The following is a 72,089-nucleotide window of genomic DNA, read 5'->3' on the forward strand; positions in this document are numbered from 1 at the left end:
ATTGACAATAAAAACTTCAGGTGTCCTGAGATATTGGGTTCATGACACAATTTGTGACAGTGCTTGTTAGACCGAGGCTTACTATGTACAAAGCCAGTCCTTGAATTAACAATCTTCTTGCTTAAGACCCATAAAAGCAAACAGATCATTAAACAGTTTCTGATGCTCTATGAAATTGTTCAAATGTGCACTTCATACTGGAATACTTCATAAGCATATAGGAAGTGCTTCTATGGGAAGTACTGCCCTATTTTCAAAGAAAATTTATAAAGACAAAAATTGCTCTATGAAATTCTGTGCATGAAGCTCCATACTCCAGAGCAGGAACTTTCCCTAGGTAAAATCCAGAAGTGACAGAACTGAGAAGTAGATGGGGAGATATTTGCTAGTATTTGGTGTATCTTACATGAGATACCTGAGTGGTATGTCTAATAGAGTAATTATATTTTAAAATATGAGTGGGTTTAAATTTAATAATATTGGTGGTGGTGGTGGTGGTGGTGGTGGTGTGTGTGTGTGTGTGTGTGTGTGTGTGTGTGTGTGTGTGACTTGTGTGCTTACATGCTTTTTGCTTGTAAGGATTTACTTATGTTTTGTGTTTACCTGGATGTAGTTACCTAGTTACCCCTTTAGGTTGGATTTTTCCTTCAAGTATTTTGTGTAAGTCTGGAATTATGAATAGATATTGCTTGAAATTGGATTTGTTTTGTGATATCTTCTTTTCTCCATCTAAAGTGATTGCAAGTTTTACTGGGTATAGTAGTCTATGTTGTCATCTCTGGTTTGTCAGAGGTAACAAGATTTCTGCTCAGGCCCTTTTAGCTTTTGAGTCGCTGCTACGAATTTGGGTGTAATTTCGATAGTTCTCCCTTCATATGTTACCTGCCATTTTTTTCTTGCTGCTTTGTATATTTTTTCTATGCTCTGTAGATTTTGTCTTTTGATTATTATGTGGTGGGAGGATTTCCTTTTCTGGCCCAATCCAATTAGTTTTCTAAAAGCTTTTTCTAAATGTTTATAGTCTCATCTTTCTTTAACTTGCTAAAGTTTTTTTTCTATCATTGTGCTGAAAATAATTTTGGGCTTAGAGCTGGGACTTGTCAAATTCTTCTATTCCTATTATTCTTAGGTTAGGCCTTTTTATGGTCTATCAGATATCCTGGGTGATTTGCGTCAGAATTTGTTTTAATTTAGCATTTTGTTTAACTGATGTATCAATTTCTTCTTTTTTACCTTCAAAGCTTCAGCTAAACAGAAAATTCCCAACATAGGATTCTCAAATGGCTGAGAAGCACATAAATAAATTTCAAAGACCTTAGCCATCCAAGAAATGAAAATCAGAAGAAATCTGAGATGCCATCTTATAACAATCAGAATTAATAGGATAAAAAACTAAATTGATGGCACATGATAGAAAGGAGGTGGAGAAAGGGGAAGACTCCTCCAATTCTAATAGGAGTGCAAACTTTTACAAGCAATTTGGAAATCAATTAGGTGGTCTCTGATAAAACTGGTAATAGTTCTACCTCAAGACCCAGCTTATCCTTAACCTATGCCCAACATAAACAGGAAATGCCAGAATTTTTTAATTTGTTTTTTTTTAATTGTCATTTCTAAAGATAGATTTTTTTTCACAGAACATACGAATACTACATAGTAATGATTAAGGAGATTTTCCACGAAAAACGCAATGGGACTAACTGTTCAAACCATTTAATTCTACATTTCTCATATTATCTCATTAGGCATCAAGGCCCAGCGTTCAACCATTTTCCCTGTTGTCATCTGATTACTCATTTCAGGCAGCCACACTCCTAATTCCAAAGAGCAAACTCTAGGCAGAAGGGATTTAATAAACAACGGGCTGCCACAGGATATGTTTTACCAAAGGATCAAACTTCATCTGGGAAATATATTGTTTCTGAGGTATTCTCTTGTAGATTCCTGAGAAAGGGAGGAGACAGAAAGACAGAAGTGTCTCTATAAAAACAAGTCTCCCTTTAGAAGTACTATGGTCTACAGTTCTGTTCACATTACAGGAAAACCATATACAAATAGTAAAAACACAGAACAAAACAAAACAAAAAACCTGGATTCAGTATCTCACCAGTTCATCCTCATCATCTATCGTCAGAAGGGGCAAACTGTAATTCTGACAGGTCTGGGTACATCCACTCCATGTTTTTCTGTCCATGATGAAATAATAACATTTTATACCATAACAGAACCAGTGCATTTCAACACCTCTACCTACAACAGAGAAGGTAAATGGTTAAACTTATTATTCTCTGGTATTCTGTTATCAGAACATTGCATTTATTCAACCTGTGTAAAAAAAAGGTAAACTTTCACATGGCTCAAAAATTGAGATTGTATGATGACCAGAGACCCCTGCACATCCAGGATCTATTGTTAATAACATAGAGCTATAGAAACATTTCTTGTGTCAATCATAGATGAATCACTAGAGAAAATGTAGCAAAAATACACAAAAGAATAATATTTATTCTTTAAAGTGAAATGAATCAGCCTGGCATGATGACTTATGCCTGTAATCAGAGCACTCCAAAGAGAGAAACAAGAGGAGCACTGCCAGTTTGATGCCAGCCTAGACTAAGTGTTGACATCCATACCAGCCTTGGCTATTCAGTAAGTTCCAAGTCATCTTAGGCTACAGAATGGCATCTTGTTTCAAATCAAACACAAAAACAGCATGCTGACCTATGTGATGAGCATCATTGACTTTAAGGATGGTGTGCAAAGTGAAACACTTCAGGCCTAAGACAACATTGTATGAATGCTTTCAGATTAGATTTCTAAAACAGCCCAGTTCTCTGATGCAGACACTTGTGAGATACTAGGGGCAGAAGGGAAGGCAATGAGCACTTTCTGCTCAAAGGGGGTTAAACTGATGACTGAAATCTAGTTCTTCAGTAAAGCATTGTGCCCAAACTAGTCTCCACACATTGATCTGAGTGAAATGCTATTATATTAAGAAAATTAAGAGACATATGAAGGAGGTTTTGCTACTGATGCTGTTCTCATTGTTATGTCGAGGCCTTCATTGGTGTGCCCATAAGCCCAAATGTTTCAAGATGAATGCATTATGATGTGTGCAGTTTGTATAGTAGGATCACCCAACATGAATTTTTTGACTAGTGAGGTGCTGGGAATGTCTATGCTCTGTTAAAGTTTATCTCCCATCTTCATTTTTCTGTGACAAGATATCATTGTGCAGGTCAGACTGGCCTAGAATTTACTGGACTGTCTACATTGTCCTTACAATTATAATCCTCCTTTCTCAATCTCAAAACTATAGGGACTAATACATCAGTTTGCTACCATTTACAGATAATGAAGTTATATTAAAATATTGACCCAAAACCTATTTCATAGGTCTGAAATATTTCAATTACATATTTTGGATCATTTTTCCCCTGACCCATATTTTATACTGTAGCAGATTTAAAAAAAATCAGTCCTCGCATAATGAGAATCATCACAACCTACTATTGGTCAACTCTCTCAAAACAATTCAGATGGAAAACACAAACACACACACACACACACACACACACATACACACACACACACACACGGTTATTTTTATAACTACATTCATGTAAATGCTCTAAGTACATTTTTAGCATAAATATTTTATATTATGCTCTTATTAAAAAGTTTCATGTTCTGTCAGGAATGAAGTCAGAGACTCAGATTTTCCCATAGACTAAAACAATCAAAATTCTCAGATGTACTAATGTCTAATTCCATCCCCTAGTATCAGTAGGAGTGCTAAACAGACACTCCCCTCTAGAAACTATAATATTCTCCTAATCCAAACAGGGTTTTCTGGGTTTCCAGGCCCTAATAAGGAACCCCAAAGCAATTAACCCAGAGACCACCACCATTTTAAGTTGCTTGTTGTACTTCAAATCTTCCAAATAAGAAATAATAGAGTAATGCAGTTCTGCACACTTGTGGTCCTTCCATGCTCAGTACCTGAGTGCTGCAAAGAATCTAAAACAGTCTTGGTTTTGTTGTACCATCTGTTCTGTTCTCTGTTGAGGAAGTCCAGAAAATGATTAACAGCACTATACTCTGTAGACATATCTCTCAGCATTTCTTCCTTTAAGTTGATGTCATTTTGCATGGTGCTGTAGTTATGGTGGAGGTTGGATAGAGTTTCCTGAAGTTCATGTTTTTCTTGACTGTACTGAAAAACTAAAATTAGTAACATATAAAACATCAAAAATGGTCATAAGGGTTACATATTAAAATTTAAGATTAGAAGAAAAGATTCATGTTGACAGCTAACACATATCATTAATTTTATTGGTACTTTTCCATCTGTAAATTGGCACTTCAATTAACTCACTATAGAAATATATACATCAAGTTTTCCTTGGGGACAGTTAATTTTAAAATAAATACGGCTGTATAAAATTGTTGTGGAAGTAATGTCCAATTACTTCATTTTTACAGCACAAATTTACAAATAAATACCTTAACACACCATAAAATTTTGACATAAAAATGGTTAGGAAATGATGAAATTCTTATGGGAGCTTATGGAAAGCTACATATCCACATGTATAATAATATTAAAACACATACTGAAAGTGATTTCCTTTTAATTGTGAAGGAATCCCATAAAGTTTAACTTTTAATATAGCTGTGCAGATGAAGTCTCTTTACTTAACCATAATCTCAATATACATTGAAGAAAAAGGAAAAGAAGATCATTGTTATTCTTTACAGAGCTGTTTCTCGAAAAATGTTTATGTAAGATTCACAGTCACCTGAGATCCAAGTAGTAAGATCCAAGTAGTAAGATCACCAAATAGTAAGAAGGAACATGGCCAAAATTGAGACAGAAAGGGGAGTTTGCAACAGCCCCAGAGCTCATAACTTAGGTATATAAGGGGACTGCAGCATGTCAGGATAAAAAAAATTAATGTACAGAGATTCTGGCTCATCCCCTGATTATGGGCAGAAAAATGGAAAGTGTTTAACTGCATAGCAGTTCATGACTAAAACTATGTTTTATGCAGAAGATCAAAGACGATGTATCTCAAATACTCACTGTTTGTCACCATCACTGCAACCAATACTAGCCGAAAGGAACACAGGATTCCAAGAGCTGTCACAGTGATCTGCCAGCAGATTGAACAATCATAAAAAAGCAAAATACACAAGAAAATCCCCATGAAAAGAATACATCTCAGTACAAATTACAGTCTGTGTATCATGGAAACCCAGAAAATTTTTTACAAAAGTCTATGATATGAACTGACTGAAAATGTGCTCTCAAAACTGTACATTTCTATCTAAAATGTACCTGCTCTAGGAATACTACAAGCATAAAGCCTCATAAAATTTTGAAGAAGGCCATGGCATTGTATTGTGAATCCACCCGACTAAGCCTAGAAGGAGGTAGATGACAGGCATGTCCCTTCACACAGTCCCATAGGAACTGTAGTACATTCTACAGAAGACACTGGAGGCACAATTATAATCCATGTACAAGATACCAAGTTGGAGCATGCAGTCAACCAGCCAGAGAGCATAAATGAAGATGAAGAGGAAGGAAAGAGGGATGAATGTTCTTGAGAACTGATAGAGAACCTGAGTTGCTCTGGATTTGATCTGTATACAATCCCATCCTTGAAAGGTCATATAAGTCAACAATCTCTATTGCCCTGTAAGTTCAAAATTCCTCAGTATAATACTAAACATTTTGGTGTAGCTAAGGTGATTGAAATCTGAAACTCATGCCTCTGAATACCACTATATCAGAAAAAAAGATAAGAAAAGAAAAAGAAAAAAATCTCGGCTTGGAGCACCTCAAGTGCAGTGTGTACAGAGTAACTACAAAGAGAATAAAAAGTAAGATTTCCTTGGCTTCATTAATAAACAAAATTATTCTTTGGTATTTTTAGGAAATAACATTGGAGTTTACTCATTCCCACACACACTAATCCTCTCATCTGCTCTACCTTCATCTGTACCTTTATTCTCAGTAGGACACTAATTCTTTTGATGGACATCTGTTGTTGCCTAGTTGCATTGGAAGTTTGGGTATTTATGGCAATTAAAACACATTTTTCAAGAGTGAAATATTTCACTCCTAACAAATGAAAACAAAAGCTTCATTTCCTTAGCAGTTCATTTCTCTAGAACACTTCATATTATTTAGGCACTAACTTTTCTGTTAGTTTTAAAGGTTTAGCCTGCTATACTTACCTGCTGAGTGGCTTTTCCAGAGCATGAAAAATACAGAGGTGGATGCTCACAACTATTGAACTGAGAACAAGATCCCCATTGGAGTAGTTAGAAAAAGGATTAAAGGAACTGAAGAGGTTTGCAACCCCATAAGAACAAAAATACCAACCAACCAGTGTTCCCAGGAACTAAACCACCATTCAAAATCTACACATGCACAGACCCATGGCTCCAGCTGCATATGTGACTGAGGATGGCTTTGTTGGATGCCAAGGCGAGGAGAAGCCCTTGGTCCTGACAAGGCTGGACCAACCCCACAGTGTAGGGGAATGTCAGGGCAGGGAGGTGGGAAGGGGTGGTTTGATGGGTGAAGGAACACCTCATGGAAGAAGGGGGATGGGGCAAGAAAAGGGGTTTATGGTCAGGATACCAGGAAAGGAGATGACATATGAAATGTAAATAAATGAAAAAATCCAATAAACAAATATTAAAAAAATAATAAATTTTCACTAAACTAAATAATAAAAAACCTCACTTCTTCAATACCAAGAATTTCTTTTACAAAGTTCCAGTGTTCAAATAATTCCATCTGATTTATTCCCTTACCAAAAATATCTAAGCAGTAGAAATAGGGTTATATTTTTCTTTCTGTTTTTTTTTCTTAAACTTGTTTGCCTTATTTTTTAAACTTAGCTTTCAGCAATTTTTGTACATGATTACCCTCCAACTAATACTCTCTGCTTCCCACTCACCCGTGTGCATAACCAAGCCCAGATGTAATAGAACATTATTCTTTCGATTAAAGCAAGTTGAATACTTTTAAATTCCTAAAAGTTTAAAATACATTTTTAAATGGTAAAATCACTTACCTCTGTTTCCAGCTTTTCTAGCCTCTGAGTCTCCTCAGTCCTCTCCTGGTTCTGCAGCACTGAAGAATTATGAAATCTCGCAGTTGAGAAAGTGACCCTCTGCTCATTCATCTTGGCAGTATTTGGAGTATCTTCTGTCTTAAAATATGTTCTTGAGTGATTTTTAAAAACAGAAAAAGGTAAATGTTTGCCTTTAGGAAAGTACCTGGATCTGAAGGTACATAGGGTTGGGAAAGGGTGGGGCCTGACTAATTCACTTAGTGATCCAAACACCCTGATATGGACTAACCTTGAATTCAATTACAGGTGAGAAACTTTGCAGATTTGTGTTAAAGTTGCTTACTTTTCTAATGCTAACATCAAGTTCTAGGAAATATGGAACGAACTAAAAAATTAATACTAAATTATTATAATATTGACCTGACCTATTTGTTCAAGATTTCTGCACCCAAAAATGTTAGGTAAAATCGGTACCACTGAAAATCATTGAAAGACTTTTAAACAATCTATGCAAATAGCAAAGAGTCAAAGTTTAAGTAATAAATAAAAATGTTGCTTTAAAATTATTATTACACATTTTGATAAACACAATGAAATGTTTTTTCTCTCTTTATTTATACAGTATGCTCAGACCTTCACAGACATTACTACAGGTGATCCAAGACACAAAAATATCACTTGAGTTTATGTGTTGAAGACCCAAACACCTAAGATGGCCAACGTCTCCATGGAAGCCACAGTCTATAGATCCCACTCATGCTGGTACCTGGTAAATGGATTTAACTAGAAAAGATCCTACTGACTACGATAATTCAAGCAGACAAACAACAATGAATATTCTCTCTCATCTGAGACTCCTGGCTCAAAGTCTTCAAAATGAGTTGTAATATTTAATAATTGCCAAGAACCAGGAAAATAGAAAGGGCACATTGCCAGGTCGGGTGTGGGAACAGCAGAGAGAGGCCTGGAGGATGCAATATGAAGTTTTAATCTTAAATCATTTGATGTACACAGTCATGTCACATATAACATACTCATACATGATGTTGCAAGAGTGGGCTAAATGAAAATACATTTTGTTAGACTTTAGCATATGCCCATAAAGGAAACAATCTGATGATAGATATCAATGCATTAGTAAACAGTAAGCCTTTGTAACTGGCCTTACCCTCACATTAATAACTGAGATGAGAGCCAGCAGAAAATAAAGACAAGCTGCACATGCATACTCTCCTAGTTTTTTAATTTATGAAATTTTCTGGAGTAATTCATCTTTTTCCTTATTTCTTGACAAAAACAGAATCTGTCAATTACAGAATTACTTTTTCACAATTGTTATTTATTATTATTGTTCTTGGGATGGGGGCCTCAAGCCAAGGTGCATGTGCCCAGAAGACAATTTTACAAAGCTGGTTCTGACACTCCAACTTCCTTTGAGTTAGTTCCAGATATCAAGCTCACATATTCTGTCAGGCTTCTGTAGAAAGTACACTTACACACATTTTACCTAGATCATATCATAACATCTTTCAGATGGTTTATATATAAACACCTTACACAGATAAAGAGTAATGAATTCCATAATTACTCTACATTAATTTCTGAGCACACAAGTCACAGCATACTGCAAAAGAAAATCACCAGTGTGGAATAACAGTTTTCACATTCTGCCACATTTAACCTGATCTAATACAACAAAAAGAACTTCCCCAACAATACCTATTTCATGTCACACCATGTGAAGTTCTCTAAAGTATATTTGATCATTTGCTAGAAAAACAATAAAAGCTGCAATTGTTACCTGTGTCTCTACACAGAAGTGATTCTGGTAGAAGGAATGGATACCCCAATTGAGGGAAATCTGGTCTTCCCTGATCTGTATCCCCAAGAGACTCCAAAAAGAAAGGCAAGATTAAATTTCTTCTGAATGATACTCAATCTCATGATTTTCTGCCCCTCCTCTTGAACAAAGTGAAAAATTTGAGAAAAAAAAGAGAAAATTGCTTTTGAAAGTTGCATATGAAAGCAAAGGAAAGTAGCAACAAAATATTATGCCCAATGCTGCAAAAGTAATGTCCATAAATGATATTTGAAGTCTAATAAGATAAACATTCCTGCAGATAGAGCAAAACTAGTGTCTTTAGCAAAACTATTAGGAAAAAAGATGGACTGAAACTCCTCTGCTTACAGTTTTGTAATAGACTGTTGGAATATTCTCTTATGGCTACTATTTGTACACTTCTTGATTTTGAATTATGCTAATTGTCGCTAAGTGTGTATTAGAAATACCTCTAGAGAACTCACATTTCCACTTTTAAAGTCTTCCTCTACCCACTTCTAGTTTTGTAATCACAGATAATATTTACTGTCAACATTGATACCATTCCAAATGGAGTGGTTAGCTGCTGATGTTTTTATAGTGCTGAGGTATGAAATCTGAGACAATGAGCTTACTCAGCAAATACTCTGTCCCTGAGCTACAGACTCATGCCTTGGTTTGGTTTCCTTCTGGTGTTTAGCTTTTGGTTTTTGTTTGTTGGTTTGTTTGTTTGATTTCATTTTTTTTCTGCTCTCCCACTCACAGTCATCTAGGCACAATTTTTTCTATATAAGTATTACAGCTGTACACAACTATAGCAATTTAGTACATGCTTCTGATAGTAAATTATCTGGAAACTAATAAGCAGTACTTCATTTTATAGATATTGATCTCAAGATGTTTAAACCCGTATGTAATTATTATTCACCTCTATTCATCGTAAATTAATTAGATAATGCTCCGATACTGAATGTTCTAGCTGTTTTATAGTGTTCTGTTTTTCTTAGTTTTAAAACTACATGGGATATACTTTAGAATATACTAAGAAAGATATTTTATGCATGGAGTCATGGATTCAAGGAGATTTACATTGCAGGAATTCTAATATACATCATTACATGATGTCTAGATCATTCACAGTCTACCAGTTACCATGAAAATATTCACAATTGATTTTCTAGAGATGAGAAAAGGTGACTTTTCTTCTATGAGTTTTGCACATGAGATTGTGATAAAAATTCCTAGAAAGAAGCTGTTTTATCATAGACTGATTTAAACTACAGGGGCATGGGGAAGTTGTAATAGTGTGGGTTCTAGGAACTAATCATATTATCAGAGTTTAGCTCTAGCCCTCTAAATTAACCTATATCAGAACTAGCATCCTGTGACTAATGGATTAAAAACTTTATGAAATCTATGAAAATAACTGACCACTAAACTCCACTAGCCTGAAGGCTTAGAATGTCTTCTGAAGACCCATAGAAAAGATTCTGCTCTCTTGATGTAATTACTTCTCTGATGTACCCACTAATGTATGCTGAAATTGCCCTGATACATGACTTTCTAGGTTCTTTGAAACTTCAAAACTTCAAGAAACTGCTTTCACATTGGAACATGGAACCTTGGTCACTCAAAATGTTTCCAAAATATACTGTGTTGTATATCTTTTAAGGTGAAAGCTGTTTTTTGCATCAATAAACCTTCGCTGAAAGCTATTGCTGTGCACACATTGCTCAGGAGTTTGCAAATTCTAGTGAAGTTTCACACGCTGAATACTTTAGATACTTCATTGTGATAGAGGGTACAGTTCACAGGAGGTATGTACTAAGGCTTGACCTCATACAACACAATAATAATAAAAATAAGAATAATAATACAAGTGACAAGGATAATAACTAAAACAATATAATAATAATAGAATAAATAGAGGAGGTAGAAGACTATTTGGCTTCAATAGTCTGTTGACATGAGCTAACCCTTTTCAGAATATGTTCAAGTCTCTCACTAAACTGTACTTTCATTAGACTGTAGCTTTTCCAATTTGCTGGTTTGTGTTTGATGAAAACAATTTAAATTATTCTTAAATCAAGAGACAGTGCTTGATGAAGCACTAGGAATTGGTGGATGTCTTGAGACTAGAAGAAGAAATGAAGATTCATTCTCAAGGCTAATGCTTAAAAGAGTAAGTCAGAAGGGAACCCCTGCTTCTCTCCTCTACTGTTAACTTCTAGCCAGGCTTGAATCATTACTGCTCAGGCGTTTCTTCAACTTTTTTAACTCCACCTCCAATGTTTACTCCCACTTCATAATCTACTCATGTGTTTACCAATAGACTGTTCTGTCTGTTTATTATATGATCAGGGTCTTTCTTCTTAAATTGTGCCTTTTACGGATTTAAAGATTGGGTTGTTTGTTTTTTTTGGTGTTTAGCTTCTTGACTTCTTTATATATTTTGGATATTAACTCTCTGTCAGATATGAGGTTTGTGAAGATTGTTTTTCAAATTTGCACGTTGTTGATTTGTCATATTGGCTATGTCCTTTGCTTTAGAGAAGTTTTCCAGTTTCATAAGGTTCCATTTATCAAATCTCGACTTTAGAGCATGAGTCACTAGGGTTCTGTTAAGGAAATTTCCCCCTGTGCCAATGTGTTCAAGGATCTTTCCTACTTTCTCTTCTATTAGATTGAGTGTATCTGGTTTTACATTAAGCTCCTTACTTAAGCTTTGTGCAAGGTGAACAAATATGGTTCGATTTTCATTTCTCTACATACAGACAGTTAGACCAGCACCATTTATTGAAGAGGATTTCTTTTCTCCATTGTATATTTTTGGATTCTTTTTCAAAGATCAAATGTGCATAAATGTGTGGTTTCATTTTCGGGTCTTCAATTCTATTCCATTGATCAACCTGTCTGCCTCTGTACCAATACCATGCATTTTTTGATAACTGTTGCTCTGTAGTAAGCTTGAGAGTAGCAATGAGATTCTCCCAGACATTTATTGCTAAGATTTGTTTTTCATATTCTATTTTATTTGCCTTTCCAGATGAATTAGAGAATTGCTTTTTCCATGTCTTTGAAGGATTGTACTGGGATTTAGATGGGGATTACATTGATTCTGTAGTGTGCTTTAGTGGGATGGCCATTTTTATTACGCTCCAATGCATGAGCATGGGAGGTCTCTCCATTTTCTGAGATCTTCTTCAAATTCTTTCTTGAGAGACTTGAGGTTATTATCATAGAGATCTCTCACTTCTTTTGTTAGAGTTACCTCAAAATATTTTATGTTATTTGTGACTATTGTGAATTAAGTTGTTTCACTAATTTCTTGCTCACACTGTTTATCATTTGTATAAAGAAAGGCTATTGATTTATTTTACTTAATTTTATATCCAGCCACTTTGCTTACAGTGTTTATCAACTGGAAAAGTTCTTGTGTAGAATTTTTGGGGTTGCTTATGTATACTATCTCAACATCTGCAAATAGTGACACCATTATTTCTTCTTTTCCAATTGGTATCTCCCTGATCTCTTTTTCTTCTCTTATTGCTTTAGCTATTAATTTGAGTACTATATTAAATAGATATGGGGAGAGTGGGCATGCTTGTCTTTCCCTAATTTTAGAAGGATTGCTTCAAGTTTCTCTCCATTTAACTTGATTTTGACTGCTAGTTTGTAGTAAATTGTTTTTATTATGTTTAGTATTTGGCCTTTAATTCCTGATCTCTTCAATAATTTTAACATAAATGGGTGTTGTATTTAGTCTAATGCCTTTCCTAGATCTAATAGATCTAAGGAAATGATCATGTGAAAAGAAAACAAATTTTATATTGATAATTATTGGTGTGTGTGTGTGTGTGTGTGTGTGTGTGTGTGTGTGTGTGTGTGTGTGTAAGGTAGTTTGAGTACATAGAAGCCTTGATTCTCAGAGGACAACTTTGGGGATTTATTTCTTCTACCAAGGATTCAATGAAACAAATTTGTGGATGTCATCAGGCTTGTGTGGTAAATGCTTTTACCCACTGAGACACTTTTAAATCCAATTTTGGATACTTTAACGTAAGTACCTTGAGTCACCACTCAAGTCCGCCATTATCATGCACCTTATGTTTGCTGAAACAGAAGGTAGACATTAAGTCATCTCAACAGTAAAAGAAAAGTTACATGGGTGGAATGTGTTGGCTCAGTAATAGCTCCAGCTACTCTGTTTTGTCTCACCACCCTCCTCAGGGAAGAATTCCTGTATTTCTAGCCCCCACACACACAATTTGGAGGACATGGGAAGGGTCAAGTAGGATGTAGCCACAGCAGTGTTGATAAGATTGTTCCAATGTCCCATTGCAAGCAGATGCTTGTGTTATCTCAGTTTTCTATTAAAACGATGCTGAAGAAGTCAACTGACTTACTTAAGGACCCTGTATAACTAACTCTGAACCTATGCTCCACATACATCATCAACGCATGCATAGAAAATGGATACAATGGCACTTAGAAGGATCTGGATTTTAGTTTCTCACAAAAAATGAATCTGGGATCTGGGGAGACATGAGTGGAAATACTATCTCAGACTCTTTTAACTTTATGTAAAACTCATCATTCATAAATTCTTTGAGCACAAAAATCAGAAAAGCAATTTCTTTCAAGGTTCATGTGAAGGTTTAATAAAATACACAAATAGCTTTTTGTTTTGTTTTGTTTTGTTTTGTTTTTGTTTCTGAGACAGGATTTCACTATTAACACTAGGTGTTCTGGAACTCATACATAGACTTGGATAGCCTCAAAATCATAGAGATTGCCCGAGTTTCCCAAGTGCTGGGATTAAGGTAAAAATGATCACACTCATTTCCAAAAAAAACTTTTAATCCTGAATTCATAAATGGATAGTATGTTGCATTCAGCATTACCCATTATTGTTCATGGGGCAACACTCTAATCTTTGCTTAGCATATAACTCTGAACAAAACACTGAAACTTCAATCACGTGTTTTCATGAGACCATTAAGAGCATGTCACTCCTTCCTAGGTTTAGAGTAGCTATTATCAGGGATATGAACAGAAGCTGGTAGATTTTTAAGAGCTTCCAGAAGCTTCTCTAAGACACAAACTGGATAGATTTTCTAAGAGTGCAGGTGCTGGAAGAACAGAATAGGGAGGAAACTAGAGCAAAACTGAGAAAATGACACATCTACTGATCTGAGCTATTGCTGCTCTAGAAAACCCACATTTCTCCCTTATCTAAGAAGTTTGTGTCACAGTACCCACAGAAATATTAAAGGTGCTGAGACCTTTTTGCATCCTTATCTCTGTTGAGAGAGTATTATCTTTACCACAGAAGCTAACCACATGCACAGAGTACACTTCCTTGTGCTTTCTGCATATTGTTTGCCTCCTCTAATATCAAGCAAACAGGGGTGTAAACAAAAACTTCAGAGTTATTTGTTCATTACTGTAACCATAGAAATAGTGGAAAGAAAGGGGCCACCAGTGCACTTGAAAAAGAAGTTGGTAGTTAAGAGAAACTGAACACAGAGTGAGTGTTGCATTGTTTTTATGGCCAAAGGTTAGGAGGATGCCCATTAACTGTAAAGCCAAAGAGCAGTAATTTCCTCTAGGCTCTGTACAACTGAAATCTGAATAAATAGAAAAATGCCAACTGTAAGGGGCATAGTTAACATTGAAAAATATAATGATTGCAGAATGAATGGAATTAATCGATGATACTCCAATTTAGTTTCTTTGACCAAAGTGTATCACAACACAGAAAGTCCTGAGCTCACATGGCAAGGTAATACAAGCAAAACTTAAAAATATTTTACTTTTCTTGAGTTTTGTCTGTAAATTCATGTTTGTTAAAAAAAAACAAAAAAATACCTAACACACAAGACACACAAACACATACGTATATATACATATATACTATACACATATGCATACACATACATATATATCATATATGTCTATATATACACCCACAAACAGTCTCAATTTCTTGATTTTGTTTTAAAAGCCTTTGTTTCTGAAACCACAACTACCCAACCTCCTTTATGGTGAGACAAACACAAATCTAATCCAACGTTCAAACCTTCAGTCAAAACCTCAGACCTCAGTGACATCATTGCAGAGCTGCAAATGGCTCTTCCTGTCCCAGGCTGAGGTGAGGGACACCTGAGTAGTCACCAGCCCACAGGAAAGGGTTGATCACTTGCTTCTCTAGGACACTGGCTAGTGTCTCTTGGTGTTATCTTTTAAGGTGGAAATTTTACCACCATGATATACAGTAAACTTCACAGGTCTTAAAAAAACCAAACAGATCTCTTTTGAGATTTCCTGTGCTTGTATCCACCCTGTGCATTTAAAATGACAGTTATTTTAACACTCTGCCTTCCCTGCCTACCCATATAATCTTAGACTGGCTCACACACTGAGAGAAAAATAAGGAAGTTGATTCAGGAATATACAAAGAATGATATAAGGGGCCCAAATGGGGTTTATTGTGGATATCTGGTCTCTTCAGTATCCAGGGATAAAATTCACTCTTGGAGAAGACATACAGCAATCCATAAGACCTTTGTTCTTCATTCTCTCTTTTCTCACTGTGTTATACTTCAAAGCAGAGACTTTAATACACTTCCACTGCATCCTCTTCGGACTCTGCCAGTTCAGTTCCTCCTCCTTAAATCACTCATTCTTTTAAATTTTATTTCACTTTTGTAATGTGTGGTCTCATATAGTTCAGGATAGCCCAGAATTACTATGTAGCTGAGACAGCCATGAAACACCTTCTAATTTGTGAGCTCTGGAATTACAGGGGCTAGCATATCTAGCCTTCTTATCATTCATTATTTTACCTGTGGTGGTGTGCTTATTTTTCTTATTTTGATGAGAAGTTTTATGCTAGTTTATTATCCAATAAGCCCAGGAATTCTGCTATTACAACAGGAAATCCTGTTTGTGGTTCAACTTATCCTTAGCACTTTGTAATAAGCAACTCACTCTCTCTCACACACACACATTAAGTAAATATAAAGAAGTTTAATAGCACAATTTTCAAGTAATCTTGGCTATCATTCATTGTCCTGTCAATAATGTAGAGCAGCCATATTGAAAATGGCTAGTATTCCATGGAATCCAGTTTTGATTCCCAGAATCCACATATAACATCTAAGTGATTGTTTTATAGTTTATGGACATTTATTTACAGTTGGTTTTCATTTTAACTCACTACAAATTAGAATCAGCTGATCTTAGAGCCTGCATTTACAGGCTTCAATCATGGGCTAATAAATAGCTGGTTTCCAGAATCATAAAGATTTTCCATGCCACAGCGGAACTAAAAAAAAACTAAAAGGGCCCCAGCCTTCTTGACTGAACAACCACTGGATTGTCAGCTCCCTGAGAGAGAAATGCTGTGGAACTACTCAAAATGTTAAAACAACAGCCAGGAGGATGAAGCAGATAAGTGGGAATTCCACTCTGAATATTGAATCAGCTGTTGTTAAACCTATAGCGTTTGCAGAGTTAATAAGTCCTTATATATGTTATTTTAGGGTTACTAATTTGAATACAAATGGCACTTACAGGCTTATTTAGGTATCCCCAATGTAGTGAGTCATAGCTACGGTCACACTCATTGATTCTTAGGTGCCTCTGTCTTATCCCCAGTCTCTGTCTCATCCTGGACACTGAAACAAACAAACTTTGAAAGGGATGGTTTATTCATTTGACATGTTACTACTGGATGTTTAAGGAATATGCAACAAGCATATATGTGAAGGCTGAAAGCAGAAATTACAGAGAAACTCTCTGGCTCAGGCTAGATATTTTTCTTTCTTCCCTTTCTTTTTTTCAATTTATCTATCTATCTATCTATCTATCTATCTATTTATTGCCCACTCTTCCCTCCTCCCACTAACACTCTCACAAGCTTCTCCCCCATTAATCCTTCCCCTTTTCCTCAGAGAAGGGGAAATCCTCTAAGGGTAAGAATTTCATCTTGCACCTCCAACTACAGCAGGCACATCCTCTCCCTCCAAGTTTAGATAAGGCAGTCCTTATTGGAGAAAGTGATCCAAAGTTAAGTAACAGAATAGCAGCAGACTCCACTCCAATTCTTAGGGGACCCATGTGAAAACTAAGACATACATATGTTAAAGATGTTTAGGAGTCCTAGGTCCAGCCCTTGCATGCTTTGTGGTTGGTGCTTTAGTCTCTGTAAGGACCCATGGACCCAAGTCAGTTGTCTCCGTAGGAATTCTTGTAGAATTTTTGACCGTCAGGCTCCCTCAATCCTACCCTCGCATCTTCCACAAGACTTCCTGAGCCTTGCCTTATGTTTGACTGTGGGAACACTACATCTCTTTCCATCATCTGCTGGATGAAGACTTTCAAGAGACAGTTATTCTGCAAGCATAGTAGAACATCATTAATATGTGAGGTTTTGGCTTTTTCCAAAATTACGGGTTTCAAGTTGGGGCAGTCATTGGCTGTACATTCCTACCATTTCTGTTCCATTTTTACTCAAGTGTATCTTGTAGGCTGAACACACTTTGAGTCAAAGGTGTTGTGGGTAGATTGGAGCCTATTTCCCTGCACTGGTACTATCAGTTTGCTAGAGGTAGCCATTATATGGTGGTCTTCATATTTCCAGCTGCCAGGAGTCTCAACTAGGATCATCTTCACAAACACCCAGATACTTCTCCCATGCAAGGTCTCAAGCCATTCCCAGAGATGCCCCCCAACTGATTTCCTTTCTCTCTTTCAGCTCTTTTATACACTCCCTTGCCACACCTGATCTCCATCTCCATTATTCTCCTCACACATCCTCACATGTAGTTTCCTCCATTTATCCATCTCTGGTATATATTTTATTACCCCTTCTGAGAGAAAAACAAGCGCCTGCCACTTGAGTCCTCTTTGTAAATTAGTTTCTATGAATCTGTGGATAGTAGCATGGGTATGCTGTAATTTATGGCTAATGTCTGCCTGTAAGTGTGTACATATTATGTGTGTATTTCTGTTTCATAGTTGCCTCAATCAGGATGAGACTTTCTAGTTACATTAATTTATAGCAAACTTCATGACCTTTTTGTTTTAATAGCTGCATAGCATTGAAACAAATTGAGTGCCAGTGGAGGGAAATGGGCACCAATCTATCCATTGTGTAGATGTACCACATTTTCCTTATACATTACTCAGCAGAGGAACATCTAAATTGTTTCACATTCCTGCCTATTATTAATAAATCTGATATGTACATAGTTGAGCAGATGTCCTTGTGATGTGATGGAGCATTTTTTTAAGTATAGGGCCATGCATGGTATAGCTGAATCTTGTAGTAGAACTTTTTTCCATTTCCTGAGAAATTGACAAATTGATTTCCAGGGTGGTTGAACAAATATGCGTTCCTGCCACTACTAGAGGAGTATTTCTAATGCTCCACATCCTTGCCAGTGTATGCTAACCCTTAAGTTTTTTTTATTTTTATTGGATATCTTTATTTACATTTCAAATATTATCCTCCTTGCCAGTTTCCCATTGATTAACCCTCATTTTTTGAATGTTTCACAGTCCTTCCATATTCCTTTGTTTAGAATTCTCTGTTTATATCTGTACTCCAATTTTAATTGGGTTGTTTGGATTATGTGTATAACTTCTCACTTGTTTTATATATTTTGGATATTATCCCTCTTTCAGAAGTAGAGCTGAGGAAGACATTTTCTAATCTCTAGGCTCTTATTTTATCCTAAAGAAAGTGTCCTTTGCCTTACATAATTTTTCAGTTTCATAAAGTCCCATTTACTGTTGATCTTAGTGTCTGAGCTGTAAGTGTTCTCTTCATAGAGTTGTGTCTTGTACCAATGAGTTCAAGGCTATTCCAATCTTTCTGTCCTTTTAAATTTTGTATTTATGGTTTTATGTTGATCCTCTTTAACTTAACCTTTGTGCTGTGTGATAAACAAGAATCTATTTGCTTTCTTCTACATGTAGGCATCCATTTAAACCAGCATCAGTTGTTGAAGATGCTCTCTCCCATTTTCATTGTATAGATTTTACTTTTTTGTAAAAAAAATTAAGTGTCTGTAGGTGTGTGGTTTTACTTCTGTCTTTGATTTGATTCTATTAATTAGCCTATCTGTTTTTATACCAATACAATGCATATTTCATTTCTATTGCACAGTAATGAAGCTTTAAGTAAGTCAGATGATACTTCCAGAATTTCTTTTACTGTGCAGGATTATTTTAGCTACCCTGTACTTCATGAATTTTTGTTTTTCCATATGAAGTTGATAATTACACTTTCAAGGTCTGTAAAAACTTGCTTGGGAATTTTCATGGGAATTGCATTAAGTTTGTGGATTGATTTTGGCAAGGTATCCATTTCCACTATGTTAACCCTATCCATCTACATGTAGCACCCATTATAACTTTTAAAAGTTAAAAATAGTTAAAAAATACTTTCAATATTTTGAAATTCCAAGTGGTTTTTAGAAATTCAGCATTCTTGATTGTGGCTACTGTTTTATGAAATGTATGTTACAAACCTTAATTGAGGACAGAAAATACATGACCTAGAAAAATTATTTCTAAGTACAACCCAAAGGCTTTTATTTCAATCCATGTTCGGTAGTAGTTTCTGACTTCTTTTTCTCATCCATGGGTTTCTGGACCAAAAGGACCCACGTACTCCCACTTCTCTGCACAGTAAGTAATTAGATAAACAGTACTACACGACAGGCTGTCTCCAAAACAAAGTTTAAAGTGAAAAATAAGTTCATTTAAGCTGAATGAGCAATCCAGAAAAATCTGTACCAAGGGCAATGTATACATAAGTATTACTCAAAGAGGTTTCTCCAATGGTTGATAGTACATACTATTTAGAGGGGCCTACAACAGCTTATTCAGGGTCCATATTCCTGAGTGTTCTTGAGCATTCTTACTATTTCTCCTCATGAAAATCTTGTATAAAAGATGTCATTGAGTCTTCTGTGGGGTCACAGGTTCTCTGGTTCAGGTAATGACAATTTTATGTCCAAAATAGAACTAACAGCTACAAATCTGTCTTCAAAGTGGAACTGGGATGTACATTTCCAATCTTGCCACTCAGAAAGTCATTCAATAGGGATCAGCAAGTCAAATCCATCTTTTTCTATAGAATGAATTTGAAACTAGGTTGCCTTATGGAATCCTGATTTCACAAAAACAAAAACAAACAAACAAATATACTCATCTCACTGTAGGCAAATAAACATTATTTTACTTTAATCCACAAAGTGTATGGTCTTCATTAGAACACCCCTAAGAAGCTAGTACACACTTAAAAAATAGCAAAAATCCTAACTTGTTGTTTGCCATTTTGTCCTAATGACAGTATTCTTTGCCTTACAGAACCTTTGTAATTTTATGAGGTCCCTTTTGTCAATTCTTGATCTTAGAGCATAAACCATTGGTGGTCTGTTCAGGAAATTTTCCGCAGTGGCCGTGTATTCAAGAATCTTCCCCATTATTTCTTCTATTAGTTTGAGTGCATCTTGTTTTATATGGAGGTCCTTGATCTACTTGGACTTGAGCTTTTTTTGGGTCAATAAAAATGGACTGATTTGTATTCTTCTAAAAGCTGACCTCCAGTTGAACCAGCACCATTTGTTGAAAAATTATATCTTGTCCATTGGATGATTTTAGCTCCTTTATCAAAGACCAAGTGACCATAGGTTTATGGGTTCATTTCTGGGTTTTCAATTGCATTCCATTGATCTATCTTTCTTTTTCTATACCAATACCATAGAGTTTTTTATCACAATTCCTCTTTAATACAGCTTGAGGCTGGAAATCATGATTCCCCAGTAGTTACTTCGTGTTGAGAGATAATCTGATGACGAGAGGCAAGCACAGTAACCAAAACAACAGAAACCAAGACTACATGACATCATTGGAGCCCAATTTTCCCACCAAAGCAAACATGGAATATCCAAACACACCAGAAAAGCAAGATCTAGATTCAAAATCATATTTGATCATGATGCTGGAGGACTTGAAGAAAGACATGAAGAACTCCCTTAGAGAAACACAGGAAAACTTAAATAAACAAGTAGACGCCTACAGAGAGGAATCACGAAAATCCCTGAAAGAATTCCAGGAAAACACAATCAAACAATTAAAGGAATTAAAAATGGAAATAGAACCAATCAAGAAAGAACACATGGAAACAACCCTGGATATAGAAAACCAAAAGAAGAGACAAGGAGCCATCGATACAAGCTTCAGCAAGAGAATACAGAGATAGAAGAGAGAATCTCAGGAGCAGAAGATTACATAGAAATCATGGACTCAACTGTCAAAGATAATGTAAATCAGAAAAAGCTACTGGCCAAAAACATACAGGAAATCCAGGACTCAATAAGAAGATCAAACCTAAGGATAATAGGTATAGAAGAGAGTGAAGACTCCCAGCTCAAAGGACCAGTAAATATCTTCAACAAAATCATAGAAGAAAACTTCCCTAACCTAAAGAAAGAGATACCCATAAGCATACAAGAAGCCTACAGAACTCCAAATAGATTGGACCAGAAAAGAAAATCCTCCCGTCACATAATAGTCAAAACACCAAGCGCACAAAATAAAGAAAGAATATTAAAAGCAGTAAGGGAAAAAGGTCAAGTAATATATAAAGGCAGACCTATCAGAACCACACATGACTTCTCACCAGAGACTATGAAAGCCAGAAGATCCTGGACAGATGTCATACAGACCCTAAGAGAACACAAATGCCAGCCCAGGTTACTGTATCCTGCAAAACACTCAATTAACATAGATGGAGAAACCAAGATATTCCATGACAAAACCAAATTTACACAATATCTTTCTACAAATCCAGCGCTACAAAGGATAATAAATGGTAAAGCCCAACATAAGGAGGCAAGCTACACCCTAGAAGAAGCAAGAAACTAATCATCTTGGCAACAAAACAAAGAGAAGAAAACCACACAAACATAACCTCACATCCAATTATGAATATAACAGGAAGCAATAATCACTATTCCTTAATATCTCTCAACATCAATGGTCTCAACTCCCCAATAAAAAGACATAGATTAACAAACTGGATATGCAACGAGGACCCTGCATTCTGCTGCCTAAAGGAAACACAACTCAGAGACAAAGACAGACACTACCTCAGAGTGAAAGGCTGGAAAACAACTTTCCAAGCAAATGATTGGAAGAAGCAAGCTGGAGTAGCCATTCTAATATCACATAAAATCAATTTTCAACTAAAAGTCATTAAAAGATAAGGAAGGACACTTCATATTCATCAAAGGAAAAGATGAACTCTCAATCCTAAATATCTATGGCCCAAATACAAGGGCACCTACATACATAAAAGAAACATTACTAAAGCTCAAAACACACATTGCACCTCACACAATAATAGTAGGAGATTTCAGCACCCCACTCTCATCAATGGACAGATCATGGAAACAGAAATTAAACAGAGATGTAGAAAGACTAAGAGAAGTCATGAACCAAATGGACTTAACAGATATTTATAGAACATTCTATCCTAAATCAAAAGGATATACATTCTTCTCAGCTCCTCATGGTACTTTCTCCAAATTTGACCATATAATTGGTCAAAAAACGGGCCTCAACAGGTACAGAAAGATAGAAATACTCCCATGCGTGCTATCAGACCGCCACGGCCTAAAGCTGGTCTTCAATAATAATCAGGGAAGAATGCCCACATATACATGGAAGTTGAACAATGCTCTACTCAACGATAACCTGGTCAAGGAAGAAATAAAGAAAGAAATTAATGACTTCTTAGAATTTAATGAAAATGAAGGTACAACATACCCACACTTATGGGACACAATGAAAGCTGTGCTAAGAGGAATACTCATAGCTCTGAGTGCCTGCAGAAAGAAACAGGAAAGAGCATATGTCACCAGCTTGACAGCACACCTAAAAGATCTAGAACAAAAAGAAGCAAATACACCCAGGAGGAGTAGAAGGCAGGAAATAATCAAACTCAGAGCTGAAATCAACCAAGTAGAAACAAAAAGGATCATAGAAAGAATCAACAGAACCAAAAGTTGGTTCTTTGAGAAAATCAACAAGATAGATAAACCCTTAGCCAAACTAACCTGAGGACACAGAGAGTGTGTCCAAATTAACAAAATCAGAAATGAAAAGGAAGACATAACTACAGAATCAGAGGAAATTCAAAAATCATTAGATTTTACTATAAAAGCCTATATTCAACAAAACTTGAAAATCTGCAAGAAATGGACAATTTCCTAGACAGATACCAGGTACCAAAGTTAAATCAGGAACAGATAAACCAGTTAAACAACCCCATAACTCCTAAGGAAATAGAAGCAGTCATTTAAGGTCTCCCAACCAAAAAGAGCCCAGATCCAAACAGGTTTAGTGCAGAAATCTATCAGACCTTTATAGAAGACCTCATGCCAATATTATCCAAACGATTCCACAAAATTGAAATAGATGGAGCACTACCGAATTCCTTCTATGAAGCCACAATTACTCTTATACCTAAACCACACAAAGACCGAAAAAAGAAAGAGAACTTCAGACCAATTTCTCTTATGAATATCGACGCACAAATACTCAATAAAATTCTGGCAAACCGAATTCAAGAGCACATCAAAACAATCATCCACCATGATCAAGTAGGCTTTATCCCAGGCATGCAGGGATGGTTTAATATATGGAAAACCATCAACGTGATCCATTATACAAACAAACCGAAAGAACAAAACCACATGATCATTTCATTAGATGCTGAGAAAACATTTGACAAAATTCAACACCCCTTCATGTTAAAAGTCCTGGAAAGAATAGGAATTCAAGGCCCATACCTAAACATAATAAAAGCCATATACAGCAAACCAGTTGCTAACATTAAACTAAATGGAGAGAAACTTGAAGCAATCCCACTACAATCAGGGACTAGACAAGGCTGCCCACTCTCTCCCTACTTATTCAATATAGTTCTTGAAGTTCTAGCCAGAGCAATCAGACAACAAAAGGAGGTCAAGGGGATACAGATTGGAAAAGAAGAAGTCAAAATATCACTATTTGCAGATGATATGATAGTATATTTAAGTGATCCCAAAAGTTCCACCAGAGAACTACTAAAGCTGATAAACAACTTCAGCAAAGTGGCTGGGTATAAAATTAACTCAAATAAATCAGTATCCTTCCTCTACACTAAAGAGAAACAAGCCAAGAAAGAAATTACGGAAATGTCACCCTTCATAATAGACCCAAATAATATAAAGTACCTCGGTGTGACCTTAACAAAGCAAGTAAAAGATCTGTACAATAAGAACTTCAAGACTCTGAAGAAAGAAATTGAAGAAGACCTCAGAAGATGGAAAGATCTCCCATGCTCATGGATTGGCAGGATTAATATAGTAAAAATGGCCATTTTACCAAAAGCGATCTACAGATTCAATGCAATCCCCATCAAAGTACCAATCCATTTCTTCAGAGAGTTAGACAGAACAATTTGCAAATTCATCTAGAATAACAAAAAACCCATGATAGCTAAAACTATCCTAAACAATAAAAGGACCTCTGGAGGAATCACTATCCCTGAACTCAGTCAGTATTACAGAGCAATAGTGATAAAAAACTGCATGGTATTGGTACAGAGACAGACAGATAGACCAATGGAAGAGAATTGAAGACCCAGAAATCAACCCACACACCTGTGGGCACTTGATTTTTGACAAAGGTGCCAAAACCATCAAATGGAAAAAAGATAGCATTTTCAGCAAATGGTGCTGGTTCAACTGGAGGTCAACATGTAGAAGAATGCAGATCGATGCATGCTTATCAACCTGTACAAAGCTTAAGTCCAAGTGGATCAAGGACCTCCACATCAAACCAGATACACTCAAACTTATAGAAAAAAAAACTAGGGCAGCATCTCCAACACATGGGCACTGGAAACAATTTCCTGAACAAAACACCAATGGCTTATGCTCTAAGATCAAGAATCGACAAATGGGATCTCATAAAACTGCAAAGCTTCTGTAAGGATAAGGACACTGGTGTTAGGACAAAACGACAACCAACAGATTGGGAAAAGGTCTTTACCAATCCTACAACAGATAGAGGCCTTATATCCAAAATATACAAAGAACTCAAGAAGTTAGATCACAGGGAGACAAATAACCCTATTAAAAAATGGGGCTCAGAGCTAAACAAAGAATTCACAGCTTAGGAATGCCGAATGGTTGAGAAACACCTAAAGAAATGTTCAACATCTTTAGTCATAAGGGAAATGCAAACAAAACAACCCTGAGATCTCACCTCACACCAGTGAGAAGGCTAAGATCAAAAACTCAGGTGACAGCAAATGCTGGCATGTGGGGCAGGCTCTGAATGGGAGTTCCATCTGCCTCTGTTCTAAACACTGCCTCCCTATTTCCTCCCAAGGGTATTCTTGTTCCCCTTTTAAAGAAGGAGTGAAACATTCTCATTTTGGTCTTCCTTTGAGTTTCATGTGTTCTGTATATCTAGAGAAATTCAAGCATTTGGGCGAATAGACACTTATCAATGAGTGCATACCATATGTGTATTTTTGTGATTGGGTTACCTCACTCAGGATGATATTTTCCAGTTCCATCAATTTGCCTATGAATTTTATAAAGTCATTTTTTGATAGCAGAGTAATAGTCCATTGTGTAGATGTACCATATTTTCTGTATCCATTCTTCAGTTGAAGGGAATCTGGGTTCTTTCCAGCTTCTGGCTGTTATAAATAAGGCTGCTGTGAACATAGTGGAGCATGTGTCTTTCTTTTATGTTGGAGCATCTTTTGGGTATATGCCCAAGACAGGTATAGCTGGGTCCTCAGTTAGTTCAATGTTCAATTCTCTGAGGATCCTCCAGACTGATTTCTAGAATGGTTGCACCAGTCTGCAATCCCACCAAAAATGGAGGAGTGTTCCACTTTCTCCACATCCTCGACAGCATTTGCTGTCACCTGAGTTTTTGATCCTAGCCATTCTCACTGGTGTGAGGTGGAATCTCAGGGTTGTTTTGATTTGCATTTCCCTTATAACTAAAGATGTTGAACATTTCTTTAGGTGTTTCTCAGCCGTTCAGAATACCTCAGCAGTGAATTCTTTGTTTAGCTCTGAACCCCGTTTTTTAATAGGGTTATTTGTCTCCCTGTGATCTAACTTCTTGAGTTCTTTGTATATTTTGGATATAAGGCCTCTATCTGTTGTAGGATTGGTAAAGATATTTTCCCAATCTGTTGTTGCCGTTTTGTCCTAACACCAGTGTCCTTATCCTTACAGAAGCTTTGCAGTTTTATGAGATCCCATTTGTCGATTCTTGATCTTAGAGCATAAGCCATTGATGTTTTGTTCAGAAAATTTTCTCCAGTGCCCATGTGTTCGAGATGCTTCCCCACTTTTTCTTCTATTAGTTTGAGTGTATCCTGTTTGATGTGGAGGTCCTTGATCCACTTGGACTTAAGCTTTGTACAGGGTGATAAGCATGGATCGATCTGCATTCTTCTACATGCTGACCTCCAGTTGAACCAGCACCATATCCTGAAAAAGCTATCCTTTTTCCATTGGATGTTTTTGGCTCCTTTATCAAAAATCAAGTGACCATAGGTGTGTGGGTTGATTTCTGGGTCTTCAATTCTATTCCACTGGTCTATCTGTCGGTCTCTGTACCAATACCTTGCAGTTTTTATTACTATTGCTCTGTAATACTGCTTGAGTTCATGGATAGTGATTCCCCCAGAAGTCCTTTTATTGTTGAGGATAGTTTTAGCTATCCTGGGTTTTTTGTTATTCCAGATGAATTTGCAAATTGTTCTGTCTAACTCTCTGAAGAATTGGATGGGTATTTTGATGGGGATTGCACTGAATCTGTAGATCGCTTTTGGTAAAATAGCCATTTTTACTATGTTAGTCCTGCCAATACATGACCATGGGAGATCTTTCAATCTTCTCAGATCTTCTTCAATTTCTTCACAGGCTCGAACTTCTTATCACACAGAACTTTTACTTGCTTGGTTAAAGTCACACCAAGGTTTTTTATATTATTTTGGACTATTATGAAGGGTGTCGTTTGCCTAATTTCTTCTTTGGCTTTTCTCTTTTGTGTAGAGGAAGACTACTGATTTATTTGATTTAATTTTATACCCAGCCACTTTGCTGAAGGTGTTTATCAGGTTTAGTAGTTCTCTATTGGAACTTTGGGATCGCTTAAATATACTATCCTATCATCGGCAAAGAGCGATATTTTGACTTCTTCTTTTCCAATCTGTATAACCTTGATCTCCTTTTGTTGTCTGATGGCTTTGGCTAGAACTTCAAGAACTATATTGAATAAGTAGGGAGAGAGTGGGCAGCCTTGTCTAGTATCTGATTTCAGTAGGATTGCTTCAAGTTTCTCTCCATTTAGTTTAATGTTAGTGACTGGTTTGCTGTATATGGCTTTTACTATGTTCAGGTCTGCGACTTGAATTCCTATTCTTTCCAGGACTTTTATCATGAAGGGGTTTAGAATTTTTTCAAATGCTTTCTCAGCATCTAATGAAATGATCATGTGGTTTTGTTCTTTCAGTTTGTTTACATAATGGATTACATTGATGGTTTTCTGTACATTAAACCATCCCTGCTTGCCTGGGATGAAGCAGACTTGTTCATTATGGATGATTGTTTTGATGTGCTCTTGGATTCCGTTTGCCAGAATTTTATTGAGTATATTTTGATATACTCAATAATATTTTGATATATTGATATTCATAAGGGAAATTGGTCTGAAGTTCTCTTTCTTTGTTGGTTCTTCGTGTGGTTTAGGTATAACAGTATTGTGGCTTCATAGAAGGAATTTGGTAGCGCTCCATCTGTTTCAATTTTATGGATTTGTTTGGATAGCATTGCTATGAGGTCTTCTATGAAGGTCTGATAGAATTCTGCACTTAACCCATCTGGACCTGGACTCTTTTTGTTTGGGAGCCTTTAATGACTGCTTCTATTTCGTTAGGAGTTATGGGGATGTTTAAATGGTTTATCTGTTCCTGATTTAGTTAAGTACCTGGTATATGTCTAAGAAAATGTCCAATTCCTGCACATTTTCAAGTTTTGTTGAATATAGGCTTTTGTAGTAGGATCTGATGATTTTTTGAATTTCCTCTGATTCTGTACCTATATCTCCCTTTTCATTTCTGATTTTGTTAATTTGTACACACTCTGTGTGTCCTCTTGTTAGGCTGGCTAAGGGTTTATCTATCTTGTTGATTTTCTCAAAGAACCAACTTTTGGTTCTGTTGATTCTTTGTATGGTCCTTTTTGTTTCTACTTGGTTGATTTTAGCTCTGAGTTTGATTATTTCTGGACTTCTACTCCTCCTGTGTGTATTTGCTTCTTTTTCTGCTAGAGCTTTTAGGTGTGCTGTCAAGCTACTAATATATGCTTTCTCCTGTGTCTTTCTCAGAGCTCAGAGCTATGAGATTTCCTCTAAACACAGCTTTCATTGTGTCCCATAAGTTTGGGTATGTTATATCTTCATTTTCATTTAATTCTAAGAAGTCTTTAATTTCTTTCTTTATTTCTTCCTTGACCAGGTTATCATTGATATAGAGCATTGTTCAACTTCCATGTATATGCGGACATTCTTCCCTTATTGCTATTGAACACCAGCTTTAGCCTGTGGTGGTCTGATAGGATGCATGGGATTATTTCTATATTTCTGTATCTATTGAGGCCTATTTTATGACTGACTACATGGTCAATTGTGGAGAAAGTCCCATGAGGTGGTAATAATAAGGTATATCCTTTTGTTTTAGGATAGAATGTTCTATAGTTATCTGTTAAGTGCATTTGGTTCATGATTTCCTTAGTCTGTCTACGTCTCTGTTTAATTTCTGTTACCATGATCTATCCATTGATGAGAGTTGGGTGTTGAAATCTCCTACTATTATTGTGTGAGGTGCAATGTTTGATTTGAGCTTTAGTATGGTTTCTTTTATGTATGTGGTGCCCTTGTATTTGGAGCATAGATATTTAGGATTGAGAGTTCATCTTGGTGGATTTTTCCTTTGATGAATATGAAGTGTCCTTCCTTATCTTTTTTGATGACTTTTATTTGAAAATCAATTTTATTCGATATTAGAATGGCTACTGCAGCCTCCTTCTTCAGAATATTTGCTTGGAAAGTTGTTTTCCAGTCTTTCACTCTGAGGTAGTGTCTCTCTTTGTCTCTGAGGTGTGTTTCCTGTAGGCAGCAGAATGCAGGGTCCTCATTGCGTATCCAGTTTGTTAATCTATGTCTTTTTTATTGGTAATTGAGTCCATTGATTGTCAAAGATATTAAGGAATAGTGATTATTGCTTCCTGTTATATTCATATTTGGATGTGAGATTATGTTTGTGTGCTTTTCTTCTCTTTGTTTTGTTGCCAAGATCTTTAGTTTCTTGCTTTCCCTAGGGTGTAGCTTTCCTCCTTATGTTGGGCTTTATCATTTATTACCCTTTGTAGCGCTGGATTTGTAGAAAGATATTGTGTAAATTTGGTTTTCTCATGGAATATCTTGGTTTCTCCATCTATGTTAATTGAGAGTTTTGCAGGATATAGTATCCTAGGCTGGCATTTGTGTTCTCTTAGGGTCTGTATGACATCTGTCCAGGATCTTCTGGCTTTCATAGTCTCTGGTGAGAAGTCTGGTGTGATTCTAATAGGTCTGCCTTTATATGTTACTTGACCTTTTTCCCTTACTGCTTTTAATATTCTTTCTTTATTTTGTGCATTTGGTGTTTTGACTATTATGTGACAGGATTTTCTTTTCTGGTCCAATCTATTTGGAGTTCTGTAGGCTTCTTGTATGTTTATGTGCATCTTTTTCTTTAGGTAAGGGACATTTTCTTGTATGATTTTGTTGAAGATATTTACTGGTCCTTTGAGCTAGGAGTCTTCACTCTCTTCTATACCTATTATCCTTAGGTTTGATCTTCTCATTGAGTCCTGGATTTCCTGTATGTTTTGGACCAGTAGCTTTTTCTATTTTACATTTTCTTTGACCGTTGTTTCAGTGATTTCTATGGACTCTTCTGTTCCTGAGATTCTCTCTTCTATCTCTTGTATTCTGTTTGTGTCACTTGTATCTGCAGCTCCTTATCTCTTCCTTTGGTTTTCTACATCCAGGGTTGTTTCCCTGTTTGGTTTCTTTATTGCTTCTATTTCCATTTTTAATTCCTCCACCTGTTTGATTGTGTTTTCCTGGAATTCTTTCAGGGATTTTTATGATTCCTCTCAGTAGGCTTCTACTTGTTTATTTATGTTTTCCTGCGTTTCTCTAAGGGATTTCTTCAAGTCTTTCTTGAAGTCCTCTAGCATCATGATCAAATATTATTTTAAATCTAGATTTTGCCTTTCTGGTGTGTTTGTATATTCGGTTTTTCCCTTTGTGGGAGAATTGGGCTCTGATGATGACATGTAGTCTTGGTTTCTATTGCTTGGGCCCTGCACTTGCCTCATATCATCAGGTTGTCTCTGGTGTTACCTTGTTCTGCTATTTCTGACAGTGGCTAGACTGTCCTATAAGCCTGTGTGTCAGGAGTGCTGTAGACCTGTTTTCCTGTTTTCTTTCAGCCTGTTATGGGAACAGGGTGTTCTGCTTTTGGGCGTGTTCTGCATCTGGGCACCGGGGTCCCAGATATCCTAAGGTGTTTTCTCTGGAGTCAGAAATGTGGGCAGAGTGTAGTCACTTCTGGCTTCCCAGGCATGTATGCCCCTCTAAAGGTTTAGTTCTCTTTCCCAAGGGTTTTGGGTGCTGAGAACTCTTGACCGATTCCCTTCAGGTCTGGTAGTGTCTAGACTGATGAGGATCTGTTGATAGATTTCTTACATTGAACCATCCCTGCATCCCTAGGATGAAGCCTATTTGATCATGATAGGTGAATGTTTTGATGTGTTCTTGGATTTGGTTTGTGAAAACTCTATTGAGTATTTTTGCATTGATATTCATAAGCCAAATTGGTCTGAAGAACTCTTTCTTTGTTTGGTCTTTGTGTTTAGGTATAAGTAAGATTGTGTCTTTGTAGAAGGAATTGGGTAGTGTTCATTCTATTTCTATTTTGTGAAAGAGTTTGAAGACTATTGCTATGAGGACTTCTATGAAGGTCTGACAGAGTTCTGCACTAAACCTGTCTGGTACTGTAAGTTTTTGGTTGGGAGACATTTAATGACTACTTCTAATTCTTTAGACGTTTTGAGACAGTTTAGATGGTATACGTAATCCTTATTTAACTTTAGTAACTGATTTCTATATAGGATATTGTCCATATCATCCAGATTTGCCAGTCGTTTTAAATATAGGCTTTTGCAGAATGATCTGGGGATTTTATGAATTTCCTCAGATTCTGTTTTCTGTCTCCCTATTTAATTCACATTTTATTAATTTGGATAACCTACTTGTGCCCACTGGTTAGTCTGACTAAGGGTTTCTCTATCTTGTTGATTTTTTCAAAGAATCAGCTCCTGGTTTCCTTTAATTTTTGTACAGTTCATTTTATTTCTGCTTTGTTGATTTCTGCCCTGAGTTTAATAATTTCCTGCCAGTACCTCTCCTAGGTGTATTTGCTTCATTTTCATTAGTGCTTTTAGGTGTGCTGTCAGGCTGCTGATGTATGCTCTCTGCTGTGTCTTTTTGGAGGCACTTAGTGCTATGAGTTTTCCTCTCAGCACTGATTTATTGTATCTTATGCGTTTGGGTATGTTGTGACTTCATTTTCATTAAATTCGAAAATATCTTTAGTTTATTTCTTCCTTGATCAAGTTATCATTGAGTAGAGCATTGTTCAGCAACCATGTGTATGTGGACTTTCTGACATTTTTGTTATTATTGAAGACCTGCCGTAATCCGTGGTGATCTGATAGAATGCATGGATTATTTCACACTTCTTGTATCTGTGGAGGCCTGTTTTGTGACCAATTGTATGGTCAATTTTGGAGAAGGTAACAGGAGATGCTGAGAAGAAGGTATATCCTTTTTAACATTAAAAGTTTTATAGATAATTGCTAAATCCATTTGGTTCATAATCTCTGTTAGTTCCTCTGTGTCTCTGTTTAGTTTCTGTATCCATGGTCTGTCCATTTATGAGAGTGGTGTATTTAAGTCTCCCACTACTATTGTGTGAGGTACAATGTGTGCTTTGAACTTTAGTAGGATTTCTTTTATGAATAGAGGTACCCTTGCATTTGAAGCATAGACATTCAGAACTGAGAGTTCATCTTGGTGGATTTTCCTTTGATGAAGTGTCCTTCCTTATCATTTTTCATAACTTTTGGTTGAAAGTTGATTTTATTTGATATTAGAACGACTACTCCAGCTTGTTTCTTGGAATTATTTGCTCAGAAAAAAATTGTTTTCCATCATTTTACTCTGAACATAGTGTCTGTCTTTGTCACTAAACCAAAATAGAAATAGAACCAATTAAGATATCAAGAAGAGACAAACCTGGAGATAGAAAACAAAGGAAAGAGATCAGCATTTATAGAATGCTCTTCATGAGACTGAACAAGACAACAAAGTCTCTTCTGGACATTTTTGAGACTTCTTGTATCAAACCAAATGATATAACTCTCTTGACCTTAGTCTCAAGTAGAATCTACAGAGAAGGGCAACAAACAGCCACATTCTTCATCACAATACCACAAAACAGTCTCTATGTCACACACTAAAATTTTTCCCCACTCAAACCTCTTAGGCTAAATCTACACATTTCAAATTACACTCCACAACCAAGTCTTCCATATTTCTACTAGGATTACCCATTAAATCCCACTTACAACATTCCACTGCTTCCCAAATCCAAAGACCCTAAATTCACATTCTTCCAAACAAAAGTGTGGTTAGTTTATGACAATACTCCTGATACCAACTTCTTTCTTAGCGTTTTATTGCTGGTAATAAACATCATGACCCATGCAACTCTCATAAAGGAGAACATTTAATTGGGACTGGATTATAAGGTCAGAGATTCAGTCCATTTTTAAGAAAAGAGCATGGCAGCATCTGGAAAGATATGGGGTTGGAGGAGCAGCAGAAATTCCTACTATTTGATCAAAAGGCAGACATAAGAAGAATGGCTTCCACATGTCTAGCGGAAGGGTCTCAAAGACCAGTCCCTCAGAAACACACTTCCAGCAGATACATTCTCCAATGAGACCAAATATCTGAATGATCTACCTTCTGTATCAAATGTACTCAAACCATCAAAAAGGGATACAATCAAACTTGGCCAAGAAAATTTTTTTTCAGTGGACAGTAGTCAGTACCAATATGCAGGACTTGTCATAGTTCCAGTGTAAAGAGAATATGTTCTAACCTCTATGGGGCCATTGTCATTAACTTCTTCACCAACCACAACCAGCAAGACTCAGAGAATAGCATGGAAAGGAAGTAGAAAGAGTGGAAGAGCCAACTGATGCAGAAATGCTCTGTGAAATGCTGACCTATGGGAAATAGCTATCCAATTCACAAATAGTAGCTATGATTACCTATATGCAAAGTATAGAAGATCAAGAAAGAAAAATCCCTACATATATGGGAAGGCCCGCTGCCCTTAATGAACCATTATTTTTAGGTGACAGGTACTGCAAAAGAATGGCTTCATTCTTTTCATTCTTTTTGGGTGGTCTGGCCACTAGTATTTTTCCTTGCTCCAGTAAATGCTTTCCAACCATGCACCTCTGAATTTCACTAAGAAAACATGGTTTAGAGAAAGTCATGTAAGGGAAAATGCAGGGGAAGTTGAAGGTTCAAAGAGGTGATGGATATGATCATATTTCATTCTTTCTCTCTCTCTCTCTCTCTCTCTCTCTCTCTCTCTCTCTCTCTCTGTGTGTGTGTGTGTGTATTGATTTCACAAAAATCAATGTCTTTTCTACTATGTCAGAAAGGAGCACCAACCTCTGAGTTTATACACTACAACTTGAAATGAATATTTATTATATGAACTTATTCTTTTGTTTCTAAACCACAAACAATTGTTCTACTGTTTCAGGCCTCCCTGCTGGAAGTGCCTTCAGTGCCACTACTACTTAGCTTAGGGCTGGCAGTGAGAGTGTTTAATGGTGTTCTGCAGTCTGTGGTTTCCTTTGCTAGACTGAAAGGGGAAAAAGGGGTCTGAAACAAATGTTGTTGTTCCTGGACTCCAATTCCCTTCAGGGACTTTAAGTGTCTGGCAGGAAATAAAAGGCAAAACCTGGGAGAGGCAGAACTGGTCTGATTCTGAGTGAGCACCAAAATCAGGGAGGGGTGGAGGAGAAGGCCTTTTTCTTAGGGAGATTTTGTCTCTGCTCATTAAGTTGAAGGCTAATTTTACAGCAGATGTGAATGCTTATACTTTATTTGTGCTGGACCTAGACTTAAATACAGAGAATACCCAGGAAAAGAAGCTCACAGGCTGAATGATAGTGAGTTATCTTCATACATCATTAGCATAAAAACTAAACTCATCTATTCCTGGGCTTTTGTTTGTTGGGAGACATTTAAGATTGCTTTTCTTTTTGTAGGGGTGATATTGCTGTTCAAATAGTTAACCTGACATTGGTTTAACTTTGATAAGTGGTATCTGTCTAGGAAACTGTCCATTTACTTAAGATTTTCCAGTTTTCTGGAGTACATAATTTTGAAATAAGACCTAATGATTTTTTTTTCAATTTCTTCCTTGTTTCATTATGCCTCCAGTTCCATTTATGATTTTGTTTAATTGGATTCTATCTCTCTGTCTTTTGGTTAGGTTGGCTAAAATGTTGTCTTCTTTATTGATTTTATCAAAGAACCAGATCTTGGCTTTTGTGATTCTTTGTATTATTTTCTTTTCTTATGTATTGATTTCAGGTTTTATTTTTTCCTCTATTCCACTTTGTTGTGCTTGCTTCTTTATTTTCTAGAGCTTTCCATTTCATTTTTAAATGGCTGGTAAGAGAACTTTTTAATTTCTTTGTGGAGGTATTTTGGGCGATGGACTTTACTCTAGCATTGCATTCACGTGTCCCATAAATCGGATATGTTATACCTTCACTTTCATTGAATTTTAGGAAATCTTTAATTTCCTTCTTTATTCTGACCCAGAGATTATTGGGAAGAGAGTTGTTCAATGTCCCCAAATATATAGGATTTGTAGTGTTTCCACAGTTAAAGATCAAATTCAATTCATGGTGGTCTAATGAGACACATGAGCTATTGCAATTTTCTTGTATCTGTTGAGGCTTATTTTATGAGTGACAATAGGATAAGTATTGGAGAAGGATGCATGAGATGCTGAGAAGTAGTCATTTTGTTTCATATTTGGGTGAAAAATTCTATAAATGACTCAGGCCCATTTCATTCATAATGTCTGTTACTTTCGTTTTTCTCCGTTTAATTTTTGACTGGATGACCTGTAAAGTTGTTATAGATGAGTGTTGAAATCTCCTGCTATTAATGTATAGGGTTTAATGTGGTATTTAAACTTTAGCAATGTTTCTTTTTCAAATATTGTTGCCCTTGTATGTGGACATAGTTGTTCAGAATTGAGGTAACATCTTGGTAGAATTTTCCTTTGGTGAGTAGGAAGTGTCTTTTCCTATCTCTTTTGATTAATTGTGGTGGAAAGTCTACTTTATTAGATATTAGAATGACAACTACAGCTTGAGTCCTGGGTACATTTGTTTGGAATATTTTTTCAGCTCTTTATTCTGAGGTAATATCAATCTTTATTTCTAAGGTGTGTTTCTTGCATGCAGCTAAATGATGCATCCTGTTTCTGTATACATTCTGTTAGCCTGTGTTTTATTGGGGAATTGAATTCACTGATATTGATAGAAATTAATAACCAGTGATTGATATTTCCTGCTATTTTGATGTCAATGTTGTTTGTGTGTGTGTGTGTGTGTGTGTGTGTGTGTGTGTGTGTGTGTATTCTTCCCTTGTTTTTGCTAATATGGAGTTATGTATTCCCCATGTTTCCTTGAATGTAGATATCTTCATTGACTTTGAGTTTTCTTTCTAGTATTTTCTGTAAGGCTGGATTTGTGGATATCTTTGCATTTGTATTTGTCTTCTTCAATCAGTCTATGCTGATTGAGAGCTTTGCTGTATATTATATATTGTAGGTTGGGATCTATGAATTTTTAGAGGTTGCAACACATCTGTCTAGGCCCTTCAAATTTATGAGTTTCTGTTGGGAAGTCTAGTGTGATTCTTTCTGAGAGATCAGACTTTGTATGTTACCTGCCCTTTCCCCTTACTTCTTTTAATATTCTTTCCTCGTTCTGTAGACTTTATGTTTTAATTATTATGTGTCAGGAAGTTTACATTTTTTCACATTTAATTAGTGTTCTATAGGTATTTTTTTCCTTGGGATGGGAAACTTTTTTCTATGATATTGTGAAAATATTTTCTGGGTATTAAAGCTGGGATTCTTCAACTTTTTCTATTCCTATTGTTCTTAGGTCTGTTCTTCCTATCTCTAGGATTCCCTAAATCATGTTTTCTTTATTGCTACTGTTTCTGTCTCCCTTTATTGCTTCTGTTACATCTGGAAAAATTGCTCCTGGTGAGACAGGCTTCTGATGGCTATCCTTGGGTTGTGTGGTTCTAGATCTAAAGGTCTGTACATTTCAGAATGTGCATGTCTCTTCAGCAGCCACAGATTTGATGAAATTGAGGAGATAGGTTAGTGTAATATGGAGGTGCTCTTGTTTTAGCAGGCTGGTCAGGTCAGCATACTTTGCTCCAGATAACTCAGTAATTAGAGAAGATTGGTGGATGAAGGACAAAATTGTGCTTTCAATTAACATGATTTAATTCTACATATAATTAAGAACTCAGGCTGTTAATTAGCATTCTTTACTTACTTCAAAGGGATTTTATGCAAATAGAACAGATTCCTCAATGTTGTGAGGCATTACACTATATGAAATACACTAAAGAAGGTCTCTCTACTCTTTACAAGGAAAGAAGATGTCCTCTGCTCTGTCAAGTCAGATTCCAGAGAATAAATCTTCCAGGTAGTCTCTCTGTTTGCACAGCAGACTAAGTCCTATGATAAAAACACTTGTTTGTAAGGAGTCATGGATTATTATCATAAAAAATGTCAACCAGAACATTTCCATTTTACCTTTAATGCTCTGAGAGTCAACCAGGGAATTTATCCAGTGTCTTCCCACAAATACAGCTGAATGAAGTATCACAGTTAGTATTTTCTAGTCTTGTGTTAGATAAGAATACACATCTTCCATCTTTTAGATTGAACTTCCTTTTACTCAAGACACTGAAGAACACAAAGAACAATGGGCAACTGCTGAATTTTGAATAGTCTCTGAAACAAGTCATGATTTTAAAAATTCTTTTCACCAAAGTAGACAAAAATACAAGTATTAATCATAGGTTAATCAATAAAACATTTTTTTCTCTAAGCATATTAAAAAATAATGGTCTCTTTGTCACAAAAAAATCCTCATCTATCACACTTGCAATTTGTGGTTGGCTGGGAAAACTGATTATAAATATTTACCAGGAACTATTTGTGTTTAACATAATCTCCCACATATATCTTGTCAATAAAAATGCTAGTATAAAAGTAAAAAACAGACGTGTGTGTCACACAGGACATGGTCTCATATGCTCATGTTTTAAGGAGTAAAATAAGATATGAATATCACAGATAAAGGCATACAATTAATATTTGGATTGTTATCTCCTTTTTCCTACACTACATCTTAGCAAATGGGCCTTCAAATAAACATGGCAATCTGCAGGATGGTATATGACTTACCTTTTAAAAAAAGTTAAATGCAAAATAAAAATTCATTAGAACACAGAAGAATTTAGTGCATAGTATTACAAAAAAGATAGTTCTCAGACAACCTGGGCTATGTAGAAAAGCAGAATTCAAAAGGTAAGTATTTAATAACTATGATCTTCTTGTGTAAACCTGCATAAATCACACTTCTCCTCAGGCTGAAATATTAGCAGGAGGTGGATCAAGTTTTAGATTATCAGAGAAGCACTACAGCCACCTTTATCTCCAATAGGGAATTCTAACTAAAAATGCACTTATAATGGAGATCCTCAATATTAGATTCATGGAGGCCTACTAATACACAGTTGAAATCAATCCTAACTACATAGGATTGTGACTTCAAAGGAATGAGTCTTTAGCGAAATACATCAATGTCTTTTAACTGTGGGTTTAAGATGAGAGGAAAGGCTGCACAGCTCTCTGTAGCCAAATCCTATGGGGGAGAGAGATGGGCACTCAGAAGTGAAGACAATCATGAGAGCTCAGGGGAGTCACATTCCTGGCCCAAGAGGAACCCAACTAGAGCACTCTGGACAGAGGAACCTAGGAGTAGTCAGAGAGAGGATCCTTCTTGTCTCTGCCCATGCCAAGAGCTGAAATCCAGATATCAGGAGCACTGGAAACCCTGAGAGCAGATGTAAGATCAACTCTTCTGTTCCAAGTGACCTGCCTGAAGCCCATAGAACACATAAACCCAGGAGCAGACTGGGACAGGACCTTTCTGCTTCTGTCTGTACCCAAAGCTGAACTGGTATCACATCTCTGTACACAGAGTGCACTTGGAGAAAACAAGTGTCCAAGAGTACTGAAACACAGTGTTACAGGAGGAAAAAGTCACTGTCAGACCCAGAAAGACTAGCTAATACAGAGACAACCTGATGGCAAGAGGCAAGCACAGGAACATAAGCAACAGAAACCAAGACTACTTGGCATCATCAGAGTTCAGTTATATCCCAACACACAAGGAAGGCAAGATTTGGATTTAAAATCATATCTCATGATGATGATAGAGGACTTTAAGAAGAACATAAATAACTCCCTTAAAGAAATATAAGACAACACAGATAAACAAATACAGGAAACACAAAAATCCCGTAAAGAATCACAAGAAAGCAAAATCAAATAGGTGAATGAATTGAACAAAATAATCCAGAATCTAAAAATGTAAATAGAAACCATAAAGAAATCACAAATGGAGACAAAACACAAAATGTACAAAACAAAGAAAAAGTATTAAAAACAGTAAGGGAAAAATGTCAAGTAACAAATAAAGGCACACTCATCAGAATTATACCAAACTTCTTGCTAGAGACTATGAAAGCCAGGAGATCCTGGGCAGATATACAGAACTTAAGAAAACACAAATGCCAACACAGGCTATTGTATCCAGCAAAACTGTCATTAACATAGATGAAAAGAATCAAGAAATTGCAAGAGAAAAACATATTTAGACCGTAAGTTTCCACATATCCAGCACTATAAATGATAATAGAAAGAAAATCCCAACACAAAGAAAGAAACTACATCCTAGAAAGAGCAAGAAATTAATCTTCTTGCAACAATACCAAGAGAGAGAGAGAGAGAGAGAGAGAGAGAGAGAGAGAGAGAGAGAGAGAGAACATATTTAAACCTCTAACAACAAAAATAACAGGAAACAAATATCATTATTCCTTAATATTCCTTAACATCAATGGACTCAATTCCCCAAGAAAAAGACATAGACTAACAGACTGGATATATAAAGAGGACCCAGCATTTTGATGCATATATAAACACACCTCAGTAACAAAGACAGGCACTGCCTCTGAGAAAAAGGCTGGAAAACAATTTTCCAAACAAATGATCCCAAGAAAAAGCTGGAGTGGCACTCCTAATATTTAATAAAATTGACTTTCAACCAAAAGATAAGGAGGGATACATTATATTCATCCAAGGAAAAACACACCAAAATGACCTCTCAGCCCTGAATATCTATGCTATAAGTATATGGGCACCTACATTCATAAAATAAATATTACTAGGGGTTGGGGATGTAGCTCAGTGGTACAGCGCTTGCCTAGGAAGCGCAAGGCCCTGGGTTCGGTCCCCAGCTCCGAAAAAAAAAAAAGAACCAAAAAAATATAAATATTACTACAGTTCAAAGGACACATTATCCCTCACCGAATAATAAATAGTGGGAGATTTCAGCACCCTGATCTCATCAATGGACGGATCATAAAAACAGAAACTTAACAGAGACATAGAGAATTAAGAAAGATTATGAACCAAATGGATTTAACAGTGATCTATAGAATATTTCATACTAAAATAAAGAATATACCTTCCTCTCAGCATCTCACACTACCTTCTCCAAAATTGACCACATAATCTGTCAGAAAACAGGCCTCAAAAGTTACAAGAATATTCAAATAACCACATGCATCCTATCAGATCACCACGGATTAAGGCTGGTATTTAATAACGAAAAAATGACAGAAAGCCCCTATTGAAACAAAAGTTGAATAACAATCTACTCAATGATAACTTGGTCAAGGAAAGATTAAAGAAAGAAATTAAAGACTTTTAATTAAAGAATTTAATGAAAATGAAGGCACAACATACCCAAACTTATGGGACACAATAAAAGCAGTACTAAAAGAATATCTCATAGCTCTGAGTGCCTTAAAAAGAAAAAGGAGAGAGCATACATTATCAGCTTGACAGCACATTTAAGCTCTAGAAAAAGAAGCAAATACATCAAAGAGGAATAAACAGTAGGAAAGAATGAAGCTCTGGGCTGAAATCAACCAAGCAAAAACAAAAAGAACTATACAAAGATTAAAGAAAACCAGAAGCTGGTTCTTCCAGAAAATCAACAAGAGAGATAAACCCTTAGCCAGACTAACCAGAGGGCACAGGAAGTGTATCCAAATTAACAAAATCAGAAATGAAAAGGGAGAAAGAACAACAGAATCTGTGGAAATCCTAAAAATCATCAGATCCTACTCCAAAAGCCTATGTTTAACACAACTGGAAAATCTGGATAAAATGGACACTTTTCTACGCAGAAAGCAGGTAAAAAATTTAAATCAGGATCAGATAAACCATCTAAAGAGTCCCATACCCCTTAAATATAAAAGTAATAATTAAAAGTCATCCAACAACAAAAAAAACCCTATGATCAGATGGAATTAGTGCAGAACTCTATGACACTTTCATAGAAATCATAATACCAATACTTTTCAAACCATTCCAGAAAATAAAAACAGAAGGAACACTAACCAATTTGATCAATGAAGCCACAAATATACTTAAACCTAAATCACACAAAGACCCCACACAGAAAGACAACTACAGACCAATTTCCCTTATTAATAGCAATGCAATAATACTCAATAGAATTCTCTCAAACCCAATCCATGAACACATCAAAGCAATCATCCATCATGATCAAGTAGGCTTCATCCCAGAGATGGAGGGATGGTTCAATATATGGAAATACAACTATGTAATGCACTATGTAAACAAACTTAAAAAATACAAAACATGATCATGTGATTAAATACTTAGAAAGCATTTGAGAAAATTTAACACTCCTTCATGTTAAAAGACTTGGAAACATAGGAACTCAAGGCTCATACCAAAACATAGTAAAAGCAGTATGCAACAAACCAGTAGCCAATATCAAACTAAATGGAGAGAAACTTGAAGAAATCACACTAAAATCAGGGACTAGAAAAGGCTGCCCACTCTCTCCCTACCTATTCAATATAGAACTCAGGTGAATCAGACAACAAAAAGAGGTCAAAAGGACACAAATTGGAAGTGAATAAATCAAAATATCACTATTTACAGATGATATGATAGTATACTTAGGTTTCCCTAAAAGCTTCACCAGAGAACTACTAAACCTGAAAACCAACTTCAGCAAAGTGGCTTTATATAAAATTAACTCAAATAAATAAGTAGCCTTCCTCTACTAAAAGGATAAACAGGATGAAAAAGAAAGTAGGGAAGTGACAACCTTCACAGTAGTCACAAATAACATAAAATACCTTTGTGTGACCCTAACAAAGCAAGTGAAAGATCTGCATGACAAGAAATTAAAGTCTCTGAAGAAATAAATTGAAGAAAATATCAAAGGTGGAATAACCTCCCATGCTCTTAGATTTGTCAGATTAATATAGCAAAAATGGCCATTTTGCCAAAAGCAATCTACAGATTCAATGAAAAACCTATCAAATTACCAACTCAATTCCTCATAGATATAGAAAGAGCAATTTGAAAATTCACTTGAAAAAAAATGACAGCATAGTGAAAACTATCCACAACAATAAAAGAACTTTTGGGAGAATCACCAATCCTCACCTAAACCTGTATTATAGAGCAATAGTGATAACAACTGTATTTCATTGTTACAGTGACAGACAGGCAGATCAATGTAGTAGATTTCGAGACCCAGAAATGAATCCACACATGTATGGTCATTTGATCTTTGAAAAAGGAGCTAAAAAGATAGCAGTTTCAACAAATGGTGCTAGTTCAACTGGAGGTCAGCATGTAGATGAAGGCAAATTGATCCTTTCTTTTCACCCTGTACAATGTTCCAGCCCAAGTGGGTTAAGGACCTCCACCTAAAACCAGAGACACTCAAACTAATAGAAAAAATTTTTGAACACATGGACACTGAGGAAAATGCTCTAAGATCAAGAATTGACAAATGGGACTTCATAAAATTTCAAATCTTCTGTAAGGCAAAGGATGCTGTCATTGGGACAAAATGACAACCAACATTTTGGGAAAAGAGCTTTACAAGTCCTACATCTGATAGAGGGCTAATATCCCATGTATATGAGAACTCAAAAGGTACAGAGTTAAGCAAAGAATTCTCAGCTGCGGAATATCAAATGGCTGAAAAGCACCTAAAGAAATGTTCAACAACCTTACTCATCAGAGAAATTCAAATCAAAACAACCCTGAGATTTTACCTCATACCTGTCAGAATGGCTAAGATCAAAAACTCAGGTGACAACAGATGGTGGCTATGATGTGGAGAAAGAGGAACATTCCTCCACTGCTGGTTGGATTGCATGCAGTTATAACCACTTGGGAAAACAGTCTGCAGCTTCCACAAAAATTTGGACATAATACTACCTCCAGAATCAAGCAAACCACAGGGCATATACCCAAAAGATGCTCCAATATATAACAAGGACACATGGTCTACTATATTCATAGCAACCTTATTTATAATAGCCAGAAGCTAGAAGGAACCCATATGCCCTTCAACAGAGGAATGGATATAGTAGATGTGCTACATCTACACAATGGAGTACTACTCAGCTATCAAAAACAATGACTCCGTGAAATTCATATGCACATGGATGGAACTAGAAAATATCATCTGAGTGAGATAATCCAATCCCAAAAAATCCCCACACATGGTATGCACTCATTGATAAGTGGATATTAGCCCAAAAGCTCTTATTACCCAAGACAATCTTCAGACCACATGTAGCTCAAGAAGAAGGATGACCAAAGTGTGGCTGCTTCAGTCCTTATTAAAAGGGGGAACAAAAATATTCATAGAAGCAGATATGAAGTGAATGTTTGTAGCAGAGACAAAGGAATAGCCATTAAGATCCTACCCCACCTGGTGATCCAGCCTATATACATACAGCCACCAAAACCAGAAAATATTGCTGATGCATGAAGTGCATGCTAACAGGAGCCTGATATAGCTGTCTCCTGAAAGACTCAACCAGAGCATGACAATCAACCAGAGGCGAATGCTAGAAGCAAACCATTGAACTGAGAATGGGGTTCTCATGGTGTAGTTAGAAGAAATTGAAGGACCTGAAGGGGCTTGCAACCCCACTCGAACCCACAATACCAATCAACCAGAGCCCCCAGGAACTCAACCAATACCCAAAGTGTACAAATGGACACTTTGTATGGACAAAAGTACATACACATGGCTCCAGCTACATATGTAGCAGAGGATGGCCTTGTTGGGCAACAATGGGAAGAAAAGTCCTGTAAAGGCTTGAACCCACAGGGGTCAAGAAATTGAATAGAAATTCTAGTCTTTAGGAAATAGAGCTAGAAAGACTCAGCTAGTCTATGTGAAATTATGCTTCTTATAGACAAACCAAACTAATAACAGTACTAATAATCTCTGTGATTAGAACATATTAGTACATGTGCTAAAGCAGTCTATCCTGTGATCATTTCTGTGACAGCCTGCTTAAGAATTGTCTTTGAAGAAAATGAGGAAAATATTTTCTGAAATGTTTGGAGCCTATCTGTCCACACTGACAGGGACACATTTAGAATAGAAGTGAGCTAGATGACCCATGTTCTCAGTCACTGAATAAAAGATTCCTGAGAAAGTTATTATTGTGGGGAGTATGCCTCAGCTAGTTTCTATACTTTCTGTAGCTGCTGAAGAAGAAAACCAGTGAATGCCACGAACAAAATGACATCATGAACAAAAGACAACAGAAACAGTACATTAAACCCTCAAAAGTACATACAATACAATTACCAACTAGCACATGTATAATAAGTATAACTGACATCTTTCAAAAGAAAATATACAGGGCAGACATGCCTCCCTGTAGTACCAACCCCAAAGGAATATAGACATGAGGATCATGAGCTCAAGGACAGCTTGTGTAACATAAGTCCCTATCTCAAAATCTCTACAAAGTAATAAAAATTATTTTTTAAATTATCTAAAAGCACGTTAACATATAAATACCTAGGAAAGTTATTAAAGGAGAAACACATAATTATGCAGTGATTTCTTAAAATTTGTATTTCTAAAAGCAATCAACATAATAAAAATGAGAAATGCATGATGTGAAGACAGAGGGGGATTCTGAGGATTCAAGGACAAATGTGGATGAGTTCTGGAAAGTAAGGGACAGGAGAATATAAGGATGGATTAAGCAAAACTAAGGATGTATAAAAGGACTTATGGAAACCCACTAGTTAGCTAGTTTTTAGTTGGCCAACACAAAACTGCCTCCATATTTCCTTTGTGGTTTGGAGTTTTCCATTTTTAATGTGTGGTTTTGTTTCTGTGTTTGTTTGCTTGTTTGTTTGTTTGAGTGGGGACATTTTTGTCATACTGTTTTTTATTGTTTTACTTTTTCCTTGTTTGGTTTTATTATTTTCTTTTCTGACGTTGTTTTTTGTGGAGAGAGAAAAATCATGACATTGACTATGTAGGAAGGTGTGGACCAAGTAGTATTCAGTGAGGATGGAATGTGATCAAAATACATGCTATGAAAAAAGTTAGTTAAAACATGAAAGTTTAACTTTAGAAAAGAGTTACAATTACAGAAGATATGAGTTTTTAAAAGAAAACCAAACTGCAAGACAAAGGCTAACCCAAAGGAATCACTGATCAGGGAGATGACAGAGGACTCCAATGCAGCATAGGTATTGCTCCTGCACTTGCTTACCATAACATCATGGTTATGGTAACATTATTGCTGCAGATACTCCACACTTTGACATGAACAAATAAAGAAGTCTATCTCAAACCAATATGGAAATATCTTTCCTTGGGCTGGTTTCATAGGGTTAGTATGTATTTTGCAGGTTAAGGAGAGAATAGATAAGAATAGTCCTGTCTGCACTGGATTCTGCATACTACAGGGCTGACCTGCTAGGAAAGATATGTCATAGGATAGTGGTTTTCTTATTGGAACTAAGGTCTTTACCATATAACGGAATAATGACTGATGCTGTAATCCAAATCAAAAGCCCAAGATTTAGCAGAGGTCACATGCCTTAGGTTTGAACTTGCTACAATCGCTCTGTTAAGTGGTCAGTGATTAGAATGCATTCTAAACATTTATAGTTACAGCCTAGACTTGTACTGCTCTCAACCTCCATCACAGATACTTCTTTAATCAGTGGGCTGTAGTCCTTGCAGATTGACAGAACTGGTAAATGAACTTAGTATATGTGTTTATGTGTAGAGACTTAAAGGAGACATCTACATCAACTTCTCCCCCTCCATACCACCAGCATGTCTAATGGAACAGCAGAGAAGAAAACATAGAAAGAATGTAAAATGAGAAAAGAAAAAAAGCTTTCTGAAATGAGATTTTTCCGGACAAGATGAAATTTCTTCAAAGATTATTCCTTGTTAAGAAATCACTATTTATAGGTGAAAACTGCTAGAAAAGGGAATGTTCTTTACTGAGGGTGTGGCCACTTCTGGGTTTCCTTTGTCCAATAGAGAGCCTACACCAGGCACATATGGACAGTTAATTACAATGACAGGAGTTAGACAGGCAAATGTTGTAGCTTTTAGTGGGACTAGGGGATGATACGTTACTATATTTTTGATGTATATGAGATATTCCCAAAATATATATTATTAATAAATATAAGTAGTTAAAATTTTTCTACCAGGTTATAAATAAACAAAAATAGTTGGATTTGCATAACAAAACACCTTAAAATGGATGGTATGCATACATATGTATGTGTATATAAACATGTTCATAAACCAAAAATTGTATAAGATAACTGCAGTAAAAACTATCAAATGACTATCTGAGACACTCACACTCATTGTATCTGTCATGATGATTCAATCACTTTACACCATCTTAAGTTGTTGACTTGCTATTGCCCTTTGCTTCTTAGAAGACACAATCCTGAGATGTATACAGTATTATAACACTTTTTGTCAACTTCTTGAACATACAACTTTCTTCTGTAAAACTTTCTTAGAGACTGCCTTATGGAACTTGCCTTACACATGAGCTCATAGAAAATGAGAAAAGACACGGGAATTGAGAGAAAAGCCTTTGTACACAATCCTTCCAATTCCCACACCAGTGTTAGAGTCTAAAGGGTTCAGAAACTCACAGTTTAGATTGTCCATTGTCAGTCCATGCCCATCCCTTTTTTTCATTATGATATTTCAATCCAATCCAGTAATTATCTGAAATAACCTGGATCTGAAGGAACTTCTGCAAACGAAACAACACACTTTATGATGAAATTTCTATCTGTTTGATAAGAGAAGAACAAACAGGAAGCATTCCCAGCATTTATGTGCCATTCTCTGCTGTGCTGTCCTCCCACCACTCAGTCCTACTGTGGTGTTCAGTTTCTAAGTGACTTCCTACTATTAGCACATCTAAGTCAAAATTGATGTCAGTTCAACAAGTTATTTAAAACAACGACTTGAGATATTCTGAGATATTGGGATCAGGATATGATGTGTGACTGAGTTTCTTAAACCAAGTCTCACTATGTAACCAAGGCTGTCCTTGAACTCACAATCTTCCTACTTAAGAAAGGAATTTTTTAGATTTAGCACTTTCTATGACTGATGTATCAATTTCCTCTATTGTATCTTCCATGCCTGAACTAAACAGATAATTCTCAATAGAAGAATCTCAAATGTCTAAAAAGCACATTAATAAGTGTTCAAAGTCCTTAGCCATCAAGGAAATGGAAATCAGAATAACTCTGAAATCCCATCTTAGAACAATAGGAATGGCTAAGATTAAGCAGTCAAGTGATATGACATGCTCGCAAGGATTCAGAGCAAGGGGAATACTACTCCACTGCTGGTGGGAAGGCATATTTGTAAAACTATTTTGGAAACCAATTTGATGGCTTCTCAGAAAATTGGTAATAGTTCTGTTTCAAAACCAGCTATATGACTCCTGGACATATACACAAAAGATGTTCCACCATCTCACAAAGACTCATTTATTGTCAGCTATGTTCATAACAGTCTTATTCATAATACAAGAAACTGCAAATATCTTAGATGTCCCTCCACTAAAGAATGGATAAAGAAAATGTGATACATGTGCACAATGGAATACTATTTAGCTGTGTAAAACAAAGATATCATGAGTTTTTAGACAAATGGATGGAACTTGAGAATATCATCCTGAGTGACATAACCAAGTCCCAAAAGTATATGCATGGTATGTATTCACTTATAAGTGATATTAGCCATAAAATAATGATGCCCATGCCACACACCAAACACTACTGAAGCAATGATGTTTTAGTCTCACTTGGAAACATAAATGAAATTGTTATAGAAAGCACTTAGAGGGAAGGAACTTTGTAGGAAAAGGGATTATGTGGGAGATGAGGATTCAGGGTCAGTTGTGGGGAACAGCCAGTAGAGGGGTTGATGGCTTTGAGAAATCTGAAATTGATGGCGGGGAGAGTTAGGGGACATCTTCAGGAAAAGATGGAGATCACTACAATCAAAGGGAGTGTTCTTAACTGAAACACTATGTAGCCAAGGAAAGCTGCATCCTATAGACAGGAAAGAACAACAAGGGAGTAATAGTAATACCAACAATCTCACAAGACTTTTGACCCAAACTTATCTTGTCTACAAGAAATGCAGGGATTAGGGATGTGATACATGTGCACAATGGAATACTATTGTATACTATTGAATACTCAGCAAAGACTGAGGGAACAGCCAACCAATAACCAGCTCAAATTGATAGAAAAAAAGATAAACTAATTTATGGTTAAATTGAATTCTTATAAATTTGCAGTACCTAGAAGTAAATCCAAATGTTTTACAAGATCCCTCTAATTTTTGTAACATGCAAAAAGCAATTGATGACGAGTTTTCAAACATTTTTGAGGACAAGGTCTTAGGTAGCCCAGGAGGATCTCAAACACGACAGATAGTTGGGGATGACTTTAAACTTCTGATCCTTCTGCCTTCACATCTTGAGTGCTGTGATTAGAGGTATGTACCTCTAAGCCTGGTAAATTCAATGCTAGGGAATAAATCCATAGCTTCACACATGGTAAGCAAGTATTTTACCAACTTGTCACATCCATAGTTCAGATATTCATAATATTTCAATTTTCATTTTTAATATTAGTTATTTTTTTATGTGCCATGGATCAGTGCTTCAGCATTCTCTCAAAAAACCTCTACATCTATTTATTCTATTTTTGTTATTATTTTTTTTACAATGCTGAAAAATAAAATGCAAAGCCTTGCACATACTAGATAATCATCTTACCAACTCACCTCCTCCACAAAAAGAATACTGTACAGGAAATATTGTGGACAGTTTCAGTGAAAATCACCATGGAGCTAACTGGTCAAACATTTAATTCCACTTTTCTCATATCATCTCATTTTGCACAGAGGACCACTGCTCAACTACTTTCGCTGTTGTCATATGATGACTCATTTCAAGAAACCTCACGCAAAGAGCCTCACTCCAGGTTCCAAAGAGCAAATCTTAGATGCTGGGGGGTATTTACTTGGCACTCTACTAAGATAAATAACTGGAGCCATAGGATGCATTGTACCAAAAGGTTAAACTTCTTGAGGGAAAGACATACTTTCTGAGGGACTCTCTTGTAGACTCCTGAGAAAGTGAGGACATTGAAAGGTACAATGTCTCTGTAGTAATGAGACTCCTCTTAACATACCTGAGGCCCACAGTTTTGTTCAAATGACAAGAAAGCCATAGGCAAATGAAAAAAACTGGATTTGATATCTCATTATTCAGGGCTAGAGAAAGAGTCTACAAGAATAAAGGGGCAAATAAGTGTCTACAGTACCAGTTCTTCCTCATGATCTATCTTCAGAAGGGGTAGGCTGGAATTTTGGCAGGTCTGTTGACATCCATTCCATGATTTTTTGACCATGATGAAATAATAACATTTTATACCATAGCAGAACCAGTGTATTTTAACACCTTTTCCAACAAAAGTGAAGTGAAATAGTTAAATTTGTTACTAGTATTCTGTTATCAGAACACAATGTTAATTAAAGTTGTGGTGAGAGAGAGAGGGGGGAGGGAAGGAGAGACAGAGAGAGACAGAGACACAGAGAGACAGAGGCAGAGACACACGGAAGGGGAGGTAAAGTCTTGCAGGTCTCAGAAAATGAGATTCCATAATGCCCAAACATGACTGGATACCCATGATATGCAGCATTGTTAATATCATTACAGACATAGAAACATTTTCTGTGTCAGTCATAGATGAATCAGTAGAGAAAATGTAGCACACTCACACAGAATAGCACTTATCTTTACAGGAAATGAATCAGCTGGTCATGATTACTTATGCCTGTAACTTGAGCATGTCAAAGAGAGAGACAGGAAGATGACTATCTGTTTGGGGTCATCCTAGGCTAAGTAATGACTTCGAGCCCAGCCTTGGCTACATTTTGAGTTACAAGCCACCCTGGGCTACACAATGATACCATGTCTTACACAAAACCCAAAAGAGAGATGTTGGCCTATTTGACAAACATTGATGAACTTGAGGACTGTGTACAAAGTGAAAAGCACAAGGTCTAGGACCATAGTTATGATTCTATAGAGATTATATTTCTAAATCAGCCTAGTTCTATGAATCAGAGGCTTGTGAGATACCCGAAGCCAGAGGGCAGGAAATGAAGACTTGCTATTCAGAGGCAGTTAAACTAATGAAAGAATTCTAGATCTGCAGTAACGCATTGTGCCCACACAAGTCTACACACTACTGTGCACTTAACATTGTTTCATGTCTTTAAGTGATATAGAGATATTCCAGGGTAGTTTTCATGTAGATAGTCTGTTCTCCTGAGTATATTGATGCCTTCAATAATATGCTCAAATGCACAAATGCTTCAAGATGAATACATTAAAATGTTTGCAGTTTGTGTAGCAAGATGGTCTCAATATAAATATTTGTTTAGTGGGGTGCTGGGAATGGCCATGCTCAATTGACAAACTTTATCTTGAACCTCCATTTTTCTGTGTTGAGGTATCATTGTGTAGCTCATGCATGCCTGGAATTTCTTTGGATGTCCAGATTGTTCTGAAAGTTATAATTCTCCTCCCTCAACTTTATAATCATAAAGATTACATCATTAGAACATCCATTATAAATAATTAAGTTATTGTATACTAATGATACAAAACCTTTTGGATGGGTCTAGAATAGTTCAAAGATTTCTTTGGAGCTTTTTCCTGCTGTCACATATTTCATAATGTAGCACTTTCAAAAACGCACAAATCATATGAGACACAAGCAAAAAGAAGATTACAAGTGTGGATGCTCCAGTCCTACTCAGAAGGGGGAAAAAATGAAAGTAGATGGAGAGAGGGATCTGGGATGGAGAAAGGAGGGGGTGGGAAAAAGCGGGACTGGTTCAGATATGCAAAGAGTTGCAGAAGAAGTACAGATGGTCAGGAATGTGAAAGGAGGTGTATAGCAGTGGGGGATGAGAAAGTAGGGGTAGCTACTAGAAAATCCCAGATGCCAGGGAACCAAGAACTTCCCAGTAGTGAACAGAGGGGACATTAGCCAAAATACCTAACAAAGGGGAGATAGAACCTGCACAGATCATAACCAGTGGATAGACACAGCCCCTGGTTGAAGGATGGGGCCACCCACCAACCTCAAAAATATTAATCCAGAATTTCTTCTGTCAAAAGGAAATACAAAGACAGAAAGTGGAGCAGTGACTGAAGGAAAGCCCATCCAGAGCCTTCCCCATCTAGGGATACATCCCATATGCAGACACCAAACCCAGACACTATTGCTGATACCAAGAACTGCTTACAGACAGGAGCCTGGTATAACTTTCCCCCTGGGAGAATCTGCCAGAGCCTGACCAGTACAGATACTGATATACAGAGCCAAACATCAGACTGAGAGCGGGGAACCCAATGGAGAAGTTAGGGCAGGACTGTAGGAACAGAAGAGGTTTGAAACCCCATAGAAAGAACAATAATATCAACCAACCAGATTTCCCAAATCTCCCAGGGACTAAACCACTAAGCAAAGAGTACACCTGCAGGGATCCATGGCTCCAGGTGTATATGTAGCAGAGGATTGACATATCTGGAAGCACTAGAAGGGGAGCTCCTTGGTCCTGTGGAAGCTCGATGATGCATTGTTGGGGAATGATAGGGCACTGATGCAAGAGTGGGTGGGCAGGTAGGGAGCACTCTCATAGAGGAAGGGACTGGGGAAAGGTTATAGTGGTAGGTAAACAGGAAAGGAGGTAATATTTGAAATGTAAATAAATAAAATAACCAATAAAAAAGTAAAAAGATAAGTAAAAAGTAAAAAGTCCTTACATAATGAGAATCATCACATCCTACTATCACACCACTGTGAGATTATATACAAGAGCTCATTGTAAACTGTAAATCCTGGAAAAAATCTATTTACAAATTATTGATAAACTGTGTCAGTTAAAGATGCCAGTCAAAATGAAGGATAAGAGGTTTCTTGGGGAACCTGATAGTTCCCTCTTTCCAGCTTCATTCACTTTGTCATTGACAAAGTTGCAATGTGTATACACCATGGTGAAACTCCCTTTTGTGGACCAGGGAGCATCCCTTTGTTACAAACAGGGCAACTCTATCAAAACAGGTCAAATAGAAAACACACACACACACACACACACACACACACACACACACAGATACAGAGAGAGAGAGAGATGTTTTTATAACTACATCCATGCAAATGTTCTAAGCCCATTGTAGTGTAAATAGTTAATAAACACATTCTTAATAAAAAAAAACTTCCATATTTTGGTCAGCAACAAATTTGGAGACACAGATTTTACCATAGTCCAAAACAATCAGAATGCTCAGGGGTACTGATTTGTAATTCTATCCCCAGGAAGCATTAGAAGAGACAAACTGACACTGACTTCTAGAAATGATAAGATTCTCCTAATCCAAATAGAGATCTGTGGGTCTCCAGATCCACACATGAAATAGGAGCACCCAAACCAGTAACTCAGATATCACGAGCATCTTATGCTGCTTGTGGACGTTAAAGCTTCTGGAGAGAACGTGGAGAAAAAGGAACACTACTCCATTATTGGTTGGATTGTGAGCTGGTATAATCACTGGACAAATCAGTCTGGAGGTTCCTCAGAAAATTGAATATTGTACTAACTGAGGATCCAGTTTTACCACTCCAGGGTATATTGCCAAATGATTCTCCAACATAAAGCAAAGACACATGCTCCACTCTGTTCATAGAAGCCTTATTTATAATAGCCAGAAGCTGGGAAGAGCCCAGATGCTCTTCAACAGAGGAATGGATACAGAAAATGTGGTACATCTACACAATGGAGTACTACTCAGCTATCAAAAACAATGACTTCACAAAATCCATAGGCAAATGGATGGAACTAGAAAATATCATCCTGAGTGAGATAACCAAATCAAAAAAAATACCCACACATGGTATGCACTCACTGATAGGTGGGTATTAGCCCAAAAGCTTGAATTACATAAGATATAATCCAAAGACCACATGAAACTCAAGAAGATGGACAACCAAAGTGTGATGCTTCAGTCCTTCTTAAAAGGTGGAACAAAAATATTCATAGGAGAAGATATGAAGAGAACATTTGGAGCAGAGCCTGATGGAATGGCCATTCAGAGCTTGCCCCCACCTCGGGATCCAGCCCATATACATACTGCCACCAAACCTAGACAATTTTGCTGATGCCAAGAAATGCAAGCTTACAGGAGCCTGATATAGCTGTCTCCAGAGAGGCTCAGTCAGAGCATGACAAATACAGAAGTGAATGCTAGCAGCAAACCATTGAACTGAGAACTGGGTCCCCACTGGAGGAGTTAAAGAAAGGATTAAAGGAATTGAAGGGGTTTGCAACCTATAAGAACACCAATACCAACCAACCAAAGCTCCCAGGGACTAAACCACTACTCAAAGTGTGCACATGAAGAGATCCATGGCTCCAGCTGCATATGTAACAGAGGCTGGCATTGCTGGGCACCAATGGAAGAAGAAGCCCTTGGTCCTGCCAACGGTGGACCGCCCAATGTAGGGGAATGTCAGGGTGAGGAAGCATGAAGGGGCAGTGGTTGGGGAGGGGGACACGCTGCTAGAAGAAGGGGGAAGGGATGAGATAGGGGGTGTTTGGACTGGAAACCTGGAAAGGGACTAACATGTGAAATGTAAATAAAATACACCCAATAAAAAATTAAAGCTTCTGGAGAGAAAACAATAGATAATAACACAATTTTGTCTTCATGGCCCATACCTATGTGCTCTGAAGAATTTAAAATGATGTTGGTTTTTCTATACCATCTTTCCTGTTCTCGCTCGAGGGAGTCCAGGAGTTCGCTCCCTGGACGACACTCAATAGATTGATTTCTCATCATTTCTTCCTTTAAGTCGATGATACTTTGCATGGTGCTACAGTTATGGGGGTGTTTTAGAGTCTTCTGCAGATCATGGTTTTCTTGACTGTACTGAATAACTAAATTAGTAACAGATATGTCAAAAATATTCATAGGAATAAATATTGAAATTCAATATTAGAGAAAAGGTTTCATGTTGACAGCCAATGCATATCATTACTATCATTGGAACTTTAACATTCATAAATTAGCACTTTAATTAACTCACTCTGGGAAAAGATACATCATTTTTTCTCTATAGGTAAAATGACTGTAAAATAAATAATACAGCTGAATAAAATTATAGTGGAAATAACTTTCAATCACTTCAGGTTTTAGCACAAATTTACAAATAAATACCTAAGTAAAATATTCGGTGAATGTGTATCACATCATGACAATTTGAACTAAACAATGAGTTAAGACATTGCACAATTTTTACTGTAGCACATGGAATGCAAAATATCCACATATGTATATATGTTTTAGTACAACCAGGAAGTGATTATTTCGATAAATATAAATAAATCCAATAAGGTTTAGTCTTTAATGACTCTTACAGATGAAGTTGTATTACTTAACCGTAACCTCGATGTACATTGAAGAAAAAATTTAGAGAAGGTTGTAGTCCTTTGCACAGCTGTTTCTCAAAAGAAATGTGTACATAAAATTAGCAATCACATTAGCTCAGAAGGCAGACTATCCCCAAGACCAGAGAAGGAACATGTTTAAGACTGAGAAAGAACAGGGCAACTACCAAGAGTCCCCAGAGCTGACAGATTAGATCTATAAGAGAACAGGACACTGCAGTGTTTCAGGAAAAAAAATATTGAGGTCAAGAGATTCTGACTCTTACCTCAATATAGGCAGGACAATGACCAGAATATGTAACTGCAGAATTCATGTTTAAAATTATTCTTTAGGCAAAAGGTCAAAGAAGATGTATCTCAAATACTCACTGCTCATTGCCAACACTGCAACAGTTACCAGCAGATGGGAACAGAGGATTCCTAGAGCTATCTTAATGTGCTGCCAGGGGACTGAACACTCTTAAATCAAAAAGAAAACAAGGCAAGAAAATCATTAACATAAAAAGAACATCTCAATTCTACATTCAATTCCATATATCATGAAAACAAAGGGAAATTCTGCACATGTTGATGATACAAATTGACTGAAACTGTGCACTCAAAAGTGTAGCTTTTTACCTAAAATGCACTCACTGTATTAATCCTAATATATGTGGGGTTTCAGAAATTTTGAATATTTTTCAGCATTGCCCTTGTATTGTGAATCCTCCTGACTCAGACTAGATGAGGCTAGATGCAGTCATTTGCTCTCACTCAGTTCTACAGGAATGAAAGTACATTCGAAAAAAGGCACTGGAGGCAAAGATATAATCCAAGTACAAGTTACCAAACCAGAGAATGCAGTAAACCAAGAAAGATAACTGAGGATGGAGACAATTTTGTACTCGATTACCCTCCAACTAAGAATATTTTATCCCCCCGCTCTTGTGCATAACCAAGCCCAGATGAAATGGAGCATTATAGGAAAGATGGCTGGATGTTCTTCAGAATTGGTAGGAGATCACAGCTGTTCTGGACCTGATCTGAATACATCCCCATCCTTGAAAGGTCCTGTAAGTCAACTATCTATTTTTCCTTTTAATTGTGATTTTGTTGTACACAATACTAAACATTTTCGTGTATCTAAGGCATTTGGAATCTGAAACTCATGCTTCTGATTGCCACTACATCAAGGAAGAAAAGGGTCTCAGTTTGGAGTACTATGTACAAAGTAACTAAAAAGGAGAATAAAAAGTGAGATTTCCTTCTTTTCCTTGATAAATGAAATTATTCTTTAACATTTTCAGGAAGTTATACTGGGTTTCAGTCATTTCCACCGTCAGGACCCTGACATCTCCTCTTCTTTCATCTACAACTTTATTCCCAAGAGATTTCCTCTTCTGATGGCCAACTGTTTTTGCCTTGTTGCGTTAGATATAGGGGATATTTATGACAATTAAGACACTTTCTTCAAGCATGGAAATATTAGTTTTAATGCATAAGTTTCATTTTCATGGGATATTTTTTCTCTAGAACATTTAGTATTTTCCAAACCCTCATTTGTCTCTAAGTTTTAAATTTTTCAGAATAATTCTTGACTAGACTAAATAATAAAAAAACATCCTAATAGTTTTTCATTTCTTCTTGATTCTCAAGACTTTTTTTCTTAAATATATTCCTTGTCCTATTCTGTTGATCTGGTTTATTCTGTTACAAGCTAACAACAAGTAGAAGTAATGTTATAATTCTTCCTTTAATTTTTAAGTTTTAAAACTTGATTCCTTTATTTTCTACAGTTTTGGAAGGTTTTGTGCTTGATTACCCTCCAACTAAGACTCTCCCCCACTTGTGTATAACCAAGCCCAGACAAAATGGTGCATTATAGTTTTTTTATTAAAAGAGAGTAGGATATTTTTAAATTGCTAAAGGTTTAAAATGAGTAAATATCATGTGAATTTGGACACTTTAAACACTTACTTCTGTGGCCAGCTTCTATGGGCCCTTGAGTCTCCTCAGCTCTCTCCTGGTTCTGTAAGCCTGAAGACTTATGAAATCTCACAGTTGAATAAGTGACCTCCTGCTCACACATTTTGGGAATATACAGAGTATGTTCTCTCTTAAAATATGTTCTTGAGTGATTTCTAAAGAAAAAGTTAAAATGTTCACCTTTAGGAAAGTACCAGGATCTGATGATAGGGAGGGTTGGGAAAGGGTGAGGTCTGATAATTCACTTAATGATCCAAATACCCACCCTGACATGGACTGAACCCAATTTCCTTTAGAAGTGAAAACATTTTGTAGATTTGTGTTAAAGTTGTTTATATTTCTTATGGCCACAGCAATTATTTTTAGGAAATATGGAAGGAATTAAAATTTATTTTAAGTCATTATAATATTGGCAGGGCCTCTTTGTTTAAAATATTCAGCACATAAAAATATTAGGTAAAATTGGTACAACTGAAAACCATTGAAAAACTTTTAAATAATCTATTCAAATAACTAAGAGTCAAAGCTTTAGGAATAAATTAAAATGTTGCTTTAATATTATTCACACATTTTGATAATTTGCACATGAATTTTAAATATACTTTTTATTTTATACATGACTCTCGGGCTTTCCAAAATACTACCTTGAAAAGAATATTTGAAGTTTAATACTGCTAGTGATCAAACACACACACACACACACACACACACACACACACACACACACACACACACACACACACACACACACACATGCACACATGGGTTTAATCTTTAACCAGCTGAAATGTCCAACCTCTCAACCTAGCCCCAAATCTACACATTCCTCTCTCTACTTGGACCTGGTAAATGGATTCACCTGGGAAAGATCCTATTGAGTGGGATTAACCAGACCCAGAGAGAGAAATGCTGAAGATTTGTAACCTTTATGTAACTGAAGAACCAGAAAAGGGGTCATTGCCGGGTGGAGTGTGGGAGCAACAAAGAGAGGCATAGAGGACAAATATGAAGTTTCATATCAAATCATTCCATGTACACAATTGTGTCACGTATAATATACTCGTATATGATATTGCAAGAGGAGGCTATGTGAAAATAAATTTTGTCACTGTGCAGCATACATGAACTAATGCCAATGAAGGATGCAGTCTGATAATAGATATCAATGTATTAGTAAACAGTAAGTATATGTAATTGGCATTAGCCTTACATTAATAACTGAGCTGAGAGGGAGCAGATAGTAAAGACAACAGGCTGTTCATTAATAACATTCTTATCTAGTGTTTAATTTATAAAGTTTTCTGAAGTGATTCATCTTTTGTTTATTTCTTGAGGAGAAAAAAAAGAATCCTTGAATGACAAAATTAATTTTTGTTCATTTTTCAAAATTGTTGTATTTGATTATTGCTCTTGGGATGGGTGTGCCCAAACCATCGTGCATGTGTCCAGAATACAATTTTGTGAAGTGGGTTCTCCCACTCCAATTACATATGGATTCTAGGGATCAAACTCAGGTATTTAATCAGGCTTGTGTACCAAGTAACTTAAAAAATTTACCTATCTTCCCTGTCTCCTACTGTGACAGTTGTCAGATGGATAATATACAAACTTTTAATGAGGTTAAAGAGTAATGAACACCATAGGTCTTTCTACCTTAAGTTCTCAGCATACAACACATGTTACAGCATACTCTGAAAGAAAATCACTACTATAGAATAATAGTTTTCACATGTTGCCAGAGTTAACATGATCTAACACAACAAACAGGGCTTCCCCATCAATGCCGATGTCACATACCACCATCTGAAATTCTCTACAGTATACTTGATCATTTGATAGAAAAAAGGCTGGTATTGTTACCTGTGTCTCTGCCCCGAAGTGATTCTGGTGGAGGAAATTGATCCCCCAATTGGGGGAAGAGTTGGCCTTTCTTGGTCTGTACACCCTAAGTGGCTCCAAGATGAAAGGCAGAACTAACTTTCTTCTAGTGACACTCTACCTCATGATTTTCTGCCCCTCCTATTGACCAAAGTGAAAAGAGGAAATTGCTTAATGAAAACTGACTCTAAGATCAGAGGAGAGAAGCAACATGTAGTCCCAGATGCAAAACAAATCTCCATAATTAATATTTGAAGACTGAGGAAATGAACTTTCCTGCAAAGAGAGCAAAACCAGTGTCTTTAGCAAAACCACTAGGAAGAAAGAAGAGAGTCTGAAGCTCCTCTGCTCCTAGTTTTGAAATAGGCTGTTAGAAATTTTGTCTTATGATACTATTTTGTAAAGTTCCTTCTTTATTTTGAATTATGATAATTGCAGCTAAGCATGTATTAGGAATTTCTTTAAAGCACTCAAATTTCCACGGGTAAAGTCTTCCCTTATACTCTTCTAGCGTTTGAAGCATGGATAATATTAACTGTTAGCATTGATGTCATTCCGCATAGAGTGCTTTTACTGGTGATGCTTTCAGGGTGTTGACATATTGAATCTAAGAGAATAATCACACTCAGTATATACTCTTCTCCTGAACTACGAACACAGGATTTGCTTTTATTTTGTTTTGGTGTTTTGTTTTTGGTTTGTTTGTCGTTCTTAATATTGTTTCGAGATAGTTGTTGTATCTTATTAAGCAGCATGGGCTAATCTCACACTCACAGTTCTCTAGCCTCTCTCTTTTCTGACCTAGAATTACAGCCATATACCACTACACAATTTACAACATGTTTCTGACAGATATTTTTTAATTAATAATAAGCAATTTTTCATTTTATAAATATTGATCTCAAGATTTTTAAAGTCACCTATAATTATTTGTATCTTAAATACTGCAAAATTAAAAGGACAATCTGCTACTGAACATTCTGCTTGTTTTATATTGTTTTATTATTATTAGTTTTAAAACTACATGGGATATATTTTAGAAGACGCTAAGAAAGACATGTTATGCATAAATTCATGGATTCAAGGAAATTTGCATTTAAGGAACTCTGATATAGATCATCACATAACCTCTAGTTCAATTACAGTTTTTGAGTTGGAGTGAAAATATTCCCAATTGACTTTTTTTTAAAGATGAAATACAGTGATTTTTTTCTGTGAGTTTGCCCATGGGTTTGTGATGAGAATTCCTAAAAAGAACCTGTTTTAGCAAAGACTGATTTAAACTACAGAGAAGTAGGAATGTTGTGATGATTTGGGTTTATCCTTTAGCATTCAGAAGCTTCTCTAAGACAGAAACCAGACCAGATTTTCTATCTGATCATTTCCAGGTGTTTAGAAGGACAGGGTAGGGTGAGCACATGAGCAAAAGTGAGAAAATGACAAATCTACAGTCTTGAGCTGTTGCTGCTCTATAAAACCCACATTCTACCCTCAAATCTGGGAAAAATATTAATGATTCTGAGACATTTTTACACCATAATCACTGTGGAGACAGTAACATCCTTAACATGAGGCTAAGCACATGCACAGGGCACACTTTTTTGTGCTTTCTGCATATTGTTTGCCTCCTCTAACATCAGGCAAAGAGTATGGAAAAGAAGTCCAGAGCTGTTTTTTTCATTACTGTGCCCATAGCAGTGGGAGATGAGGGGCCTATCAGTGCTCTTGATGAAGGAGGATGTTAGTTAACTGAAACTGAACAAAGAGTTGGTGGAGTTTTTTTGTTTGTTTGTTTTGTTTTCCAGTTTGCTTGTTTGTTTGTTTGCTTGTTTGAACAGAGATAGAAGAACGCCCATAACTCTAAAGCCAAAGAGCAGCAGCTTCATCTAAGCTCTGTACAATTGAACTCTGAATTAATAGAAAAATGTAAACATTTTTACATTTTACAAATGTAATTACAAACATAATTAGCATTGACAGATATAGTAACCTCAGATGAAAACAATTGACAATCAAATTTTCTTTCTTATGTTTTGTCTTTTACATTCATTTTAGTTAAAAATCAAACAAACAACACACACACACACAACACACACACACACACACACACACAATCCTAGTCCCACATTCAAACCTTCCAGTAAAACCCTTGCTCTACAGTGCCATGATTGCATAGGTGAAGGCTGCTCTTCCTGTCCCAGGCAAAAATGAGGGACACCTGGAGTAGTCACCAGCCCACAGGAAAGGATGGCTGATTCACTTGCTTCACTGGAAGTACTTGATGGTCCTGGCCAGTGTCCGACCCTTTTATACTTGTATCTTAAGGTGGAACTTTCACAACCATGAAATATGGTAAACTTCACAGCTCTTAAGAAAACCAAGTAGAGCTCTATTTTGACATTTCCTGTGGTGGTAAACAGCCTGAACATTTACAATCACAGCTACTTTAACATTCTGCAATTTTTGCCTACCCAGATAGTCCTTGATGGACTGAAGCACTAGGAAAGGAAGATGATTCAGAAATCTAATAAGCATGATAAACGGGGCCTACAAAAGTGTTTCCTGTGGCTATCAAGGCTCTTTGGTACCCAGGGATACAATTCACTTAAGGAGAGGACAGTTAGGCAACAATTTGTAAGACCTTTGTCTCTTCAATCCTTATGTTCTCACAGTGTCATTCGTCAGCAGAGACTCTAATCCAACTCCACTGCATCCTATGTGGAGTCTGCAGGCTCAGCTCATCCTCCTTAACGCACTCATTTTTAAAGTGTATTTCTTTTTTCCTGATGTGTGACCTGATATATAGTTCAGGATGGCCAGAATAACTATGTAGCTGACACATTCCTGAAACACTTGATCGTACCCCTCTAACTTATGACTTCTGGGAATATAGAGTGATCTACCATCCCTTGTTTCTTTCTTTTACTTTTGATTGTGTATTAGTTTTTCTTATTTTGGTAAGAAGTTTTATTCTAGCTTGCTGTCCAATATGCCTACATATTTCTCAATTAATACAGGAAATCCTATCTGATTCAACTTATACGTTAACCCTTTGTAGCAAACAGCTCTCACTCATTTTAAGTAAAGATATAGGAGTCTAATAGCACAATTTTCAAATGCTCTCAGCTATCATTCAAAGTTCTAATAAGAATATGGAATAGCCATATTGCTAATCACTACTTTTCCATAGCACCAAGTTTTGATTAACAGAAACCACATTTAAGATCATTGTGAGGTTTTAGTCTAAGGACATTTTTTGTTGTTTTTATTTCAACTTACCACAAATTAGAATCAGCTGATGTTAGAGCCAGAATTTTCAGGTTTCCATTATGGGTGAAGAAACAAGAGTTCTCTAGGAACCCTAAAGGTTTTCCCTGCATGTACGGAACTAATAAATCCCTATATATGCTGTCTTAGGGTTTTTAATTTAAGCACAAATGGACCTCATAGGCCTGTTCTGATTCCATGTCCTCAAAGTAGTGAGTCACACAGCTAAGGTCACACGGATTGATTCTTGGGCCCCTGCTTATCCACGTCTCTGTATCTTCCTCTACACTGAACCAAACAAATTTAGTAGAGTGTTGTGGTCAGAGTAAAAAAGCAGTGGAACTTGTTCCAATGAGTACCCTGGCAGTCACTAGTTCTGGCTTCAATGGGCAATTGGAACTAGAGCTAATTTATCTCAGATTAGTATCTCTCCTGGTGACTCTCTGCTAACCTCGACCTCTCTGGTTCCAGCTACCCAGTAAAATCATGGTTCTAGAAGTCCACCAGTGGCTGGCCTATTGTGTCTCCCTGTCGTAGACACTGCCCACACTCCCAACAACCACCCCCTACCCTGTAGATAAAGTATAAACTCAGAACTACCCTGCAAAATCAAGACTCAACAAACCATAACCCAACAATCAGATTTATATGTTAAATTCTCGATCCACAATACATCCACACAATAAATTCACTGGCAATTAATAAAGATATAAACCATCCACCTAGTAAAGATAAAATTGACCTAGTCCACCTGGATCTGGATCATCCTGCTCTGTCTTTCCATCTTGATTCCCCCGTTTGTCCTTCTCTCTTTTTCCTAGACTTTTTCGCTACTTACCCTTCCTTCTCATCCAATTATAGGCTTCGCCTTATCCCGGACTTGCCTTGCTGCATAACCACATCATCCTACAAGAGAGAATGGTTTATATCACTTTACATGCTACTACTGAATATTAAAGAACTATGGAACATGAATTTAGGTGAAAGTTCAAAGCAGAAACCACAGAGGAACTCTGTTTTTTGGCTTGCTCCATGGCTCCGATTTAGCTACTTTTCTTTTCTTCTTTTCATTTATTTTTTCAATAATTTTTTTAATCACCACTCTCCTCTACTCCAATGCCCACTCTCACAAGACCCTCCACTCATTTACCCTTCCCCCTTTCCTCCATAGGTTAGATCCTTCCCTGGTACCTCCAATTGCAGTAGGCACATCCTCTCCCACTAAGGTGAGATAAGGCAGTCCCCCTTGGGAAACAGGATCCAAGGTAAGCAGCAGAGCAGCAACAACCTGCACTCTGATTCTTAAGGAGCCCATATGAAAACCAAGCTTCACATTTGTTAAAATGTGTAGAGGTATTTGTCTAGCTGTTGCATGCTCTTTGGTTGGTAGTTCATTCTCTGTGATACCCTAATGGTCCAGGTCAGATGACTATGTAGGTCTTCCTATGATGTCCTTTACACATAGGCTCCCTTAATTCACACTCTTCCACAAGACTCCCTAATCCTTGCCTAATATTTGATGATGGGGAAACTACATCTGCTTCCATCAGCTGCTGGGTAACACACTCTCAGGAGACAGTTATGTTAGGCCTTAATTTACAGGCATAGGAGAATATCAGCAATCTTGTGAGGGGTTGGCTCTTTCCCATAGGATGGGTGGCAAGTTGGGGCAGTCTTTGGTTGGCCATTCACATGGTCTCTCTCCCATCTTTACTCATGTGCATCTTGTACAAAGGACAATCTTTGGTTGAAGATTTTGTGGGCAGATTGGTGCTCATTTCCCTCCACTAGAAGTCCCACCTGGATGCAGGATGTGGTTTCTTCAGTCTCTATATCACCAGGTGCTATGAGTCTCAACTAGGGTCAAATCCATAAATACCAAGGAGATTCCCCAATCCAAGGTCTCATGATATTCCCAAAGATACCCCCAATTGATTTCCTTTCTCTCTCTCTCTCTCAACCCGTTCCTGAACCCCCTCACTACACTGGATTCCTATCCCCATTCTGTTCTTCATCCACTGGACTACTTAGTTCACTCCATTTATCCATCTCTGATATATATTTTATTTCCTCTTCTGAGTGAGATATAAGTGTCTTGACTTGAGTCTTCCTTGTGACTTGGTTTCCCTGAATCTGTGAATTGTAGCATAAATGTCCTGTACTTTATGACTAATCTCCACTTTAAGTGAGTACATACCATATGTGTACTTTTGTGTCTTAGTTTCCCCACTCAAGATGATAGTTTCTAGCTCCATTCATTTACCTGCAAATTTTGTGGTTTTTAATAAGCTGAGTAGTATTCCATTGTGTAAATGTACCACATTTTCTTTATACATTCCCCAGCTGAAGGGCATCTAAATTGTTTCATGTTTCTGGCTATTAAAAATAAATCTGCTATAAACGTAGTAGAGCAGGTGTCCTTGGGATGTGGTAGAGCATCATTTGGGTATATGTCCAAGAATAGTATACCTGGTCTTGAGGTAGAACAATTCCGAGTTTCCCAAGAAATTACCAAATTGATTTTCAGAGTGATTCTAAAAATTTGCACTCCCACTACCAATGGAGGAATGTTCCTCATGCTCCACATCCTTGGCAGCATATGCTGTTCCTTATATTTTTATCATAGCCTTTCTGGTGGCTGTAAGGGGAATTTGCATTTCCCCATGATAAAGAATGTTGAACACTTCTTTAAGTATTGCTGAGCCGTTCTTGTTTTCTCTGTTTAGAATTCTCTGTTTATCTCTATACTCCATTTTTAATTGAGTTGTTTGGATTGTGGGACTCTAATTTCTTGATTCCTTTGCATATTTTAGAAATTAGTCCCTTGTCAGATGTGGAGCTGGTGAATATTTTTTCCCAATCTGTAGACTGTCATTTTGTCCTATTGACAGTGTCACCTGCCTTACAATAGCTTTTCTGTTTCATGAGTTCCTGTTTATTAAATGTTAATCTTAGTGTCTGAGCTCTGGGTATTCTCCTTAGGAAGATGTCAGCTGTAGCAGTGAGTTCTATTCCCACATTTCTGTCCTTTTAGAATCAGTGTAGCTGGTTTTAAGTTGATCCACTTGAATTTGAGTTTTGTGCAGAGTGTTAAACATGGATCTATTTGCATTTTTGACAAGTAGCTATCCAGTTAGACTAGCACCATTTGTTGAAGATGCTTTCCCTTTTTCATTGTATGATTTTTGCTTTCTTTGTCAAAAATCAAGTGTCCGTAGTTGTATAAGTTTACTTCTGTCTTTGAATCACTTACATTGATGATCTGTTTTTTAAGCCAATACTATGCAGACTTTATTATTATTGCTCTGTACCACAGCTAGAAGTCAAGTTTCGTGAGACCTCCAGAAGATCCTTTATTGTACCAGATTTTTTTAGTTATCCTGCATTTTATGGCGATGTTTTTATGAAGTCAAAAATTGCTCTTTAAATGTCTGTAAACAGCTGTGCTGGAACTTTGATGGGAATTGAATTGAATCTGTAGATTGCTTTTGTTAATATAGCCATTTACACTATGATAAATCTACTGACCCATGGGTGGCAAACATCACAACTTTTAAAGCTAAAATCTTTAAAGTATATTACCAATAACATAAAATTCTAAATGGATTTTTAGAAAGTCAAAGTTCTTGAATGTGGCAGCTGTTTGATAAAAATTGTGTTACATATTTTGCCATTGGAGATAGAAAAATACAAGACCTAGACATTTTTTTAAATTTTTTATTTAATCTGTTTTTATTCTTTTTTAAACTCCTGATTTTATTCTCCGCCTGGTAAATCCTCTGACTACTCTGCATCCCATAACTTCTCCCATCATTCCAATGATGAAGTGTACACACACCACCCTCACCTACAACCCCAACAGAAATCACACACCCTGGGGGTTTGAGTCTCTTGAGGGTTTGGTGCATTTTGTCTGACTGAGCCCAGACCTGGAAGGCCTCTGTTATATATGTGTTGGGGGACTCAAACCACTGGTGTATGCTGTCTGCTTGGTGGCCCAGTGTCTGAAAGATCTCAAGAGTTCAGCTTTGTTGAGACATGCTCCTCCTACACAGTGGCCCTCTTCCTCAGTTTCTTCCAGCTTTTCCCTAATTCAACCTCAGGAGTCAGAAGCTTCTGTCTATTGGTTCAGAGTAAATATCTGCATCTGATTCCCTTGGCTGCTTGTTGGGTCTTTAGAGTGGTAGTCATGATAGGCCCCATTTTTGTGAGCATTCCATAGCCTTAGTAATAGTGGCAGGACTTGGGGGCCTCCTCTTGAGCTGGATTGCAGTTTGGTCCTGTCACAGGACTTTCTTTTCCTCTGGCTCCTCTCTATTTTTGTCCCTGCAATTCTTTCAGAAGGGAATACTTATCGGACAGTTTTTGACTGTGGGAGGGCAACCCTATCCATTACTTGATGCTCTTTCTTTCTGCTGGAGGTGAGCTCTATAAGTTACCTCTCCCCACTGTATGCCATTCCATCTAATGTCCCTCCCTTTGAGTCCTGAGAGTCTCTCACCTCCAAAGTCTCTAGTACATTCTGGAGGTGCCCCTCACCTCATACCTCATGAGGTTTCCTGTTTCCATTATTTGTGCTGTCCTTTAGTTCTTCAGTTGTTTTCCTCTATCCAATACATGATCATGTTCCCCTCCTCTACTTCCTGTCCCCTTTCCCACCCAAGTTCCTTTATCCTTCCCCACCTCCTGTGACTGCTTTCTACACCCTCCCAAATGGGATTGAGACATCCTCACTTGGATCCTTAGGCTTGTTAATATTTTTGAGTTATATTGACTGTATCCTGGGTATTCTGTACTTTTAAGATAATATTCACTTATTACTGAGTACATACCATGTATGTCCTATGGGTGTGAGTTTTCTTACTCAGCATGACATTTTCTAGGTCCATCCATTTATCTGAAAAACTCACAGTGTCCTCCTTCTTAATACCTGAGTAGTATTCCATTGTATAAATGAACCACATTTTCTGTATCCATTATGTTCTTGTGGGACATCTAGGTTGTTTCCAATTTCTGAAAATCACAAACAAAGCCACTATAAACATAGTCAAACATGTGCTTCTGCGGCATGATGGGCATCTTTTGGATATATGCCCAAGAGGGTTAAAGCTGGATCTTCAGGTAGGTCTATTTCAAATTTTTTGAGAAATCGCAGATTTCTGTCCAGAGGTTTTACCACTTTTCAATCCCAACAGCAATGAAAGAGTGTTCCTCTTTCTCTGCATCCTCACCAACATTTGTTGTCACTCAAGGTTTTGATCTTAGCCATTCTGATTGATGTAAAATAGAATCTCAGTGTAGGTTTTATTTGCCTTTCCATTATCACTAAGGACTTTGGACATATCTTTTGGTTATTTTCTTTACTTACATTTCAAATGTTATCTCCTTTCCTGATTTCCCCTCTGGAATCCCCCAATCCCTTCCCCAGTCCTGCTTACTGCCTCTATGAAAGTCTTCACACACACCTACCCACTCCCTCCCATCTCCCTGCCCTGGCATTCATTACACTGTGTCACTGAGCCTTCACAGGGCAAAGGGCCTCTCCTCTCATTGATGCCTGATAAGACCATCCTCTGCTACATATGTGGCTGGGACCATGGATCCCTACATGTGTACTCTTTGGTTGGTGGTTTAGTCTTTGTGAGCTCTGGGGAATCTGGGTGGGTGATATTATTGTTCTTCCTGTGAGATGGAAAACCACTTCATCTCTTGTCCTTTTTCTAACTCCTCCATTGAGAACCCCATTTTCGATCCAAAGACTGGTTGACGGCATCTGACTCCAGAAATCTAAGGCTTTGGCAGAACATTTCAAGAGACAGCTATATCAGTCTCCTGTCAGCATGAAATTCTTGCAATCCACAATATTGTCTGGGTTTGGTGACATTATTTGGGATGGATCTCCAGATGGGCTCTTCTCTGGATAATATTTCCCTTAGACTTTGGTCTATACTTTGTCTCATATTTCCTCCTGTGAATATTTTGTTCCCCCTTCTAAGAAGGACTGAAGCATGCACACTTTAGTCTTCCTTTTTCTTGAGCTTCATGTGATCTGTGAATTGTATCTTGGGTATTTCGAGCTTTTGGAATAGTATTAACTTATCAGTGAGCGCATACTTGTGTGTTCTTTTGTAATTTGGTTACGTCACCCGGGATGATATTTTCTACTTTCATCCATCTGCCTATGAATTTCATTAAGTCATTGTTATTGATAGCAGAATAATACTCCAATGTGTAAATGTATCATGTTTTCTGTATTCATTACTCTGCTGAAGGACATCAGGGAATGCTCCAGCTTCTAGCTATTATGAATAAGGCTGTTATAAACATTGTGGAGCATATATACTAGTTATATGTTAGAGCATCTTTTAGGTATATGTCAAGGAGTGGTATAGCTGGGACCTCAAGTAGTATTATGCCCAATTTTTTGAGGAACCACCAAACTGATTTCCAGAGTGATTATACCAGCTTGCAATACCACCAATAATGGAGGAGTGCTCCCCTTTCTCCACATCCTTGCCAGCATCTATTGTCATCTGAGTTTTTGATCTTAGCCATTCTGATTGGTATGATGTGGAATCTCAGGGTTGTTTTGATTTGCATTTCCCTGATGACTAAGGATGTTGAGCATATCTTTAGGTGCTTCTCCGCCATTCAAAATTCTTCAGTTGAGAATTCTTCGTATACCTCTGTTCCCCTCTTTGAAAACAGTCATTTGATTCTCTGGAGTCTAAATTCTTGATTTCTTTGAATATGTTGGACATCAGTCCTCTATGAGATGTAGAATTTAATGAAAATGAAGGTACAACATACCCAAAGTTATGGGACACAGTGAAAGCACTGCTAAAAGAAAAACTCATAGCACTGAGTACCTCCAAAAAGAAATTGAGAGAGCATAAATTAGCAGCTTGACTGTACCCAATAGAAGTAGAAGGCAGCAAATAATCAAACTCAGGCCTGAAATCAACCAAAGAGAAGTAAAAAGAACTATACAAAAATCAACAAAACCAGGAGCTAGTTCTTTGAAAAAAATGAGGAAGATAGATAAATCCTTATACAGAATAACCAGAGGGCACAGGGGCAGTATTCAAATTATTAAAATCAGAAATGAAAAGGGAGACATAACAACAGAAACTGAGGAAATTCAAAAAATCATCAGATCCTAATACAAAAGCCTATACTCAAAAAAAAAAAAAAACTGGAAAATCTGAAGGAAAAGGACAATTTTCTAGACATGTACTAGCTACCAAAGTTAAATAAGGATCAGATAAATCATCTAAACAGTCCCATAAAAACAAAACCACACATACTCCAACATGACCATACTTCCTATTAATTCCACTCCATAGGCCAAATATATTTAAAGCACTACTTCCTACTCTTCATCCTCCAACTTTTTTTTCAAATACATGTGTCTATGGGGTACATACATAAACATAGCATAATGCAAAATGCACTTGATCTATCATCGAAAGTCCTAATAGTCTATAGTAGTCTCAACAATGTTAAAAGTCCAAAGTTCTAAGACTTTTCTGAGATTCAATCACTTAACTATAATCTGCTATGAAACCAAAATCAAACAGGAGATTACATACCTCCAACATTTAGTACCATTCAAAAATTCCATATAAAGAAAATAAGAGACTAAAAATGACAGGAAACTAGCTAGGCAACACCAAACTCAGCATCTCCATGTTTTATATCAAAGCAGTCTTCAGATCCCCTACTCCTTTTTCATCCTTGACTGCAACAAACTTCCTTCACCTACGATTGCTCCACCCACTGTTAGCAGTTTGCGTAGGTTCACCACAACCTGGCCAACATTTTTGTCACCTGAGTTTTTAATCTTACTCATTCTGACTGGAGTGAGGTCGAATCTCAGGCTGGTTTTGATTTGCATTACCCTGATTACTAAGGAAGGTGAACGTTTCTTAAGGTACTTCTCAGCCATTCTATATTCCTTATCTGAAAATTCATTATTTATCTCTGTACCCCAGGTCCCATTTGTCCATTCCTAATTGTAGAGCATAAACCATTCGTATTTTATTCAGGAAATTTTTCCCAGTGCCCATGTGATCGAGATTCTTCTTCACTTTTTCTTCTATTACTTTGAGTGTAAAATCTGGTTTGATGTGGAAATCCTTGGTCCACTTGGACTTAAGTTTTGTACACAGCAGTAAGAGTGAAGCAATTTGCATTCTTCTACATGCTAACCTCCAGTTGAACCAGCACCAATTATTGAAAAGACTATCTTTTTTGCACTGGGTGGTTTTAGCTCCTTTGTCAAAGATCAAGTGATCATAGGTGTGTGGGTTCATTTCTGGATCTTCCATTCTCTTAACTGATCTACCTGCCTGTCTCTGTACCAATACATTACAGTTTTATCACTATTGCTCTGTAATACTGCTTGAGGTCAGGGATGGTGATTCCCTCAGAAGTTCTTTTATTGTTGAGTATAGTTTTCACTATCCTGGGTTTTTTGTTATTCCAGATGAATTTGCCAATTCTCTTTCTAACTTTATGAAGAATTGAGTTGGAATTTTGATGGAGTTTGCATTGAATATGTAGATTGCTTTTGGCAAAATGGCCATTTTTACCATATTAATCCTGTGAATCCATGAGCATGGGAGTACTTTCCATCTTCTAAGATCTTCAATGTATTTCTTTAGAGACTTGAAGTTCTAGTCACACAGATCTTTTACTTGCTTGGTTAAAGTCAAATGGAGGTATTTTATATTATTTGAGACTGTTATGAAGGGTGTCATTTCCATAATTTTTCTCAGCCTATTTATTCTTTGGGTAGAGGAAGACTACTGATGTGTTTGAGTTAATTTTATACCCAGCCACTTTGCTGAAGTTGTTTATCAGGCTTAGTAGTTCTCTGGCAGAACTTTTGGGGTTACTTAGGTATACTATCATATCATCTGCAAATAGTGATATTTTAACTTCTTCCTTTCCTATTTGTATCCCTTTGACTTCCTTTTGTTTTCCCATTGCTCTGGCTAGGACTTTGAGTACTATATTGAATAAGTAAGGAGAGAGTGGGCAGCCATGTCTAGTGCCTGATTTTAGTGGGATTTCTTCAAGTTTCTCTCCATTAAGTTTGGTGTTGGCTACTGGATTGCTGTATATTGCTTTTACTATGTTTAGCTGTGGGCCTTGAACTCCTGACCTTTCCAGGACTTTTATGTGAAGGGGTGTTGAATTTTGTTACATAATTTCTCAATAGCTAATGAAATGATCATTTGTTTTTTTTTTCCCTTTGAGTTTGTATAGTGGATTAAGTTGGTTGGATATCTGTATATTGAACCATTCCTACATCCCTGGCATGAATCCTACTTGACCATGATGGACAATCATTTTGATTCGTTCTTGAATTCTGTTTGCCAGAATTTTATTGAGTATTTTTTGGTCAACATTCATAAGGGAAATTGGTCTGAAATCTCTTTCTTTGTTGGGTCTCTCTGTGGTTTATGTATAAGCCTATGTGTGACATCATAGAAGGAATTGGGTAGTGCTCCTTCTGATTTTATTATGTGGAATAGTTTGGACAGTATTGGAATGAGGTCTTCTATGAAGATCTGATATAATTCTGCACTAAACCCATCTGGACCTGGGCTCTTTTTGGTTGGGAGACCTTTAATGACTGCTTCTATTTTGTTAGGAGTTATGGGCTTGTTTAACTGGTTTATCTGTTCCTGATTTAACTTTGGTACCTGGTATCTGTCTAGGAAATTGTCCATTTCCTGCAGATTTTCAAGTTTTGTTGAATATAGGCTTTTGTAGTAGGATCTGATGATTTTTTGATTTTCCTCTGATTCTGTAGTTATATCTCCCTTTTCATTTTTGATTTTGTTAATTTGGACACACTCTCTGTGTCCTCTCGTTAGTCTGGCTAAGGGTTTATCTATCTTGTTGATTTTCTCAAAGAACCAACTTTTGGTTCTGTTGATTCTTTCTATGGTCCTTTTTGTTTCTACTTGGTTGATTTCAGCTCTGAGTTTGATTATTTCCTGCCTTCTACCCCTCCTGGCTGTATTTGCTTCTTTTTGTTCTAGAGCTTTTACGTGTGCTGTCAAGCTGCTGACATATGCTCTCTCCTGTTTCGTTCTGCAGGCATTCAAAGCTATGAGTTTTCCTCTTAGCACAGCTTTCATTGTGTCCCATAAGTTTGGGTATGTTGTACCTTCATTTTCATCAAATTCTAAGAAGTCTTTAATTTCTTTCTATATTTCTTCCTTGACCAGGTTATCGTTGAGTAGAGCTTTGTTCAGCTTCCACATATATGTGGGCATTCTTCCCTTATTGTTATTGAAGACCAGCTTTAGGCTGTGGTGGTCTGATAGCACGCATGGGATTATTTCTAAATTTCTGTATCTGTTGAGGCCTGTTTTATGACCAATTATATGGTCAATTTTGGAGAAAGTACCATGAGGTGCTGAGAAGAAT

The 72,089-nt window shown here is 36.8% G+C and overlaps 2 protein-coding genes across 6 annotated transcripts in view; both read right to left on the reverse strand.

The window, feature by feature from the left end:
- LOC116904547 (killer cell lectin-like receptor 4) overlaps positions 1 to 7,205 on the reverse strand; it is a 19,314-nt gene extending 12,109 nt beyond the window's left edge. The window contains exons 1-4 of one of the 4 annotated variants that reach the window (XM_032907344.1): positions 7,102 to 7,205; positions 5,087 to 5,184; positions 4,003 to 4,224; positions 2,108 to 2,250 (exon numbers count right to left, since the gene is read on the reverse strand). In XM_032907344.1, coding sequence (XP_032763235.1) covers positions 2,108 to 2,250; positions 4,003 to 4,224; positions 5,087 to 5,184; positions 7,102 to 7,205 — 567 coding nt within the window. Of the gene's footprint in view, positions 1 to 2,107; positions 2,251 to 4,002; positions 4,225 to 5,086; positions 5,185 to 7,090 lie in introns of all 4 variants that reach the window. The other 3 variants (XM_032907341.1, XM_032907343.1, XM_032907342.1) reach the window with 3 other exon arrangements.
- Positions 7,206 to 37,089: 29,884 nt separating this feature from the next.
- Positions 37,090 to 56,601, reverse strand: LOC116903187 (killer cell lectin-like receptor 5). Of its 2 annotated transcripts, none has more exons than XM_032905562.1 (6): positions 56,490 to 56,601; positions 54,903 to 54,983; positions 53,799 to 54,023; positions 49,337 to 49,473; positions 46,631 to 46,734; positions 37,090 to 37,225 (listed from the first exon to the last, which is right to left on the reverse strand). In XM_032905562.1, the coding sequence occupies exons 1-6, from the start codon at positions 56,599 to 56,601 to the stop codon at positions 37,090 to 37,092; spliced, it is 795 nt and encodes a 264-aa protein (XP_032761453.1). The 2 variants fall into 2 exon arrangements, with proteins under 2 accessions (XP_032761453.1, XP_032761452.1); XM_032905561.1 differs by having other exon boundaries at positions 54,903 to 54,992.
- Positions 56,602 to 72,089: the final 15,488 nt, after the last annotated feature.

The sequence above is a fragment of the Rattus rattus genome, chromosome 6 (assembly GCF_011064425.1).
Source record: "Rattus rattus isolate New Zealand chromosome 6, Rrattus_CSIRO_v1, whole genome shotgun sequence".
Classification (NCBI taxonomy): Eukaryota; Metazoa; Chordata; class Mammalia; order Rodentia; family Muridae; genus Rattus; species Rattus rattus.

Bases quoted from the DNA above. Each gene is read 5' to 3' on its own strand.
- LOC116903187 (XM_032905561.1), bottom strand. From the start codon at position 56,601: ATGTGTGAGCAGGAGGTCACTTATTCAACTGTGAGATTTCATAAGTCT. The intron at 54,024-54,902 runs GTGAGTATTTGA...TTACTAATTTAG, and splicing joins TGCAGTGTTGGCAATGAGCA to TTATTCAGTACAGTCAAGAA. The intron at 49,474-53,798 runs GCCATGAAGACA...TTGTTGGAAAAG, and splicing joins TTCAGAGCACATAGGTATGG to GTGTTAAAATACACTGGTTC.